Genomic DNA, 71371 nt, shown 5'->3' on the forward strand with positions numbered 1-71371 from the left:
GGGCATTGCACAGTAAATCATATGAGCAGATGGCTCAGACCCCCATGTCATCCATACTGCATGCCACTCACTCACTTCACACCCATGGCTGCCCGGGAGTCACTTATGACAAGGTGATGGAGGAAGAAAAAGGCTGAGCATGGTTCACAGATTGTTCAGCTCAGCATGTGGACACAAACAAAAAACGATGCCAATTGCTCTACAGATCAACTCAGGGATGGCCTTGAAAGGGAGAAGTGAGGGGAAATCCTCTCAATGGATAGATCTTGAGCAGTTTTCTCAAACTAGTCATTGACTTGTATATACAGAGAGGTGGCCTGAGGTTAAAATATATGTGGACTCGTAGATAGATTGTGTTGAATGGTCTGCATCATTGGGCAGGGGCCTGAAAAGACAAAGGTAAAAAATCTGGGGGAAAGGGGTTCTGGGAGAGAGGCAAGTGGATGAACCTATGAGACAGGGCACAATATGTAAAGATGTGGTACTAATCCCATCAGGAATTTGGACATACAGAATGACTAAGGTAACAAGATGACTCAGCCAGTTGGCATCAGCCAGCTTCTGTTATTTGTCACCACAGTTCTGGGACAGTGAGAATATGAACAAAGTCATTATGGTAGCAGGAGTTCAGATGACACGTGGCCCTGTAGCTGAATGTCCAACCTGCCAGTAACATAGCCCACTGTTGATCCCCGGCTATGGCATCATCCATCCATCAGGGAGACTAACGAGCCGTTTGGTGGAAAGTACATGTTTGATTACATTGCACCTATTCTACTCTGAAAAGAGCAATGACTCATCTTAACTGGAGTAGAAACACTTTCCAGGTATGAGTTTGCCATTTCTGTCTCCAGTACCTTAGACAGCACCATTATCTGAGAGCTTACAGAGTGTTTGTTCACTGGCACAACATGCCACATAACATCACTATAGACTGGAAGACACACTACAGCAAATGAGGTGCAGCACTGGGTGTATGGCCATCGGATCCACTGATCCTACTATATACCTGTGTTATCCTCAGGTTTCCAGGCTGATACAGTAATAGAATGGCCTGCTGAAGGCACAGTTAAGGCACCAACTTGGAAAGAGTATCCTACAAGGAAGAAGTACTATCCTCTAGGATTCAATATAGACCTTAAATCAAATAATAAGTGATGCTGTATTCCCAATAGATAAAATTCATAGATTCATGTCAAAGGTGGAAGTAAAATTGCCCTACTTACCATTACTCCTAGTGATCCACTTTGGGGGATTTGTGCACATCAGTGCTGTATGGATTTAGAAATCCTGTTTCCCAGAGGAAGAATGCTTACCCCTTGGTTCTTAGAGGGAGTCTCATTAATCCTCAGCTGTGGCTGCACTCTATCTCTTTAGACTTGCAGGCCAAGAAACTAACAGGCAAGGAGAGGAAGAGGTCACTATCTGGGCCAGGGTAATGGGCCCTGGTCATCAGAAGTGGGTGGAGGTGCTGGAGCTGCTTTTACTCAATGGGGTTAGATAAGAATATGTTTGACATCTGGGTGACCCATTTGGATGTCTCTTGACCCAATTTTAATGGCAAATGGACAACAGTAGCAGCCATATCCTTGTCCTGAGAGGAGTGTGAAGACCAGGGGCTGAACCCCTCAGGGATGAGGGTCTGGGTGAATCCTGAAGGGAAGCCACTTAGGCCAGCAGAGGCATGGGCTGAGGTTGAGGAAAATCTAGAATGAGTGTTCTAGGAGTGGGGTGATAAGCATCATTTATAACCTCAAGACCAGTTGCAGCTGTTGGAGGTGGCTACTGTTCACTCCACCAACCTTCCTCTTGCAAGTTTCCTTAAAAAATGAGGCTCAACAGATTTCTGGATGAGTTTTCCAGAACTTTGTATATAAGCAAGCGGATTTGAATGGCATAAGGGGTGGGTCATGGTGGAGTTCATAGTGTGCTGCCCAAGTTTTTCCCTCCCAGGTCTAAAGTGCTTCTTCCCCAGCTGCTAGAAGTGTTGGCAGCCAATGCTTCTCAGCAGAATTTCCTCTATGAAGCCCGCCGTCAGCTAAAAACAGCTGCCTTGCCCAGAGTTGTGTCCTCTTCCAGGAGCATCCTGCAGCCAGGACTGGTTCAGATGGGGGTATAAAAGCCTGGCCCCTCGACCTCATTTGTGCTATCCCAGTTCTAAAGCTCCCTATGGGATTGCTGAGACCTGGGCTGCAATTGCACCACAATATCAATTCTCCCTCTCCTTAGTTCAGCTTCCCCATACTCTCAGTGAACCCTGCATGAACATCTTCATCTAATAGTATGCTTTCCAGAGAAATGAGTTGGTGACATCCCTGATTCCTGGTTGAGATCTGTGTACCATCAGAAAACTTAAACACCTCCAATGCTTTGTACCCACTGTTTTATACTCAAGGCCCTGGTGATGCTATTCCCAATTGTAGGGTAATTAGGTTCAGGATTCCTTGAGAGAGGAATAGGGGATATGAGCAAATTCTGTTCAGTCCTTCACAAACAGAGGGCACCTCTTCCCTCTACTCCCCTTCTTGATCTCCTCGTGAAGATTGACCTGAAACCTGAGGGTCTACTGATCCCAGTGAGCTATTCTGTGGCCATCCTATGCCTCCTGGACATGCTGACCTCTGGAGGTACATCCTGATTGATGTTTAGGGCTGAAGTCTGCTAGGCTATAGGAGAGGCAGAGAGGTTTTTTGTACTCAGAGTGAGGGCCAGTGATTGCTCTGAGTGGGAGCCCTTCTGTAGTAGATACAAAAAGCTCTCTGATGGTTCTAGGGATCCATGCTTCTACTTGTGGCTCTCACAGAGAAATCTTCCAGAAATAGAGTAAGTGTGCCAGTTATCCTGGCCCCTGTCCGACTTGGGCTTGTGAGTGTGGAACCCTCTGACAACATTCCCTCCCTCAATGGGTGGAGGTAATGATGCTTTCCAAGAGGTAGTGCTCTCAGAACAGGAGATCTTGGTGGGTCATTGGTCAGATCCCTTAAAAGATATTAATATACCCCTATTATGGATGGGGTAACTAAATCCAAAAGTAACACAGTGACAGAGACCAGTTCTCTGTCTGTGATGAAACTGAGGTCATCTGCCTCCTAGATCAGTGCCCTTCCTAATGTCTCATTCTGCTCTTTATATTGCCTTGTGCCATTGCCACCACACAGTCCAAGGGGGACGGCCTTATGAATGGTGCCCCTGGGAGCTTTGCATGCAGCGACCCTTCTGGGCATGCATGACACAGTAGGCCATTGGCCCTCCAGATCAATGGCCTTAGACCATGCAGAGTTATACCAGCAGGGCACCTGTGACCCTTTTCTACCCTTGGGGACATAGTTGGTCTCTGCGTTCAGGTACATAGGTAATGTGACCAATGGAAACGCAAGCTGATTTTGTATGCTGAAAGGGAATCCTGATTTAAGTTGCTTATACAGGAAGATGAGGTCCTGTCCATTTGATTGAAAGCTCTCAAGCTAGTAAAGTTAAGGTGTGAGTAAACAGTGACAGAGAGAAATTAATTTTCTGGGTCTAAGAAGCTAACCTTTAATTGCAGCTTTGGCATTTAGAAAGTTTCCATGTCACTGGTTCTACTTCTTCAACCACAACATTTGGCATTCCACCCTGCCTCAGCCATTCTTCCAATTATCTTCTCCCCTCCCAACTACCAATGCCCCAGTTCCATATCTTCCATACACTGCAATAGTGAGCTAAGTGTTTCTCCCTTCTCCTCCCAATTCAGCCCATGGCCATCTGGCTGCCCTTCCTGAAGCCCCTCATAGTGTGGTCATGGCACTTCTCTCCACTGAATCAAAACTTGCAATGCATTCTATTCCTAGAGTGACCACATGTTCCAGTTTGCTTAGGACAGTGTTAATTTATATCCGTTGTTCCAGAATAATTATGAATAATACCACTTTTCTGCTCTCGAAAGCATCCTAACTGGGCTGGGAAGAATCATATGTTCACCTTACATGGAGCACAAACTCCCCACCTAGACAGCCTGGCCTCAAACTTCTTTCCAAATTTCCCCACCATTTCACACATACTCCAACACTGACATCTTTTGATGGGCTCCCACCCAACTGGGTAAATGCAGCATGATCATTCCTACTTCTTGGATTTTGCTCAAGCAACACCCCTTCTCCTCTACCTAGACTGAAATACCTCCAGCAGAGCCTCTCCACTTTGTGCATGCACAAGACCTACTTTAAGCTCCACCACACCTGTAAAACCTGCACCTAAACCTCTGGTCAAGGGTCACCTAGCCTTCCTCTGATTTCCAGTGTCTGTCATGTCTGCCTAGTCTGGGTTGGAAGACCGAGGAGCAGGGTCGGGTAGAGGGAGATACCACAGGGCTGTTAAAATAGGTCCCAGGAGAGGCAAGCATGAGGTGGGGAGGAAAGGAATGGTGGCAAAGCTCCAGATATTTTCGTGGCTGAAGTTTGGGGTTTGGGAAATACTGTTGAAAATGGGAATAGAGGGCTGGAATGGGTTTGTCAGTTTCACCCTGCATTTCAATGAAGACCAGCTAAGCCAAAAACTCATTTCCCAGGGACACAGTTCCCACCCCCATAACCAAGCCCCTCTTGGCCACAGCCATCTTTGTCCCCCTCAGCTCAGTGTGGATTTCCCACAAAAAAATTACAACTAGTGACTATAATAAAATATGCACATACTTTATGTATTCCTAAAACAACATTTACTTCCATTTAATGAGTCACACTTTGGGTTCACAAGAACAATGACATTTTTATACTGATCATCTTTGCCAGGACCTTTACAAGATTCCAGGGAGGAAGAGAGGAGAGGGGGAACATTGCCCACACGTGACAGGGGATCGAATTGGGGCTCCTGGGGGTAAAGAATCTGCACAAAGCTTTACAGTTTAAAAATAACTGATATTAATGGAGGATAAGTTTTAAAGCCTCAATAAATTAAATGCAATACTTTTCTTAAAAAATATATATATATAAAATAAAACCCATTCCCTTTGAACTGATAATGAGGTTACCTCAGAATGCATTGTAAGAAGGGAAAACAAATTAGGCAACACTCAGGCTCTGGTTTGGTTTCAAAAATGGTGATTATTTATGGCTTTGGAGTTGGAGATTTTTGGTCCAGATACTTCATGGAATCCTGCACCCACTTCTTCTTGGGGTCGGCACAGATATCCTTGGCCAGTTTGGTCTTGAAGCTGTGGGAGATACAGGATGCAATTGGAAGGATTGTTTTTGAAAATTCTGCCCATTTGACCCTAAATATTTAAGGACCATCTGCCACTGGACAAAGGGTTGCTACGGAGAGGAGGAAGGATGAGACTCTTGGGTTAGTTGCTGCTCTTAAAGGCCCAGTAAAACCATCTTTGCTCTTGACTTGAAGAAATTGATATGACTACAGCAATCTCCCAGGCAGGGAGCTGGGAGTGAACACTCACTTGTGAAAATTAATGAATTGGACCATAGAGGTCAAACTATCAGAGTCTATGACTCCCAGCAACTGTGACACAGTTCTTGACTCTGTGCCCTAGACATTATTTTTTTGTCTAGGGGAGGGTGAACTTTATTTACTTACATCACAGCTTTCTGGGGACATTTGCCACTGGTGATTCTCCTGTAGCTCTCCAGTCGCTGAAGGGGTATCTTCCTATTGGCCAGGTTAAAGCAGCAGGTGGTTGGGACAGAAGCTGAATTTTGGGGAAAAAAAATGAACAGAGAAAAAAATGAGCCACATGATGATACATAGACATTTCCAAGCATGACTTTGTAAAGGAAGTTAGGAGAAAGCAAGGAATTGCGAGAGGTGGAGGGAGAATCCCTCTGCTCTGAAGTCTTATGTGTCTGGAGGATGCTGTCCTGTGTCTTCAGCATCTTCCCCTGTGCATTGAGGACTCATCATTACTGTTGAGGGTATGGAAAAAGCTTGGTCAATGTGACAAATGCTAGCTCTGTCATTGTAAAGACCTACTTGGCCATGTGATGGTCATGGTAATTTTCACCAAATATTCTCCATCCTCTGTTTTGAGACACAAGGTAGACTTGCATTTCTTGGCCACTTTTGTTTGGTTGGAGGCATTAATTAGTTTTGATCAATAAAGGAGGAGACAAAGTGATGGGTGTCATTTTTGAGCCACAGTGCGTTGCCTATGCAAGACTCCTGAGAGCTTTCTTCTGCTTTATCACAGTATCCATCAATGTTCCCCCACATGGGCAACTTCTCCATCAGTCTAGAATCCTGAGTATAAAATGCAGAAGCCTGAGCCCATACATTATAGATATTTAGTACAAGCAAGAAAGTAACTTTTGTTAATTTAGTTAATTCTGTTAAGTCATTGATAATTTAGAACTGTTTGTTACCATGCCATGCACTGGCTCAGTGGGACCGATACACTCAGTAAGTTTGTCACCAGAGTATGGGAAAATGAGTTATGGAACAAATCTCCTAGATAACTTTCCCAAAGAGTGTCAAAATAAGTCACCTCAAGAGATCCCCCTGGGACCTTGTTCTTCTCTTAGCCACTGTCTCTGAAAGCTGTCCTGGAGTCGAATTAACATACTGAGCTTCTAATCAACAGATCTCCCACTGCCAAAAATGCCCACCATGCCCACAGTAAGACAGAGCCATTCCCCATTCCCAAACACTGTAAGGATAGCTGGGTATGGATGCACCCAGCAGCCCTCTTGAATGTGGGGAAAAGACTCGGGCGCCTTCTAGTTCTGGCTCTTCCAGTGACTGGATGTGAGGTTGAGGCATTTCTTGTCCACCCACAAAACCTGTTTCCCTATTTTTCAAATGGAGAATTTGCAGTGAGTCTCTAAAGATTCTTGCTGACCTAGTAGCTCTGGAGGTGGTTACCTTACCTTTCCTGTAAGGAGTTGGGGGGCTTACCTGGCCCAGCGAGCCCCTGGGGGCTGAAGGCAGCTGCTATGAGCAGCAGCCACAGAAGTGCTGCGGAGACCTTCATGTTGGAGGCCGAAGGTATGAGCTTTGGCGTGAGAGGTGGTGGTTTCTGGGTTGGTCTCAGCCTCTCTGCTCCTCTGGCCCATCTGCCTGCCTTTTATAGGGAGCAGACAGTATGGGAGCTTCCAGGGAAGCCTTTGCTCATGCGGGGGTCACAATGAAGGGATTCCTGAATTGCTGACCAGATTCCAGATCCTAGGAAGTCAAGCAGAACAGAAGAGAGGCAAGCTAGTGGGAGGGACTTGGTACATTTTTTAATCCATCTGGATCTTGCCTTGGAAAAGGAGGGGAATATGTGATTATGAAATGAAGTTAAACATCTGTAGTGGGGGAAGGGAGCAAGAAAACCAAGGGCCTAGGGGATGAGTTGAAATGAAACACCTGTAGTCCGGGAAAGGAGCAAGGAAACCAAAGGCCTGGGGGATGAGTCGATCTAAGAACCTTCCTTGATTCCTGTGTTCACATGGTGGTCTTGAGGATTTTGGAGACCAGGAAGGAGCCCCAAAACTTCCATTAGGCTCCCGCCCAGATGCAGAGAGAGCTCAGCAGCCCTGCACATAGTTGCATCTCTGAACCAGGAAGGACAACACACCACAGCTTTGCTGCTGTGTTTCAGTGTAATGATCACAGAATCTTAGTCCCTGAAATTTTAGCATGATAGGACATCAGAACTGGATAGTTTCTATGAATCTTGACTTCTGAGGCACTTTAAAACCATTTGCTTAGCTGCTAAAGCCCTTTTCCAAATGGAATTAAAACAAACCCCAACTCATCAAATACACTGTAGTGAAGGGGACTTGTTTGAAATAGAATAGGCAGCCTCTCGTGCCCTTATTCCCCAGGGAACACATTTAGAGAACACATTTGGAAAATCAATCATCTAGCTCCCCCCTCGCTCTCTGAGCACACATTGCAGACAAGGTATCTGATGGCTAAAAATATCAAAGAGAGAGGCGACACAAGAACCTATACATATCCCTTTGTTCATAACACTAGGCACCCTAGTTGGAGAGGGTATAAGGGAGGCAAAGTCTTTAATGGAGTCACTGCAGCGGATTACAGCATTGAATACTGGTGTGGAGGTACTGCAAACCTGTTTCCTGTTTTTTCCTGCACACTCTCATATCAAATTGATTGATTGGTACAGTAGCACAAACAAGACTGTTAAAGATTCTGAGGAGTTGACTTGCGTTAGTTAAATACTGTGTTGTGGTTGACTGGTGATGTCTGTCATGGGCACAGGATTAGAGAGGGCTCTTGCTGTCCTGCAAAGTCTCTAAGTGCCCAATTAGGATAATCGGTCTATAATTACCTAAAAAGTTAACTATAATTACCAAATAGAGGCCAAAAAGTGGAGTCTTCCCTGTTCTTTCCTGCTCTATTCCCGGTGGGTTAGTCTAATGTAGAATCTGAATTCAGGATATCTGCATTTGGATGATGGCTCTGTGACTGACTAGCTGTGACACCATGGACAACTTAACCACTCTCTGCTAGGGTAAGAGCAGGATACTAATCATGTGTACTTTAGGGAATTGTAGTGTGAATTAAATGAGTTCATGTATCTAAACTGCTTAGAAGAATGACTAAATCACTGTAGGTACTCAGTGAGTAGAAGTTACTGTTTTTTATTATTAGGAAATAGGGCCGGGTACAGTGGCTCACACTTGTAATCCCAGCACTTTGGGAGACTGAGGCAGGCAGATCACTTGAGGTCAGGAGTTCAAGACCAGCCTGGCCAACATGGTGAAAACCTGTCTTTACTAAAAATACAAAAAATTAGCCAGGCATGGTGGATGGTGTTTGTAGTCTCAGCTACTCAGGAAGCTGAGGCATAAGAATTGCTTGAACACAGGAGACGAAGGTTACAATGGGCAGAGATCATGCCACTGCACTCCAACCTGGGCAACAGAGTGAGACTGTGTCTCAAAAAAAAAAAAAAAAAAAAAAGAAGGGCAGATTGGGAATGCCGGAAAGACCTCAGAGTCTGGATATTTCTCCAAATATTCTTCCAAGTTTTCCCACTGCTTCCAAGTAAAGATATGCTACCACAGGGATGGTTTCCAAGAATGCCTGAGTTGCACATGTGGCAGATACGAAGTTTTAAAAAATTCTCGGCAGAATAAATTTGGAATATTCTTGACCTCAGAGGTGTTTGTCTGACGTGGTTTAATGATTGTTTCTGTAGTAAGAATAATTTCATAACTCTGGCGGGAATTTAAAGGAATTATCAGCAAGCGATTATTCATTTTTGTGTTTTCCTCGAAAAATAGCTTTGGAGTTAATGGGCTTTGGATTTACTCTAAACCTGAAAAACCTCAGTGGCTCAGTGGAAATAAATAAAATCAATCTTTAGATATCCAAGCTCTGCAGCTGTTTCATCCAGCTCACTGGCCATCCCTAGCAAGCAGGGGCAGCTTCAAGGGCTTTTTCTCTTTCTTTCTTGGAGGCTTTCTTTTCAGCAGTGACCTAGAGTAGACCCATTTCTTGCCTGTGATTTGGTGCCTGATGAATGAGGGGCCTTGATCAGGAATGATCCTGAGTGATGGGCAGGAAATGGATCCCCCCTTGTGAAAACAAAATATTGACTTCTAAAGAGTTTTTTTTCTTTTTTTTAATTGGAAAAGGTATCTTTTATTATTATTATTATTATTATTATTTTTTTATTGATCATTCTTGGGTGTTTCTCGCCGAGGGGGATTTGGCAGGGTCACAGGACAATAGTGGAGGGAAGGTCAGCAGATAAACAAGTGAACAAAGTTCTCTGGTTTTCCGAGGCAGAGGACCCTGCGGCCTTCCGCAGTGTTTGTGTCCCTGGGTACTTGAGATTAGGGAGTGGTGATGACTCTTAACGAACATGCTGCCTTCAAGCATCTGTTTAACAAAGCACATCTTGCACCGCCCTTAATCCATTCAACCCTGAGTGGATACAGCACATGTTTCAGAGAGCACAGGGTTGGGGGTAAGGTCACAGATCAACAGGATCCCAAGGCAGAAGAATTTTTCTTAGTACAGAACAAAATGAAAAGTCTCCCATGTCTACCTCTTTCTACACAGACACGGCAACCATCCAATTTCTCAATCTTTTCCCCACCTTTCCCCCCTTTCTATTCCACAAAACCGCCATTGTCTTCATGGCCCGTTCTCAACGAGCTGTTGAGTACACCTCCCAGATGGGGTGGTGGCCGGGCAGAGGAGCTCCTCACTTCCCAGTAGGGGCGGCCGGGCAGAAGCGCCCCTCACCTCCCGGACGGGGCGGCTGGCCCGGCGGGGGACTGACCCCCCCACCTCCCTCCCGGACGGGGCGGCTGGCCGGGCAGAGGGGCTCCTCACTTCCCGGTAGGGGCGGCCGGGCAGAGGCGCCCCTCACCTCCCGGACAGGGCGGCTGGCCGGGCGGGGGGCTGATACCCCCACCTCCCTCCCGGACGGGGCGGCTGGCCAGGCGGGGGGCTGACCCCCCCACCTCCCTCCCAGACGGGGCGGCTGGCCGGGCGGGGGGCTGACCCCCCCACCTCCCTCCCGGACGAGGCGGCTGGCCGGGCAGAGGGGCTCCTCACTTCCCGGTAGGGGCGGCCGGGCAGAGGCGCCCCTCACCTCCCGGATGGGGCGGCTGGCCGGGCGGGGGGCCGACCCCCCCACCTCCCTCCCGGACGAGGCGGCTGGCCGGGCAGAGGGGCTCCTCACTTCCCGGCAGGGGCGGCCGGGCAGAGGCGCCCCTCACCTCCCGGACAGGGCGGCTGGCCGGGTGGGGGGCTGACCCCCCCACCTCCCTCCTGGACGAGGAGGGAGGACGCTCCTCACTTCTCAGACGGGGTGGCTGCCGGGCGGAGGGGCTCCTCACTTCTCAGACGGGGCAGTTGCCAGGCAGAGGGTCTCCCCACTTCTCAGACGGGGCGGCCGGGCAGAGACGCTCCTCACATCCCGGATGGGGCGGCAGGGCAGAGGTGCTCCCCACATCTCAGACGATGGGCGGCCGGGCAGAGACGCTCCTCACTTCCCAGATGTGATGGCGGCCGGGAAGAGGCGCTCCTCACTTCCTAGATGGGATGGCGGCCGGGCAGAGACGCTCCTCACTTTCCAGACTGGGCAGCCAGGCAGAGGGGCTCCTCACATCCCAGACGATGGGCGGTCAGGCGGAGACGCTCCTCACTTCCCAGACGGGGTGGCTGCCAGGTAGAGGCTGCAATCTCGGCACTAAGGGAGGCCAAGGCAGGCGGCTGGGAAGTGGTTGTAGCGAGCCGAGTTCACGCCACTGCACTCCAGCCTGGGCGCCATTGAGCACTGAGTTAACGAGACTCCGTCTGCAATCCCGGCACCTCGGGAGGCCGAGGCTGGCAGATCACTCGCGGTTAGGAGCTGGAGACCAGCCCGGCCGACACATCGAAACCCCGTCTCCACCAAAAAAATACGAAAACCAGTCAGGCGTGGCGGCGCGCGCCTGCAATCGCAGGCACTCGGCAGGCTGAGGCAGGAGAATCAGGCAGGGAGGTTGCAGTAAGCTGAGATGGCAGCAGTACCGTCCAGCTTTGGCTCGGCATCAGAGGGAGACCGTGGAAAGAGGGGAGAGGAGAGAGGGGAGAGGGGAGAGGGGAGAGGAGAGGGGAGAGGGGAGAGGGGAGAGGAGAGAGGAGAGAGGAGCCGATGCACTCCTATTTACTTTTTTTCTTTATTATTATTCTTTAAGTTCTGAGATACATGTGCAGAACGTGCAGGTTTGTTACATAGGTATACATGTGCCATGGTGGTTTGGTGCACCCATCAACTCGTCATCTACATTAGGTATTTGTCCTAATGCTCTCCCTCCCCTTGCCCGCCATCCACCGACAGGCCCCAGTGTGTGATGTTCCCCTCCCTGTGTCCATGTGTACTCATTGTTCAACTCCCACTTATGAGTGAGAGCATGCAGTGTTTGGTTTTCTGTTCCTGTGTTAGTTTGCTGAGAGTGATGGCTTCCAGCTTCATCCACGTCCCTGCAACGGACATGAACTCATTCCTTTTTATGGCTGCATAGTATTCCATGGTGTATATATGCCACGTTTTCTTTATCCAGTCTATTATTGATGGGCATTTGGGTTGGTTGAAGTCTTTGCTATTGCAAATAGTGCTGCAGTAAACATAACGTGTACATGTTTCTTTACAATAGAATGATTTATAATCCTTATATACCCGGTAATGGGATTGCTGGGTCAAATGGTATTTCTGATTCTAGATCCTTGAGGAATCACCACACTGTCTTCCACAACGGTTGAACTAATTTATACTCATCCCACCAACAGTGTAAAAGTGTTCCTATTTCTCTACATCCTTTCCAGCATCTGTTGTTTCCTGACTTTTTAATGATTGACATTCTAACTGGCATGTGATGGTATCTCATTGTGGTTATGATTTGCATTTCTCTAATGACCAGTGATGATGAGCTTTTTTTCATATGTTTGTTGATCACATAAATGTCTTCTTTTGAGAAGTGTCTGTTCATATCCTTCACTCACTTTTTGATGGGATTTTTTTTTTCTTGTAAATGTTTTTAAGGTTCTTGTAGATTCTGGATATTAGCCCTTTGTTGGGTGGATAGATTGCAAAAATTTTGTCCCATTCTGTAGGTTGCCTGTTCACTCTGACGATAGTTTCTTTTGCTGTGAAGAAGCTCTTTAGTTTAAGTAGATCCCGCTTGTCAATTTTGGCTTTTGTTGCAATTGTTTTTGGTGTTTTAGTCATGAAGACTTTGCTCATGCTTATCTCCTGAATGGTATTGCCTAGGTTTTCTTCTAGGGTTTTTATGGTTTTATGTCTTGCCTTTAAGTCTTTAATCCATCTTGAGTTAATTTTTGTATAAGGTGTAAGGAAGGGGTCCAGTTTCAGTTTTCTGTATATGGCTAGCCAGTTTTCCCAACACTATTTATTAAATAGGGAGCCCTTTCCGCATTGCTTGTTCTTGTCAGATTTGTCAAAGATCACATGGTTGTAGATTTGTGGTGTTATTTCTGAGGCTCTGTTCTGTTCCATTGGTCTATATGTCTGTTTTGGTACCAGTACCTTGCTGTTTTTGTTATTGTAGGCTTGTTGCATAGTTTGAAGTCAGGTAGCATGATGCCTCCAGCTTTGATCTTTTTGCTTAGGAATGTCTTGGCTATATGGGGTCTTTTTTGGTTTCATATGAAATTTAAAGTAGTTTTTTCTAATTCTGCAAAGAAAGTCAATGGTAGCTTGATGGGAATAGCACTGAATCTATAAATTACTTTGGGCAGTATGGCCATTTTTACAATATTGATTCTCCCTATCCATGAGCATGGAATGTTTTTCCATTTGTTTGTGTTCTTTCATTTCGTTGAGCAGTGGTTTGTAGTTCTCCTTGAAGAGGTCCTTCAGATCCCTTGCAATTTGTGTTCCTAGGTATTCTATTCTCGTTGTAGCGATTGTGAACGGGAGTTCACTCATGACTTGGCTCTCTGTTTGTCTATTATTGGTGTATAGGAATGCTTGTGACTTTTGCACATTGATGTTGTATCCTGAGACTTTGCTGAAGTTGCTTATGAGCTTAAGGAGTTTTTGGGCTGAGACTATAGGGTTTTCTAAATATATAATCATGTCATCTTCAAACAGAGACAATTTGACTTCCTCTCTTCCTATTTGAATACACTTTATTTCTCTCTCTTGTTTGATTGCCCTGGCCAGAACTTCCAATACGATGTTGAACAGGAATGGTGAGAGAGAGCATCCTTGTGTTCTGCTGGTTTTCAAAGGGAATGCTTCCAGCTTTTGCCCATTCAGTATGATATTGGCTGTGAGCTTGTCATAAATAGCTCTTACAATTTTGAGATATGTTCCATCAATACCTAGTTTATTGAGTGTTTTTAACATGAAGAGGTGTTGAATTTTATTGAAGGCCTTTTCTGCATCTATTGAGATAATCATGTGGTTTTTTTGTCATTGGTTCTGTTTATGTGATGGATTATGTTTATTGATTTGCATATGTTGAAAGAGACTTGCATCCCAGGGATGAAGTGGACTCGATTGTGGTGGATAAGCTTTTTGTTGTGCTGCTGGATTCGCTTTGCCAGTATTTTATTGAGGATTTTTGCATCAATGTTCATCAGGGATATTGGCCTGAAATTTTCTTTTTTTTGTTGTGTCTTTGCCAGGTTTTGGTATGAGGATGATGCTGGCCTCATAAAATGAGTTAGGGAGGAGTCTCTCTTTTTCTATTGTTTGGAATAGTTTCAGAAGGAATGGTACCACCTCCTCTTTATATCTCTGGTAGATTTCGGCTGTGAATTCGTCTGGTCCTGGCCTTTTTTTGGTTGGTAGGCTATTAATTACTGCCTCCATTTCAGAACTTGTTATTGGTCTGTTCAGGGATTTGACTTCTTCCTGGTTTAGTCTTGGGAGTGTGTATGTGTCCAGGAATTTTTCCTTTTCTTCTAGATTTTCTAGTTTATTTGTGTAGAGGTGTTTATGGTATTCTCTGATGGTAGTTTGTATTTCTGTGGGATCAGTGGTGATCTCCCCTTTATCATTTTTTATTGTCTCTATTTGATTCTTTTCTCTTTTCTTCTTTATTAGTCTGGTTAGCAGTCTATCTATTTTGTTAATTTTTTCAAAAAAACCAGCTCCTGGATTCATTGATTTGTTGAAGGATTTTTCATGTCTCTATCTCCTTCAGTTCTGCTCTTATCTTAGTTATTTCTTGTCTTCTGCTAGCTTGTGAATTTGTTTGCTCTTGCTTCTCCAGCTCTTTTAACTGTGATGTTAGGTTGTTGATTTTAGATCTTTCCTGCTCTCTCATGTGGGTATTTAGTGCTACAAATTTCCCTCTAAAGCTTTAGCTGTGTCTCAGGAATTCAGGTACATTGTGTCTTTGTTCTCATTGGTTTCAGATAACTTATTTATATCCGCCTTAATTTTGTTATTTACCCAGGAGTCATTCAGGAGCAGGTTGTTCAGTTTCCATGTAGTTGTGCGGTTTTGAGTGAGTTTCTTAATCCTGAGTTCTAATTTCATTGCACTGTGGTCTGAGAGACTGTTTGTTATGATTTCCATTCTTTTGCATTTGCTAAGGCGTGTTTTACTTCCAATTGTGTGCTCAATTTTAGAATAAGTTCTATGAGGTGCTGAGAAGAATGCATATTCTGTTGATCTGGGGTGGAGAGTTCTGTAGGTGTCTATTAGGTCCGCTTGGTCCAGAGCTGAGTTCAAGTCCTGAATATCCTTGTTAATATTCTGTCTCCTTGATCTGTCTAATATTGACAGTGGGGTGTTAAAGTCTCCCACTATTATTGTGTGGGAGTCTAAGTCTCTTTATAGGTCTCTAAGAACTTGCTTTATGAATCTGGGTGCTCCTGTATTCTGTGCATATATATTTAGGATAGTTAGCTCTTTTTGTTGCATTGATCCCTTTACCATCATGTAATGCCCTTCTTTGTCTTTTCTGATCTTTGTTGGCTTAAAGCCTGTTTTATCAGAGACTAGGATTGTAAGCACTGCTTTTTTATTTTTTAATTATTTATTTATTTTTTGCTTTTCAGTTGCTTGGTAAATATTCCTCCATCCCTTTATTTTGAGCCTATGTGTGTCTTTTCATGTGAGATGGGTCTCCTGAATATAGCACACCAATGGGTCTCGACTCATCCAATTTGCCAGTCTGTGTCTCTTAATTGGGGCCTCTAGCCCATTTACATTTAAGGCTAATATTGTTATGTGTGAGTTTGATCCTGTCATCATGATGTACTTTCTTCATAGTGTCATTGGTCTTTACATTTTGGTATGTTTTTGCAGTGGCTTGTATCAGTTTTTCCTTTCCATATTTAGTGCTTCCTTCAGGAGATCTTGTAAGGCAGGCCTGGTGGTGAAAAAATCTCTTGGCGTTTGCTTGTCGGTAAAGGATTTTATTTCTCCTTCTCTTGTGGAGCTTAGTTTGGCTGGATATGAAATTCTGGGTTGAAAATTCTTTTCTTTAAGGATGTTGAATATTGGCCCCCACTCTCTTCTGGCTTGTAGTATTTCTGCAGAGAGATCCACTGTTAGTCTGATGGGTTTCTCTTTGTGGGTAACCTGACCTTTCTCTCTCTAGCTGCCCTTAGCATTTTTTTTCTTCATTTCAACCTTGGTGAATCTGATGATTATGTGTCTTGGGGTTGCTCTTCTCAAGGAGTATCTTAGTGGTGTTCTCTGTTATTTCCTGAATTGGAATGTTGGCCTGTCTTGCTAGTTGGGAAAATTCTCCTGGATAATATCCTGAAGTGTGTTTTCCAACTTGGTTGCATTCTCCCCGTTACTTTCAGGTACACCAATCAGTCATAGGTTTGGTATTTTCACATAGTCCTATATTTCTTGGAGGCTTTGTTCATTCCTTTTCACTCTTTTTTTCCTCTAATCTTGTCTTCACAGTTTATTTCATTAAGTTGATCTTCAGTCTCTCATATCCTTTCTTCCTCTTGATCAATTCAGCTATTGATAGTTGTGTATGCTTCACAAAGTTCTCGTGCTTTTCTTTTTAGCTCCATCAAGTCATTTATGTTCTTCTCTAAACTGGTTATTCTAGTTAGCAGTTCCTGTAACCTTTTATCGAGGTTCTTAGCTTACTTGCATTGGGCTAGAACATGCTCCTTTAGCTCGAAGGAGTTTGTTATTACCCACCTTCCGAAGCCTACGTCTGTCAATTTGTCAAACTCATTCTCTGTCCAGTTTTGTTTCCTTGCTGGCGAGGGATTGTGATCCTTTGGAGTAGAAGAGGCATTCTGGTTTCTGGAATTTTCAATTTTTTGCTCTTCTTTTTCCTCATCTTTGTGGATTTATCTACCTTTGATCTTTGATGCTGATGACCTTTGGATGGGTTTTTTGTGTAGGCATCCATTTTGTTGATGCTGATGTTATTGCTTTCTGTTTGTTAATTTTCCTTCTAACAGTCGGCCCCTCTTCTGTAGGTCTGCTGGAGTTTGCTGGAAGTCCACTCCAGACTTGTTTGCCTGGGTATTACCAGCGGATGCTGCAGAACAGCAAAGATTGCTGCCTGCTCCTTTCTCTGGAAGCTTCATTCCAGAGGGGCACCTGCCAGATGCCAGCTGGAGCTCTCCTGTGTGAGGCATCTGTTGACCCCTGCTGGGAGGTGTCTCACAGTCAGGAGGCACTGGGGTCAGTGACCCACTTGAGGAGGCAGTCTGTCCCTTAGCAGAGCTCAAGTGCTGTGCTGGGAGACCCTCTGCTCTCTTCAGAGCTGGCAGGCAGGAACGTTTAAGTATGCTGAAGCTGCGCCCACAGCCAACCCTTCCCCGAGGTGCTCTGTCCCAAGGAGATGGGAATTTTATCTATAAGCCTGTAACCGAGGCTGCTGCCTTTCTTTCAGAGATACCCTGCCCAGATGAAACAACAGAGGCAGTCAAGCTACAGCGGCTTTGCTGTGCTACTGTATGTTCTGCCCAGGACGAAATTCCTGGCTGACTTCTAAAAAGAAAAAAGAAAAGAAAAGAGAAAGAAAAAAGGAAAAAAAGGAGTTTTTCAGGGAGAGGTGAGTGATCAGTGATCAGCAGACAAGGATCCCAGGAATCAGGACTCTTGTCTTTGTTCTGTAGCTGTGTTCCAGATCTCCTCTAATATTGCAAAGTTATAGACAAACTGGAAAGAGACATTGACGTTGATTTTATTCCAACCCTCTCTTTAAAAAATAAAAATAAAAGAATAGACACCAGAGGCTTGGAGACTAGTGAAAAAATCCTTAAGGGAACTGTGTTCTTTAGGCTGAGTTGATTCTAGAGCCCCTGTTGGTTGACTCCCTGTCTTCTGAAATGTTTCGTAACTCTTAGTCTCAATCTCCCTTTGTGCAAAAGAGGACCAACGTAGGGTTCATTACTCCTCCTTCTCAAGCATCACTGAGCTCATTTCTGCAGTTTCTTATCACTTTTGGAAAAGAATTACACCAAACTCGATGTTAGTGTAAACATGCTAACAATGTGTCCAGCAGATAGTAAGTTATCAATGGCAATGCTAACCTATGCAATCTATGCAAGGCTCTGTCTTACTTCATTTCACATGAGATGACTTATTTAATCCTCCAAACAAACTTATTCTAATTAAGTCCATTTTAAAGATGAGAGAAAGGAGACTTAGAGAAGTTAAATATCTTCTTCTTCTGTGAAATTATTTACGAAAGTGAAGCCTGCTTCCCAGATTGCCTTGAGGTTTCCCAAAGCCTTTTTATTTAAAATATTATTTTTAAAAAAATTTAAAAATATTTTATTTTATTAGAGATGGTGTCTCACTCTGTCATCTAGGCTGGAGTGCAGTGGCACCATCATAGCTCACTGTAGCCTCGAACTCCTGGGCCTCAAGAGATCCTCTTGCCTCAGCCTCCAGAGTCACTAGGACTATAGGTGTGCTACCACATCTGTCTAATATTATTTTTTGTAGAGATGGGGGTCTCGCTTTGTTGCCTAGACTAGTCTTGAACTCCTTGCTTCAAGTAATAATCCACTTTGGTTTCTCAAAGTGCTGGGATTACAGGAGTGAGACACAGTACCTGGCCTAAAATGTTCTTTTTGTTATAATCCTCTTAGGGCAATCAACTTTACTTTTTTGTACAGAGGTGGAAAACTGAGGCACAGAATGTCATAGCTACTTTTCTGGGCTAACTGGCCAGGGTAATGCTAGCCTAGGCTTCTATAACAACAGCAACCTCAGTGGCTTACTGCAATATTTACTTTTTGTTTGTATTGTAGCCTGATGTTGGTTAGGCAGCTCTCCAAAAGTGCTCTCTTGTAAGGAATGACTCATAGATTCAGGCTGTTTGTCAATTACAGCTTTCCTATGGAACATATGGCTTCCAAGTTCCCAGATGTGAGTGGAGAGAGGGTTGATAGATTGTGTAGGATGTTTTAAAGAACCAGACATAAAAGCTGCTTACATCACTTCTGCCTACTTCACATTGGCCTTCACTCATCATCCAACTCCAGAATAACTGCAGAGGAGCTGAGACATGAAGAGGATCACATGAATATTTGGTGAAGACTAATAATTTCCGTTAGAATCTGCCTTTTGCTTACTTCTTCTCACATGTAGAATACTTAAATAATCCACCCACAAGAGAGACAACCCAAGGTGCCATTTAGTCATTGCACCAACCTAAATGGACAGGATCTCTTGATGATGGTTAGTTATCTCCATCAGCTGAGATTATGGATCTACTTTGTCCAGTGACCCTATGAGCTAAAAAGACAAATAATTTGTCACTTACCTAAAGTTTCAAGTTTGAAAAGGACAGGGTACTTGTAATCAACACTCTCATTTATGGAAAGAAAGATGGCATTCATCAATGGCCAATGCACTGTGCCAAGCCTAAAATCCTTCAGACAGATGTTATAAAAGTCTGCCATCCAGAACATCACACACCAGGGCCTTTTGGGGGGTGGGGGGCTGGGGGAGGGATAGCATTAGGAGAAATACCTACAGTAAATGACAAGCTGATGAGTGCAGCAAACCAACATGGCACATGTATACCTATGTAACAAACCTGCACATTGTTCACACACACCCGAGAACTTAAAGTATAATAAAAAGAAAAAAAAAGTCCCCCATCCTTGATTAGACTGGTTCTCTCTTTCTGGGGGAGCTCTTGTTGATCCTGGTTTCTGGTTTCCTTTGTGAGTTCCCTCCTTTTCCATTATTCCCCTTTGGTCACCTCTGAAGTGAGTATTGAAGAGAGACATGCTCTTCTTGGGGGCTCTGCTGTCTTTGAGGATTGCAAGCTGTACAGCAAGGCCTGGAGTTTGTCTTCTTTTTGAACTTTTCAGGACCACTCATGGTTTCACTGACAATATAGTACAGCTCTGGTAATAACAGTGGGGTTCTGATATCTTCACTCTCAGTCAATTCCATATGCCAGCAGCCACAGCCCAAGTTTCTTTCTTGGTATAATTTTCCAATTATTTTTCCTCTCTCTCTCTCCCTCTCCCTCTACCTCTCCTTCTCCTTCTCCTTCTCCTTCTCTTCTTAATAGGGAAGGCTGTGAGGCTTGAATGTTAGGCTACAACTTCAATCTGATTTTTGCCCTATGTTATTTCATCCAACTAAGAGTTTTTTTTTTTTTCCATAGAATTTTATTGCTGATTTTTTTTCATCCTTAAATACCTTCTCTTAATATTTGGGACCCAGAAACAGATGGCTTTTCCAACAACATAAGGTCCTGGATATGTGGATTTTATTATCTTTCATTTCTACCTTATGACCAGTTGATTTTTTTTTCTGAGCTCATCTCTTTCTCGGAATCCCTTCAAAAAGGAAGACAAAAACAATCAACATGCTACTAATGTATCTTTATCAAACTTTCCCCTTGGAGCTGCTATTTCAGCAGATAGCACCTGACAGATTGGACAGTTTGTAACATGAATCTCTTATTTTCTTCAAACTGTGACATCAGCTTCCTCACCGCCTGCTACTAAATATCTAGTTAATGCTACATGTTTCATGTTCTTAATGGTAGCACATGATTGTGCTACTAATTCCTCTATTAATCAGGGTTAAACTAGGCTCCAAACTAGGCTTAGTGGCTTGACACAGCAAATGTTTATTTCTTTCTCATGTCACAGTTCAAGGTAGGCCAGGTGACCAGTGACTTGTGGATATGGACTGCTTCCATCTTGAAATTGAGCTATATGGAACACATTACCCCTAACATTACCACAACAGAGGAAGAGAGAGCTGTTTATAGGGACAAGGTCTGAAAGTGGCTCATATCATTTTAGCCCTCACCCAACTGGTTAGAATTCAATCACACAGCCCCTGGGTAAATGCAATTTAGGCTGGAGAATATAGAAGAGCCCACAGATATCTGCGGGACATTTGCAGTCTCTGCTACTTATGACTGGCACATGTCCAGCAGCAAAGTCTAGGAGGTGGGAAAGTTCCAGCAAAAAACACTCCTTACGCCTAAGCCCGAGGCCACAGATCAAGCCTGGAGACTACATTGATCTGAAAAAGAGAGAGTCAGGGAAACTCACTGGTCCCAAGACATGACTGAGAAATAGTTAAAAATGTGTAAGTGACACTTTCCCCACCCAACACTCCATATCAGAGTCTTTGCTGATGGTATCTGGAAATCTGTTTTTTTATTAGCATCTAAGTGATGTTGATGCGAATACGACTCATTGACCTACTCTACATCTCAATCTACGGAGGCTTGCTCAGGTAAAGTAACTTGCCTAAATTTACTAGGCACATTACTGGTGTAACTAGCCTAATCTTTGAATCCCATTGAACTCAATGCCCAGTTATATACCAGCCTCTCTGTTCCTGTTCTTTCTAATTCTCTGTGCCCAAGAGTACAAGGCCTGCATGAAAACACATGATTTTATAATTTTTCGAAAATGAAGTTTCAGCAGATTCTGTTTGACCTTGAGCACATGTAGCCCTTCTCTCCTTTCCTGTCCTACCATCAAACACTCTGCTTAATATTTGCATGTATCAGAGGGCTCACTGTGTCTCACAGTATCTATTCATTCACCTCTACTCCTGGTCTGCCTGCTGGTTGTTCTCTCCTGGAATTTAAGATTACCCTCCTTATTGGTGTGAAATTAAATTAAATAAGTCAAACTTCAAATAATTTAAACTTAAAGCTATTAGGACTTTAATTATTCTGAGCCTTGAGAGGAATGTGGCTATGCAATCTGAGTTGTGTGGCATGCACCTACAACTTCTGCCTTTTTGCTGTTTCCTGTAAACAATTAAGAAGACTGAGCCATGGCAGAGGTAAGACCCCTCAGATCATTACCTCTCCTCAAGGAATAGCAAATAATCTTCCTTAGAACATAGCAACCTATAACCAATCAAATCACTGTGGCGTATGCACCTTGTCTAGTATGAAAAATGTTGTAATCTGGCTGGAACTTCTGTCTTTATTTATGTAACTGAAACTTTTCCAGTTGTTTGGAGTTGATGCTTTTCCAAGTGGCCACCCTCAAGCTTTGTCCTTGAATGAACTGAATACTTATTCACATTTTCTGAATCTCATTGTTTAAGGTTGACTTTGGTGTTTGGGGGTGAGAACTGGTGGGCTGAAGAAGGGGTAGAAAGGGATGTTGGACTTGGTCTGAACACCAATGGTGGCAGAAATCAATGATGGCAGGCACTTGCCAAATCATCTGTTGGTCTCCTACTTGATTTTTTAATGAAAGTGACATTTGTATTTACTAGACTAGAGGATTGATTAGAAGGGGGAAAACCAGCCAGTCACAAGGCTGATAGAATAGAAGAGGGGACAGGCTTTTGGGTAGAGCGTGGGATGGTGAGAAAAAGAATGAGTTTGGGAAAGAAGAAAGGTATTTGAACAAGTGGCTGAAGCAGATGTCAGATCTGGAGCTGGGGGGTGGGTTCATCTGGCCCCAGCCTGTGGCTGCCTCTCCCTAACATGCAGGTGAGCCTGGCCTGGGGGAAAGCCCAGAGTCCATTACGCGCTCATTTCTCCACAATGTGAGCCCAACCTCTGCAACCACGCCCTTCACCTTGTCACCCTGTTACCCCCACCAGCTTTATTACTTTATCCTTTTAAAAAACCATGAATGTCAGCTGTTATACAAAAATCTATTTTATGTGAAAATTTGGGAGTCATACATATGCAAATATGTAATTATATAATAAAAATATGCTTCCATAGGGACATCATATCTTAACAATTAAAGCAAATCTTTGCACTGATTCTTGCAAGGACTTATACAATACCCCCATGAGGTAGAGAAGGGAGGAGCATCCCACAGTTTTTACAGCACTGAGATGACATATACATCCAAGGCTTTATGTTCAAAACCCACCAAAATCCATGGAAGATTAAATTAAAATATTAATAACTTTTAAAATCTACTAAGAAAAACCATGATTCACATTATTACATAAAGCTCATATTCCTTAGAATTAGAATAAAATAATCTCAGAACCACTCTGAGAAAGGACAGGGTATACAAATTATTTGTTTCTCAAGTCATGGCTTGTTTTCAGTTCAGTCATGAATGTTCAAAGCTTTGGAGTTTGGGTTTTCTTGTCCAGATGCTTCATAAAGTCCTGGACCCACTTCTGTGTGGGGTCAGCACAGATCTCCTTGTCCAGTTTGGTCTTGAAGCTGTGGAGCAGAAAGGAGACAGTCAGATGGAACACCTTGAGGGTTCAGCCTGGGAGTGTGACCAAGTCTATGGGAAATCTGTCTAGCCCATCAGCCTAGCTAATGGGGATGCCTCAGGGATGAAGGAAGAAGATAAAACAAAGGAAGGGGACTCAGAGAAGCAGCTCTTTTTGGTAGCCCAAGTGAATCTCTCTTGGTTCCAGGATGAAGGAACGAACTGAGATGTAAAATGATAGCTGGAAAGGGAGCTGAGAGTGAGAAGCCACTTTCTTTACTTGTATTGTTTCTCACTGGCAAATGTCTGGGATAAGGTTAGAGATGCTATATGCATCACAGTATTTGACTCCAACTCATTCTGATACTAGTCCTATTCCCTGCCCAGGGAAGAACCTAGGACTGAGGTGTGAGGGGTGGGTGGTCATCGTCCACATACATTACAGCTTCCCGGGGACAGTGGCTACTGGTGGTCCTTCTGTAGCTCTCCAGCCTCTGCTTAGGGATTTTCTTATTGATAAATCTGTAGCAGCAGGTAGTTGAAGTATTAATCCCAACTGCAATGAAACAACAAGAAGAAAAGGCCATTGAGGGTGTGTCCTGGGTCTTTCTGTTTGTAAAACAGGGAATGGTAAGAAGAAGGAATCAGAAAGAAAGGAAGAGGTGGAGGGAAAAGCTGCCCATCCCAAACCCAATGTCTCTGCCCTTTGAGGCATTTCATAAACTCCCTTTCACTTTTATGGACTGTGAAATAGGGATGCACCATCACCAGTTGAAAGATGGAAGAGGAATTGATGGCTACTCTGGGCATTGCTAGGAGGGGCTAATATAATAATCCAATTCCTTAGAGCAAGGGTACCCCAACTATGGATCCCCTTTTAGGCTCTGAGCATTCAATGCTTGGTCATGAGTTTCCCTGATACGTACCACCTCTGCAGAGCTGCTGTTTCTGGAAGCTGGGCTTCCACAGACCAGATTCTGGGTCTCCCGGTATCTGGAAACAGCCTGCACACCCATCCCCAGAAGCCCCCTGTCTTTGATCACCCTGATCCCAAATTCTGCTGGAAGCAGCTGGAGTGGTAACTGCACTGAGGGTGTTCCCAGAGCTGGAATCCTAGAAGGAGCTGGATTTGGGGTTCACAGCTGGAATTCTAGTTCAGGCTCTACCCAGCAGCAGCTGTGTGGTTGGGCTCACCCCTTATCCTTTTTCTAAGTTACCTTATCTTGGAAAAGTAGCTGTTAAAGTGAGACTGTGGGTATCAGGTCTTCTTGATTGGTCCAGGATAACCCAGAGAGGGGGCAATGTGCTTCAAGGAGAAGGAGAGAGGGACCTTACCTGGCTGAGCAAGCCCCTGGGGGCTGAAAGCAGCTGCTGTGAGCAGCAGACACAGAAGTGCTGCAGAGGCTTTCATGTTGGAGGGTGAGGGCATGGGCTTCCACATGAGAATTGGAGGTTTCTGGTTTGGTCTCAGCCCCTCTGCTCCTCTGGAAGCTCTGTCTCTGCCTTTTATAGGAAGCAGAGAGGATCATAGGATGGAGTAATAAATCTATGGAGTAATAAATCTGCTGAGCCAGTGCACTTCAGTGGGAGGATAGGAAATGAGAGTATGAGTCGAGGCTAGCCTGTTTTTCAGCTAAGACCAGGAGTGGTAGGTGAGGTAGGGTCTATGTAGAGGACGACCACAGTATGTAATCTATGGCTATTATCAAGAGACCAGTTTCTCTGAAATGAGACACATTCTATAGAAAAAGGAAGGAATCAGGGATACCAAAGTCAAAGATATGTAAGGGATATTCCCCTTTTCCCTTTGGAGTGGTATCCCTAGGACACGAGTCCACAAAGAGACATTCAAACTTGGCTCAACTCTACAAAGGACTCAAAGATTCTTCACTGTCTTAAATCCTGGTAGCTTTCTAAAACCCAGAGAAAAGTAAAATAATAGAACATTAGCAGAAAAATAAAATTCAATATTCTTAGAATAATAGTACCTAAAATTGTAGTGTCTATTTCAATAATCTATTGCTGCATAGCAATCTATCTGAAAACAGTGACTTAAAACAATAACAATCTTCTGGGTTTTTTTGCTCTTGAATATATCACAAGGCCTTCATTCAGTGTCCAGGGTCTGGGCTGGGAGGACTTCAACAGCCAGCAGTTGGACCAGATGGAATTTCTCAGGTGTCTCTCTCTCTCTCTGTATGTGTGTGTGTGTGTGTGTGTTTGTGTGTGTGATCTTTCCAGTGGTCCCTCCACATGGCTAGATATTTTGCATGACGGCTTAAGGATCCCAGGTGCAAGGTTAGGGAACATATTCATACCTCTTAATGGGAAGAGTGTAAAAGAATTTGAGGATATGTTTTAAAACCACTATTTGTTTTATAGGCTATCGGAACTGCACAGCATATCAAGATCTTAAAATACTGTGTTTCTAAAACATCTAATGAGCTGTGAAAATATTTTTTCAAGTAAAAGAATATAGGGAAGGCAAATTTATCGACAAAATCAGAGACCTTCAGTTTGAATCAGAGACAAGAGACTTCTTGTCATTCTTCCCACACACATATCTCAGAAATACAAAGAATAAATTTTGGAAACCACTAATCTAGCTCCTCATCTCACATACAACTAGCTCCTCATCTCACATACACATTACAAAATCACCAACTAATCGCCTTCCATATCAGTGAAAAGGGGTTTGATGAGAGACCATGGGTGGGGTCCTCATGCCTATAACTGGGCCATGGATCATGGACATGGAATGCAAAAAAGGAAAATTATTCAATGGGGGAATTGAGCATTATACAACTTTGAATATTAATTTGGGAGCAATGCAAGGCTTTGATTCTGGTTTTAGCTTTATGTCGTTTTATCTTACCCCTATGACTTTGCTCAGGCTACTCATTCTCTCGATTATCTCTTTTTCAAATTGTTTTTACTCCCAGCTCCAGAAATCGGTGAAGAGTTGGCCTACTTTCTATCTCCTTATTTATGGAGTCTTCCCAGCTCACTCTAATGTAACACATTAGAACAGCATATTTTCTAACCCAGGGTGTACGTTCCATCCACCTGATGCTTCTAAAAAGCAGAATCCTTTCCTTTGACTTTTCTTTCTTTTTCTTTTTTCTTTTATTTTGGAAGACAACTATCATGGATAACCTGCTGAATGATCGATGAAGTTGGAGTAGAACACGGGGGTCCTGCCCAGACAGATCAGGAGCTCAAGGAAGTACTCATGGGTTCCAGTTGGTTAAACCTTTTTCCTTCAGAAAATCCTTAAGTGAAGTACCCCAAGATGTCCCTGCCTAAGATCCCAGAGAAAATGCCTGCTTATGTTTATGATGGAAAGACCTGTACCTGTCACCTACAAGACCTGGGAATGGTAAAAATAAAAGGCTGCTGAATTGTTGCAGAATTTTGTAAAAACTTTTAAATAATTTAAAAACAATATGAGCTGGTTGTAGAAAACATGGCAAAATTAGAAACACTTATTTAAAAAAATTGTTGTACATTATCAACATCAGAAGATGTAAGTGGTTAATTTCCTTCCAGATTAAAAAATATATATTTTTAACACTTAGTCACAAAAGAATGTCCTTCTTTGTCTCCAGTAACAATTTTTGTCTTAAAATTTATTTGTCTGATATTATTAACAGTATAGCCACTAGCTCTTTTTTGATTATCATTTCCATGGGGTGACTTTTCCATACTTTTACTTTCAAGTTATCTGAGATTTCAGATTTACAACATGTATCTTATAGATAGCATACAGTTGGTTTATTTTAAAAATTCATTTTACTCAACCTTTGCTTCTTAGTTGGGGGTTTTAACACTTTTACATTTAGTGTAATTACTGATGAAGTAGGATTACCATCTGATATTTTCCCTTTTTTATATATTGATGTCTCTTTTGTTCCTCACTTTTTTAATTACTACTTTACTTTATGAACCATAAATATTTTCTACTGTACCATTGTATTTCCCATTTTTATTATATATGTTTGAGTTATTTTCTTAATGGCTACCCTGGGGATTATCATTAACATCATAATTTATAACAACCTATTTCAGATTAATATTTTAATTTCAATAGTGTATAAAACTTGATCATATGTAGCTCCATGCCACTCCTCATCTTAACATTGTTATGATAACAAATTACACCTTTATACATTGTGTCCCCCTGAACAGAGATTTATAATTAGCGCTTTATGCATGTGCCTTTTAAATCAGATACAAGAAACAAATAATTTTAAACAAATAAACAAAAGTATTTATACTGTCTTTTATATTTACTTATGTAGTTACTTTTACCAATGCTCTTTATTTATTCAAATTATCATTTACTGATCTTTTGCTTCAGCCTGAAGAACTCTCTTTAGTATTTTTTGGAAGGCTGGAATGTCTTCATTTCTTATTCACTTTTGAAAAGGGTAGCTTTGCCTTATCTAGAATTGTTGATTGATTTTTTTCTTTCAGTATTTTTAATATGGCATGCCACTACGTTCCCATGTTTGTAATTACATTATTCAAAATAGTCAAGTTATAAAAACAACATAAGTATCCATCAATAGATGAATGGATAAAGAATATATGGTATATACACACAATGGGATATTATTCAGCCTTAAAAAAGAAGGAATCCTTCCACTTGTGACAACATGGATGAACCTTGAGGACATTATGCTAAGTGGAATTAGTTTCAAAGGGACAAATACTGAATGATTCCACTTATATGAGGTACGTAAAATAGACTCATAGAAGCAGAAAATAGAACGCTGGTCACCAGTGGCCAAGAGGTAACCACTATTCTGTTTTGTTATGTGCACCATAGACAATAGACTTTATAGGGTGCTATTCAGGTATCAACTCTTTTGACTAGTGAGGGCAGCCCAGAGAGATGTCCTGGAGAGCACTGTGAGACCTTGCTTTGAGTTTGAGTTCATGGTGCTGTGACTGGCATGCAATGTTTGCCATGAGCACAGATTCAGGTAATGGTCCCATCCATACCCTACATTTACCAGGTGTGAATTTGATAGGCTGAGGTTTCCTTTGAGCAACATTGTTCTATGTTATCTGAACAAGGACCAAAATGTCTTGGGAAATAGGAGGCAGAGAAAAGTATTTGCTGCTTAGTGCCAGGAGAGGCAGTTGAACGACATGATTAAGAAATGGTTGCCTGCATCATTGCCTGGTTTTCCTGCATAACCATAGTCAAGCTACTTATTCTATCTGTTATTCAGTTTCCACATCTGTAACAATAGAGATAATAAAAGTAACTTCTTTTCTTGGTTGTTGTGAAGAATGAGTTAAAAATTAAAAGTGAAATGAAAATAATCAGAATGCAGTTAATGCTCAGTAAGTACTAGCTCTCATTATTATTAATATTAGGAAATAAGGATGGGTAGTGGATGAAGAGATACTAAGGAGGAATTCAATCTGATACTGATAGCTTCCTGAGCAAGTTGTTCCTAAATCTGTCTTGTTTTTTCAAAACAGAGATATTGAAAGGGGGATTGACTTTCAGGAAATACTGCATTGGATATAAGAAAAGGAGATGAGTGTCTTAGAAAGAAGGGACAGGTGAAGTCCTAGAAGTCCTGCAAGAACTTGAGGTGAGAATTCTTCTGGGTCTTAGTGGGATTTTGGTCGTTCAGCCCAGTGAGGACATTCTCTGTGTGCAACCAGTAATTTAGCTTTGCCCTGTTGGATGCAAGCAGAAGTCACATATGTCATCTCTGAGCAGAAGTTAATATTCTCATGAATTCCTCCACCCTCCCTTAACTATGAGGATGACTTGACTCAGATGAGGTTGCCCCTTTGACTCAGAGGCCATACTGCAGAAGATATATGGAGCAGAGACACAGCAAAGTTTGCCAGACATGAAGAAAGTACGAGTTTAGTATCAGGGGAAGCTGAGCAAGGAATATAAGGAAACCCTCTGTACTATTTTTGCAACTTTTCTGTAAGCCTAAAGTTTGTTCAGAATAAAAAGTTAAAAACACACTATAACAAAACTTATGTGGTGCAGAGAAAGCAATGCTAAGAGGGAAGTTTACAGTTGTAAGTGCTTACATTAAAAAAGAAGAAAGATCTGAAATGGACAATCTAACTTTATATCTTGAGGAACCTAGAAAAAGAACAAACTAAACCCAAAGCTACCAGAAAGAAGAAAATAATAAAGAATGGATCAGTGATAAATGAAACAAAAGAAAAAATCAACAACACAAAAAATTGTTGTTTTGAAAAGATCAACAAAAATGACAAACCCTTAGCTAGATTAAGTAAGAAGAAAAGGAGAAGACTCAACTAAAATCAGAAATGAAAGAGGGAACATTACAATTGATGCCCCAGAAATAAAAAGGATTATTAGAGAATATTATGAATAATTGTATGCCAACTGATTGAATAACCATAATAAATGGATAAATTCCTAGAAACACAGTTATTAAGAAATAGAAAATATCAACTGATCTATAACTAGTAAAAAGCTTTTATCAGTAATCAAAAACCTCCCAAGCAAGAAAAGTTCAAAATCAGATGGCTTCTCTAGAGAATTCTACCACATATTTAAGGAAGATTTAATACCAATACTCCTCAAGCTCTTCTAAGATATTGAAGAGAAGGAAACACTTCCAAACTTACTATATAAGGCCAGGATTACCCTGATACCAAAGTTGAACAAAGGCACTGCAAGAAAGGAAAACTACCAGCAAATATCCCTGATGAATATTAATGCAAAAATCCTCAACAAAACACTAGCAAACCGAATTCAAAAGCACATTAAAAGGATTATATACCATCACTAAGTAGGATATATTTCTGGAATGGAAGGATAATTCAACATTCAAAAACCAATCAATGTAATATGCCACATTAACAGAATGAAGAACAAAAATTACATTATAATCTCAATTCATGACAAAAAAGCATTTGACAAAATTCGACATCTTTTCATGTTAAGAATACTCAACACACTAGGAAAATAGTGTGGAAATAGAAACTACCTCAACATAATAAAGTCCATGTATGAAAAGCCCACAGTTAAAATCATACACAATAGAAAAAGACTGAAAGCATTTTCTTGCTTCTGTCATTTCAGTTAAATATAGTACTGGAATGAGACCCATCTGAACAAAACAAGAAAAAAAGTCATCTAAATTGGAAAGGAAGAAGTAAAATTATCTGTTTCCAGATGATATGACTTTATATGTAGAAAACCCTGAAAATTTCACACATGCAAAAGAACTGTTACACCTAATAAAGGAATTCAGCAGAGTACAAATACAACACAACAAATCAACACACAAACATCAGACATTTTATATACATAAACAATAAACACTTTGAAAAGAAAATTAATAAAACAATTCCATTTACAATAGCATTGAAAAGAATAAAATATTAGGGATAAGCCAATATCTAGAAGTAAAAACTTGAACAACAAAAACTACAAAATATTGCCCAAAATTAAAGAAGATACAAATAAATGAGAAGACATCCCAGGTTTATGAATTGGAAGAATTAATATTGTTGAGATTGACCGCTTAACAATGCTACTCAAGTAATCTACAGATTCAGTGCCGTCCTATCAGAATCCCAATGGTATCTTTGCCAAAATAGAAAAATCCATCTTTAAATTCACATGGAATATCAAATCATTCCAAATAGTCAAAAACAATTTTGAAAAAGAAAAACAAACTTGAAGGTCTCACTCTTATCAATTTCAAAACATATTACAACGCTACAGTAATCAAAATAATGTGTTATTGGCATAAAGACAGACATATAGACCAGTAGAATAGAATAGAGAGCCCAGAAATAAAATCTCTTGTATATGGTCAATTGATCTTTGACAAGGATGTCAAGACCACTCAGTAAGGAAAGGTCAGTCTCTTAAACAGTTGATGTTGGGAAAACTAGATATCCAAATGAAAAGATTAAAGCTGGACCCTTGCTGGGAGCACTGGTTCACGCCTGTAATCCCAGCACTTTGGGAGGCCGAGGCGGGTGGATCACCTGAGGTCGGGAGTTCAAGACCAGCATGACCAACATGGAGAAATCCCGTCTCTACTAAAAATACAGAATTAGCCCGGGTGGTGGTGCGTGCCTGTAATCCCAGCTACTCGGGAGGCTGAGGCAGGAGAATCACTTGAACCCGGGAGACGGAGGTTGCAGTGAGCCAAGATCATGCCATTGCACTCCAGCCTGGGCAACAAGAGTGAAACTCCGTCTCAAAAAAATAAAGCTGGACCCTTATATTTTACCATATACAAAATTCAACTCAAAATGGATCAAAGACCTAAATGCAAGATGTAAAATTATAAACTCCCAGAAGGAAGTAGGGGGAAATCTTTATGATATTGGATTTGACAATTTTTTTTTTTGAAATGGAATTTTACTCTTTTTGCCCAGGCTGGAGTGCAATGACATGATCTCAGCTCACTGCAACCTCTGCTTCCCAGGTTCAAATGACTCTCCTCCCTCAGCCTCCCAAGTAGCTGGGATTACAGGTATTCACCACCATGTCTGGCTAATTTTGTATTTTTAGTAGAAATGGGGCTTCACCATGTTGGCCAGGCTGGTCTTGAACTCCTGACCTCAAGTGATCTGCCCGCCTCAGCCTCCCATAGTGCTGGGATTATAAGCATAAGCCACTGCGCTCGGCTGTGTTTTTTTTTTTTTTTTTTTTTTTTTTGATATAACACCAAAAGCACAGGGAACCAAAGCAAAAATAGATAAATGGAATTACATCAAACTTAAACACTTTGGTGTATTGAAGGGCACAATCAGCAGAATGAAAAGTCAGTCTATGAAATGAGAGAAAATACTTACAAATCATGTAACTGATAAGGGGTTAACATTAGAATATATAAAGAATTTCAGGTTGGGCACAGTGGCTTACGCCTGTAATCTCAACACTTTGGGAGGCTGAGACAGGCAGATCACTTGAGGCTAGGAGTTAGAGACCTGCCTGGCCAAAGTAGTGAAACCAAGTCTTTACTAAAAATACAAAAGATTAGCTGGGTGTGATGGTGTGTGCCTGTAATCCCAGCTACACAGAAGGCTGAGGTACAAGAATCGCTTGAACCCGGCAGGTGGAGGTTGCAGTGAACTGAGATCACACCACTGCACTCCATCCTGGGCAACAAAGTGAAACTCTGTCTCAAAAGAAAAAAAAGAACTTCTACAGCATCGACAATACAAAACAAATAACCCGATTAAAAATAGGCAAAGGATTTCAATATACATTTTCCAAAGATGATATACAAACGACCAACATGCATCTGAAAAGATGCTCAATATCACTAATACTAGAAAGTTGCAAATCAAGACCATAGGGAGGTATCACCTCACCTCCATTAGGATGGCTAGTATCAAAAAGAGAGAAAATAACAAGCGAAGACAAGGATGCGATAAAACTGGAATCTTTGTTTACTGTTGGTGGGAATGTAAAATGGTGCAGCTACTATGGAAACAATATGGTAGATCTTAAAAAAATAAAAATAGGATTACCAAATGATGCAGCAATCCCACTTGTGGGTATATATCCAAAGGAACTGAAAGCAGAATCTGGAAGAGACATTTGCATATCCACATTCAGAACAGCATCCTGCACAATAACCACGAGATGAAAACAACCCAGCTGTCCATCACTGAATGAACAGATAAACAAAATGTGGTATATACATACAATGGAATATTATTCAACCTTAAAAAAGAAGGGAATTTTGACACATGCCTTAACATAAATGAACCTTGAGAACATTATGCTAAATAAAATAACCATTCACCAAAAGACACATATTGTATAATCCCACTTACAGAAGGTACCTAAAGTAGTCAAATTCATAGAAGAGGAAAGTAGAATGGTGGTTGCCAGGGGTTGGGCAGCGGAGGAAATGAGCAGGTATTGTTTAATGAGTATGCAGTTTCAGTTTTACAAGATGTAAACATTCTGGAAATCTGTTGCACAACAATGTTAAGTATATGAACATTAACAATACTGAAGTATACACTTAAAAATGGTAAATATGATACATTTCATGGTATGCATTTTTTAACCAAAATTTTTCAAAATTAAAAACTTTAAAAAAGAGATAATGATACCTTATGGAAATGACTTTTATAGCCTCCAAATGAAAGATTGACAGTACTTTTAAAAAATGAACAATTTATCTGCTCAATTTAAACACTCATTTACAAGGTGGAATAGGAACAAGATGCTTAAAATAAACATTCTCATTGGACAAGGAAGACTAGGGGACACACAGCAATGACTGACTTGTAGCAATTCTGATATACTGCTGGGCAGACATCAAAAGGGACTCTTCCTGGAACAGGAACAGGGGCTCTGAGCTCACTTGCAGGAAGGGCTTCCTTGTCCGGGGCCCCAGATCCACCTTCTGTGAGGCCCTTGCTTGTCCATTTCTTCTCCTTGGCCGTACTGTACATGGAACTCAGTGGACATGCCCTCCTCATTCAGTGGCTGTCATGGCTTGTTTCTAGCTCATGGAAGATTCGGAAGTTGTTTTACAGATAGAATAGTCAAAGGCTTTTTCAGTCTTGGCTTCTGATTTTCCTGGCAACATAATTTTCTCAAAAAATTACTAGCACTTTTCCAATCTGCCAGTAAAGACATGTAAAATCTCTTTCTACTCGCAGTGCTTAGCATATTTCTGTGCTTCCTCTACACCCGACCCATAACTGTCTTTTAGGATCAGGCTGCTGGGCTAGAATGGGAATGCCACATTGTTAACCCACTCTCTTCCTGAAGCCACTCTGTCAAACTGAAAGGTTTTATGGATATTTTGTTGTTCAAATCATTTTTAAAAATTCCATTCCACTGCCTGGGATGGTGAAACAGTTGTATTTCAAACTTTACAATGTCCTAAATGTCTCGACTCTATGCTCCCTTTTGTTCCTGATTGTAAATTGGTCAAGGCTAGGTCAGAACAAAGGACACTATGAAAACCCAAGTCAGAGGTTACCAGGACTGGCTGTCGGCTCCAATGACCTGAATATGAGAGAACTGAGGAGCACATGGCATCAAACTCATCTGTGCACCAGTATCCATCTTCTAGGGAACTCGTAAAATACAGCAATGGGAAGAGGAGCCTTCCCCGCATTGTTGCATTCTGATTCTAAATCAGAATCTTTGAGGATGTTGTGATATTTTGGAAAGACCTCAGGTGACTCCAATATACCTTAGGTCACTTAGGAAGCATTTAATGCACAAATTAAATCCACAGCCTATGAACCCATAGATAAAAGGTGACTTGCAAAAGTTTACCTGACAATCTAGTCACCAAACCAGATACAGATCTTAAAGGCCATGTCTTAGTGTCCAACTACCTATTGTAAATCTTCACCTGGCTCCTGGCTGTGATTGTCTCAGTAGTGTTCCCCTCCCAAAGATGCTCACATCCTTGTAGCCAGGCGTGGTGGCTCACACCTGTACTCTGGGAGTCTGAGGCGGGTAGATCACCTGAGGTCAGGAGTTCGAGACCAGCCTGGCCAACATGGTAAAACCCCATCTCTACTAAAAATACAAAAATTAGCCAGGTGTGGTGGTGCACGTCTGTAATCACAGTTACTTGGGAGGCTGAGGCAGGAGAATCACTTGAACCCAGGAGGCAGAGGTTGCAGTGAGCTGAGATTGTGCTACTGCACTCCAGCCTGGGCAATAGAGCGAGACTCCATTTCCAAAAAAAAAAAAAAAAAGCCTACATCCTAATCGAATCCCTATGCTCTATAAGTATGCTACCTGACATAGCAAAAGAAATTTTATAAATGTGATTAACTTAAGAATCTTGAGATGAAGATGTTATCCTGGATTATCCAAATGGGCTCAGCATAATCACAATATAATCACCTTTTAAGATGAAGGCAGGAAAGTCAGAGTCAGAGACAAGATGTGACTATGAAAGAAAAGGAGTGAGAGAGAGAGAGAGAGAGGTTTTTGAAGACACAGGAAGAGACCATGAGTTAAGGAATTGAGGTAGCCTCTAGCAGTTGGAAAAAAGCAAGAAAATGGATTCTCCCATAGAACCTCTGGAAGGAATGAATATAGCCCTATGGACCCATGATAACTCTGACCTCCAGAACTATAAGACAATGTATTTTTGTTGTTTTAAGCCATTAAGCTTGTGGGAATTTGTTACAGTAACAATAAGAAACTAATACAGATTTTGGTACCTGGAAATATGGTGCTTCTGTAACTAACACCTACAGATGTGGATGTGGCTTTGGATTTGAATAATGAGCATAGGCTGGAAGAATTTTGAGCATGACATAAAAAGCCTAGATTTCCTGGAACTGATTGTTGGCAGCAACAGGAAATGAATGCATTGCACTTGGCACTTTCTTCTAAAACAGAGTCTCACCACTGCCAACGCCCTGTGTTCAGTTTCATCATGAAAGGAATTCCATGCTTGGGTGGAAAACAGTATGGAGTCAAGACTTCCTGAAAATGAAGAGATGTGGCCTGCAAGGGGAATGTAAGCAGATTAATTTGGGGTTTGAGCATGTGGATCCCCCCTTTCTCTGCCTCCTCTCCTCCCAGACTGTCTGCCTCAAATCTGCCTGGCGTCAAAAGGTTGCTGCTCGGAAGCCATATGATGAGGTTTCATTTGTTTGCATTCTATTATCTTTTTGCCTCTTGGCATCTACTGCAATTTGAGATTTCACTCCTGACTGCTGATCAAGGCCAGGGAATGTAGGGGTAGAGGAGAGGCAGGGGACGCTGCTTGACCTGGAGTGAGGGTCAGTGAGTTTTCTAAATAGCTGTCAATAAATTGTCTGCTGACTGATATATCAGGGTACTTGGAGCTTTGAAGGGATTCGGTAGTCTGACTCAGGGACCCTGGACTGGCTCAGGAATGTAGAAGCAGAATCCCTTCTCTCCCTCTGCAACTCCAGTTAGTAGAAATGGAAGTTTTCCAACAGATGTGCTCCCAGATCCGAAAGGGAACCTTTCCTCTGGGTTCCTATTTGTAACACATTATCATCCCTGTATGATCGATGTAGGCTCAGAATATCTGACCTGTCCTGACTGACAAAGCGAGTCAGCGCTGGATGCGGGGTGAGAACCTGAGTGTGCTTCTTGCCAGTCAAAGTTGTCCCCAGCACCTCATGCTGCCAAAAGCACTGCCTGCTCTAGGTTGACACAGTGGTCATTTCCCCACCAGACTGGGAAGTTAAGAACCATGCAGTTTATTCAACAGAGCAAGACATCTGCTTTCCTGAGTGTTGGCGTGGTGTGGGTGCCCAGGGAGGTCAAATGCTTTAGGTGGGACAAATATCATGCAAAGGAATACACACTTCAGGTGGCTATTTGGGAATAGAAGGCTCATCTGTTTAAATGGATGATTCCAGGTGCCTGAGATTGGGATGGGGGTATAGTAATGGAGGGAAACACATTCTGGTTTCAGGGAAGCTGCCCCCTTAAAATGTGGGTTGAAGATGAGGTTTTCATATCTGAAGTCACAGGTCTTTCTCCTCCATTTACAACATGCAGCATTTCACCCTGCATGGCTCATTCTTCTCCATTGCTGCCTCCTTGGCTCCATATTTAGGCCTTCATCATCTCTTGCTTGGACCATGGCAATAGCTTCTCACTAGTCCGTATTTCTCTGTGTATGTATAAAATCTATAAGTTACATTTCCTGAAACTTATCTCTGAATCTCTAAACATGGCACATCCCTCCTCATTGAACTGAAGATTCTCAATGTTTCCTTTTAACCTACAGAGTTGAGTAGTAACTTTTCACCCTAACATTCAAATCCCTTGACTCAACCTTCCTTTCTAATTGTCATCCCTTGACATTGGCGTGGGCCCGAATTCGCATCTGGTTCATTGGTTTTCTCCCTGCTTGATGTACACATCATCACCATTTCTACCTCCAGGTATTTGCTCCCACTCTTCCTTTTCCTTTCTTAATGATCCTATAATTTTCCTAGAAAAGCCTTCTTCATTCATAAATAATAAGTTCAAGTCTCATCATCTCTATGAAACTTCAATCTAATCATCTTATCTATGGTGATTAACTCTTTCCTTATTTCCTAATACTGGCAGTGTCTGTATTATTCCAGGTTGGGGTATTAATTGGAGAGGTACAGATTGGGGGGTGGGTAGCCCAGTTAGAGGGCAGTTGCAATATGTTAAGGGAAGAATTGCATGCAGGGGTCAGGGTCTGTGAGAAAAGGAATGGGGGTTGGGTTCTTGCTAAATGGGTGACCAGGGTCATTGGGCCCTGGGCTGCTTATGTTGAAGACTGGAAGGGTGGTGCTTTAATGCCTAACTGGCCTGCCATAAGGATTCTTCTATGGATACTCAGAGGAGACTACCCAGTGGAGAAGACCGGGGCCAATCCACTTTCCCGTTCCTTCAAAATGTAAGCCCCACCCTCTGAAATCATGTTCCTTTGTCACCACCAAGCTCATACTCTCAGCTTTGTAATTTCCTTCAAGAAAACACTGGAAGTCAGGTTTTGTACAAAAATATATTTATTTGGTGTAATAGTTACAAAATATTCATTTCCACAATAATATTTTAGCAATGCATTGGAATGTTAAAAAAAATTCTTTGTATTAATGATTCTTGCAAAGACCCTCAAAACATCCCAGGGGTAGAACTGTGGTTCAAGAGGAAAAGCAATTTCCCCAAGTCTCTGTATCTAAAAAACACTAGTACCATGAAAGATAAACTTAAAACATCAATAACTTAAATAAGAATTAACATTACTTAAGGCATAATGTTTCATATCAACAAACAAAATTCATTATAATAAAATAAAACAGGGTGTCTGGGGAAAGCTAGGGGAAAATAAGTTAGCTGCAGATTCTTGGGTTGTGGAGTGAGTGTTCAAGTCTTCGGAGTTTGGGTTTGCTTGTCCAGGTGGTCCATGGAATCCTGAACCCACTTCTGCTTGGGGTCAGCACAGATCTCCTTGGCCACAATGGTCTTGAAGCTGTGGGGAGGGAGGACAGAGTTAGATGAAGTTCCTTTGCAGTTTTGGTCTAGAAGTGCAGCCCATTCTGCACCAAAGGGCTGCCATGGGAGCTAGAGGGGGAAGGCAGGTGGAAGGAGGGAACCCAGGGCAAACTGCTCCTATAGGTGTCCAGGTGGAGCCATCCTGACTTCAAGCTAAAGAAATTGGGGTGTTCTGAATAGGCACCCAGGTGGAGAGTGATGTTGGGGTTCACTTTTTCCCTTGGTGCCTCAGTTTTCCCATTGGGAACCTTTGTACATTAAGTTAAATAGTGCACTCTCTGACTCTAGGTGTATGAGGCTTGTCCCTTGCTCCACAAGGAAGAACTTCAGGCCAGGGAAGGTTGGTGTGCTGAACTCACATCACAGCTTCTTTGGGACACTTGCTGCTGGTGATTCTTCTATAGCTCGCCAGCCTCTGCACTGAGATCTTCCTATTGGTGAAGTTATAGCAGCAGGTGACTGGGGCATTGATTGCATCTGGAAAATAAACCACAAAGAAAAAGCATTTTAGGATGAACTGGATTATTCTGATCTTAAGAGCAGAAAAGAGTCATGAGGAAAAAGCAAAAGGAAGGCAGGAGAAGAGAAAGAGCTCATTAAATCCCAGTGCTTCTGCCTATACCTCAGAGCTACAATGTGATCTTTGACCCAATGACTCAGTTTCCTATGCTGTAAAATGGGTATATAACATTGATAATGGACAGAGAGAAGGAGGAGCTGTTAAAGCTAGATAATGCCTACAAGTGTCATTAAGACGGACCAATAATCCAGATGATCAGCACCAGGGAAGATCAGCTGGGGAGCCCCACTATGAGCCTCCTTTTAGACTCTGAATAGGCTATGCCTGGTCATGAGTTTCCCTGATACTCATTACCTCTGCAGAGTCACCGTCTCTGGAAGCTAAGGTGAATGAAGCACAGACCAGATTCTGGGTCTCCAGCGTGTCTGGAAACAGCCTACACACCCACCCTCTCTTTGATTACCCTGATCCCCAAACTCTGCTGGAAGCAGCTGGGGGAGTAACTGCGCTGAGTGTGTTCCCAGAGCTGGAATCCTGGAAGGAGCTGGATTTGGGGTTCACAGCTGGAATTCTAGTTCAGGCTCTGCCGAGCAGCAGCTGTGTGGTTGGGCTCACCCCTTGTCCTTTTCTGAGTCACCTTATCTTGGAAAAGTAGCGTTAAAGCAAGACTGTGGGTACCACGTCTGCTTGGATGGTCCATGATAACTCAGAGAGAAGACAATGTGGTTCAAGGAGAAGAAGAGGGGGCCTTACCTGGCTGAGCGAGCCCCTGGGGAATGAAGGTGGCTGCTATGAGCAGCAGGCACAGAAGCGCGGCAGAGACTTTCATGCTGGAGGCGAGAGTGCGAGCTTCAGTTTGAGAATTGGATGTTTCTGGGTTAGTCTCAGCCTCTCTGTTCCTCTGGCTGCTGTCTCTGCCTCTTATTGAAAGCGGGCAGAGGGAGAGAGGGCGGAGTCAAGCAGGAGGAGGGATCTCCCATGAGTGATAAGTGCGCTGTTAAATCTGCTGAGCAAATGCAGCATCCTGTGGATTTCCAGGAAGTAGGAAAGGGAAGCAGTGGGTCAGGACGAGACACTTTTTCCATTCACTGCTGAGACCAAATGAGCAAATGGGGAGGATGGGGTGCCATTAAGCCCAGACTGACCACAGATGTGAACTAAGAGGGTTATTTTTAAGGATTCTGCTTTCTCTGAAGCGAAAACTGCAGAAAAGGAAGGAAGCGAGGAAACTAGATGAAAGCATGTCAGGCTCGCTGCCAGCTTACCTTCAGGCCACATTCCAAGGGTCCTCCCAGCCAGGAAGGAGCTCTCAAGCTTTGGCCGGCTCCCTGACAATGCATTAAATCCATTTGCTCATTCAAATGCAGAATAGTAGCATCATAGAAGCCTAGCAGAACTGTAGGATTGTGTAAACATTGAACTGAATTCTAAGAGTTCTAGGGTTTCAGACTTGGACAAAGGCATAGACAGCATGTAGTGCTGCAGAAGAAATGCCAGTGTCATACTCACAGAGTGCTTACTCTGCCAGGAATATTCTCAGACCTTTACAAATATTAACTCTGTAAATTCCCCAACTTTATCTAGTAGGGATTGCTAATTTCCATGTTATAGATCAGGCAACTGAGGCACAGAAGGGTTAAATAGCCTGCTCAAGGTCCCCTCGAGCACAGAACCCAGGCAGCCCTGTCCCCAGTGGGCTGCCACCTCTCTGACATACTGCTGGAAGGAAACGTGTACAAGTCCTCCAACCAGTTGTCTGCTTGGGTCCTCTCTCTGTCCTCAGCATCTTCCAAATGGGCAGACAGCTAAAGGAGAATCTAGAAACATTCCTCATGGCTAAGTCATTACGAGTTAGGAGGCTGTTGCTAGCATAGCAGGCAGCAGTGGACAAGAAGTTCATCCCTGGTTATGGCGGCTATTCTCCTGGCTTCCTTCTTAATTTCCAAGGGACATGAGTAAGCAGTGGAGGAGTATTTCGGGAATTGGAAAGCCTGACTTCATTCCTCAGTTGTGCCTTAGATTTCCTCAGAACTACAGAAGCACACTGATAAAAACCCAAAGACCTTAGAATTCATTTCAGTGAACTGTTTTCTCTTACAAATATGATAGGAGTACTTGAGGCATGTTAATGGCTGGGCTGAGTTTAAAATTCTGATCTCTCAATTCTCCTAGCCCACTGCCTCCTCCTTCTGAGCCTTGCGGTGCCCTTGCCCAATGGGCATGCAAAGACTAGTGACTTCTTTCATAAAGGGTCACTGAGGCAATGTCTATAAATGCATGGGGTTTCTTGAAAGAAAACACTTTTCGCTGCACTTGTAAAAAGAAACGGGTTGTATTCAACAAATGACTGTTTTATTCCTAGTAAGCGGTCAGTAATGGCATTGTTGAGTGCATTCAGGGAGTCAGGTATGGTGCTGACATACTTTCCAGCGCTGCCTGCCTAGTCCTCCAACCAACCCAGCTTTCGTTAGGTTAAAACTGAAGTTATTTGTCCAGTAACTCAGACAGAATAGTAGATGTGCTGAGACTCCCACCCAGGATGTTTCCATTCCAGAATCTCTTCTTCCTGGGACTAGACTTGATGTCTCATGATGGATATTGGTTTCCTGGAGAATCCCAGAGCAGAGACTGTATGGAGTGGCCATTTCAGACTCTGGTGGAATTACAAAAAGACAGGATGAAGAGAGAACAAATCAACTCGAGCCCTGCTTTGCTTGTGCCTCTTGAGGAGCCTTATTCTTGTTCTGCCTGAATCTCACTAGTTACTCCTTTTCTCCCCAACCAGTGTTGAAACTTCTCTGTGTTTGTCTCAGTCCTCCGCTCGTGCCTCAATCCATTCTTATCCAATGAATAAAATGTTTCCAGGACTAGAGACTGTGCAACTTTGTGTAGGAATTTCTTCCTAGGCCATCTCACCTCATCTTCCAAGAAGTTTTCCTCATATCAGGGGAAACCTCTCTCTAATCTGTTAGTGCATCCTTTACCATGAACTTGGTGGACCGCATTCAATTTCCCTTTATAATCCAGTCATGCTTCAGGTTTTCTCTAGGTTAACAAGCTGACAGATGCTGAGATCTTTAAACAAGTCTCTCCTGGCTTAGTCATATCAGCATCACTCATAGAATCCCAGAATCAATGGGCTTATAGACATCCTGTGGCATGACCACTTGTTTTTATCTGATAAAGCCACAATACAGAGAAGGAGACCAATTAGCCCATGGTCACAGAGAAAAACTTCCCAGCTTTGCTGGCTGAGTGTTAACATAGGCTTCTGAGTGTTGGAAGCATGTCTCTACTTCAGGAAGGAGTTGTCACCTCTGGAAAGTGACTTGGCCTTTGCATATATCAGACAGTAAACACAGGGAAGGTGAAAGGGTGTGAATCAGAAAAGAAAGTCTTCTGGAAAGTGATAGCTGTCTGCCTCCCACTTCTGCTCTGTCAAGAAAAGATGCCCTCCCCGCTGGGAGGTCAGTGCCGGCGTGAGAGAAGTGAGTGGAAATTCCCACTCTGAGGAGGCAGCTTTGGAAGTTCCCAGATCCCGTAGAAGAGAATGCATTTGGCTGGAGCCTGCATTCCAGATACTGGGCCCGGAGCCAGGGAGCTCTCACATGGGGCTGTGCTGGGAACATCTCGGCACAAGCCTGGGTTAGGCTCTGGCACAAACCTGGGTTGGACTCTCGCTTGGGGACACACATGGGAAAGGCCCCCAGAGGGGCTATGGGGAAAATGAGGGTCAATGCTCTGAAGCTGTCCAGAATCCTCGGTTACCCCGGGGCCTCCTCTCTATCAACTCATAAAGAATGGAAAAGTTCCTCTTGGTGAATAATGCTTTCTTCATTCCTCCCGGGGTCTGACCCCACCACCAAGATCCTCCGCATGAACCTTGGTCATCGCTGCAGACTCCCACTCAGTGTCAGGGGTGAAAAAAAGAGGAAGTAAAAGTGAGCTCTCTAGAAAGATCTGAAGCCACTGCCTGGGCCCCCACCAACTTCTGCGGTTCACTTGTCCCTCCCCACCTAGTGCAGGCTCCCTTGCTGGTGCTCCCTTCGCTCAGCCTTCAAGAGAGATGCACCGTAGCTCTGCACTCACCATGTCCTTTCTAGACAACCCCACTCAAGGCCTCTCCTCCAGGCTAGCTCCAGGTAGAATAGAGCCCATCTTCCCAGGGCCGCTACTCTGCAATCCCTTTCCTATCAAGGATGAAAATCTTTTCTAAATTTTTCACAGAATGTCAGAAAATGAACGAGACCTTAGAGACCATCTACCTGTTTCTCTGATGGGGAGACTGAGGCCATGAACAGTGTAGTGACAGGCTCAAGGTGAGACAGAAGATGAATGGCTACATTTGTGCTGGTTTGCTTATTTCTGGGCTCTCAATGTAGTGCCCTTTGTCATCTACTGCACTATCTCTTTATTATAACATTCATACAATTAGCACATACCCTGTGCAGAGCACCAGGTAGAGGACTGCACAGGGAGGGAGAAGTGAATTAGACATGATGCTTCCTTTTCAGAAGAGATGCTAAAGTAAGAATCCATGGAAAGTAGGACTGAATTTAGGAATAAATCTGATCAGTACTTACCCCAAGCTTCCAGCATCTAAGATTTCTTGCTTTCTGGATTGGATCTGCCCCAGGTCTAATTGCATGCAGTAGCCAAGAATATTCCTGAGCATGGGAATAGGGGTGGCGATGGGCATAGCATATGAGAACAGAAAGAGTAGTGGCCTGAGTTGGTGGGTGGGGGTGATGGTGGTGATGAGTAGTGATGCCTGAGGAAGCAAGAAGCTTGTTCTTTAAATTGTCTTCTGAGCCAGCCCTCACAGATTAGCACCTGAGCCCTAGTGGGAGGAGACTGATGTGGGTGGGGGGTAAGAGTTAAGTAAATTCTTAGGCTAAAGGCAGCATGAGCCACTCCACAGCACTTTCGTGTTACACATTGGGGGAGAAAATGCTTTCCTCATTTGGGGCTTGCATTGTACAAGGTGGCCTGAGCAGTGTGATGAGGGGGTCAAGGTGCCGAACTGGGAGAGGGGGATGGGCAGGTCTTAGGGAAACAGAGATCAGATGGAGTGGAGACAGAAACACTTTTTTGACAATAGCCTTTTGTTGACTCCTTTAGCCCCTGTGCTGGGGTCATCTAAGGGAACAGAATAATTGCATTAACCAGAAAGATACAGAGCTGTGAGAGTCCCAGCTGAGGGGCCCAGGGAAGGCTCGTGATGGCACATTTAAGATGGGCTCAAGGGTTGGGCAGATTTGTGAACCTTGGTGATCGGTGGGTGAAGGAGGGGTCACATTTTGGGCAAACTTACAAAGGTTGCAAATTGTAACGTGCTTAGTATCTTGCTAAAGGAGAGATTCTGACTGTAGGTTTGGGGTGGGCCTGAGGTTCTGCATTGCTAACCAGTTCCCAGGTGATGATACTGCTGCCGGTGCATGGCTCTGCTAGAACAACTTTAACATTTGTCTTTGGATAGGAAATGCTGGCCAGGTGGGAAAATAGTGAGCAGCTCATTTTGTCCAGACCAGGACTCTTGTCTGTGGCCCTTGGATAGGCTCCCAGATCCATCAGGAGTTGTCTTCCACATTTATGTTTTTGTGCATTTTTCTGGAGAGAGGGTCTGTAGCTTCTATTAGATTAGCAAAGGCATCCATGACCTCCAAGTAGTTAAGTGCCATTGAATTTATCAGAGAGTTCTGGGCTTCAACCCAGACCTGCTGAATCACAGTCTGCATTTTTTATTTTATTTTATTTTTTTGAGACAGAGTCTCACTCTGTCACCCAGGCTGGAGTGCAGTGGCACTATCTCTGCTCACTGCAACCTGCGCCTCCTGGAGTCAAGAGGTTCTCCTGCCTCAGCCTCCCGAGTAGCTGGGACTACAGGCACATGACATCACGCCTGGCTGATTTTTATATTTTTAGTAGAGAAGGAGTTTTACTACATTGGCCAGGCTGGTCTCAGACTCCTGACCTCAGGTGATCCACCTGCCTCGGCCTCCCAAAGTGCTGGGGTTACAGGCATGAGCCACTGCGCCTGGCTACAATTTGCATTTTTTTTTCTATGTAAAGCTGTATTTTTTCTATGTCCTCCCACAGCCCCCTCAGATGATTGTCAGACTGTGTTTGGGACCCCAGAATGAAGCATGGGGTATTTGAAGACAGGGCTATGCTGGCTGAGCTGGGAGGCACCAACAGGAATAAGTACAGGCAGATAAGAAGCAAGAAATAAGAAGGAAGGGAACGAGAAGGGAATATGGAAGAGAAAGAAGAGATAGCATGGAATAAGAGAAGGAGCCCCAGGTGGTGTCAGAACACCAGGGCCAAAGGCCTGGCTCTGCCTCTTTCTAGCTGTGTGACCTTGAGCAAGTCCCTTGACCTCTCTGGGCCTCTTCTGTCAAAGGGGATTAGTAAGACAGCTGCTTCTGACATTGTCATGAGACTTGTATGAATTAATAAACCAAGAGTGCTCTGTAAGCAACTTGTAAAGAGCTGTGTCAGTCTGAGGGCTCGTGGCATGCCTTCTCAGGGGATGTCCCAGGGCACATGCCAGTTTCTGGGCATTGGATGCCTACAGTCCTGATGCCCAGTACAAGCTTCTGTTGTTATTTCTTGCTATGAAAATGTGTTGGCCATTTTTATTATATAATGCATAGGGAGGTTTCCATTTCCTAAGCTTTTTTTCATCCCCATTCTGTCTGCCCATGACAAAAAGCTGAAGGTCAAAGAAGTAACCCCAGAATCAAGCCAGGGCCTCAGCTCCTCACACAGCAGCCAGCTCTCACCAGAAGGTCCCACCCTGCCAGGCCCTCTCCTGTCTCCTCACCTCATGTCACCCTCAGCCCCACTCTCTGCTTCTAGAACACACCATAGCTCCATTCCACCTTGAGGCCTTTGCCCATGCTGGACCCCAGCACCTGGTACAGCATCTTCCATGTCGTAGGTTCTCAACAAATATCATTTAAATTAATTATTAACAGTTCAAGAATCTCAAGTCACTTCCCCCAGATATCTGAACTGTAGGATGATTTAATGTCAGACAGGGAAATTAGTAAAGAAGCAAGTCTTTTGGTTCCCTGAGTTCCTCACTTTTTCCATCTGGAGGAGAGATAGTGGCAGGGCTAAGGGGAGCACTGGGGAGTGGGGAGCCTGTAGCAGAGAGAGTGATTTTCAGGGGCCACATGGATTCTTCTTTGTGGGTGATGTTTCTTCCGCTTGGTTGCAAAATATTGCATGCCAAAAAGGGGAAACTTCAGCCACTTAAAAAGGCTTCTTTATTAATGATTTCAGTCGGCTAGCTGGTGGAGCCCCACATTGCAAAGCACTGGCTCCATTCAAAAATCCTCTTGCCTTTACTGTAAATTAGAGTCTGAGGAAGGAAGCTGAATAAAAATGCAAATAGTATTTGTCTAGTGAGTCAGGAGAAATAGTTTTCCAAAGCACACACATCTCTGACTTAAGTGCAGGGAGTTAAAAACAAAGCATTATCAAATAATTCAACTATGCAACTTATTTATTGCTCATGGATGTGGCCATGGTAATGAGAGAAACTTTACAAGTGCACTGTTCCCCTTGGAGCTGTTTGTAATGGAGTCCGAACAGCAGGCGTGTAGGTGTCAGACAATGTGGGGCACGGACTTTTGTCTGTCTAGTTTACTCCTGCATCACCAGCATGAGGACCTGGCATCAGATGCTCAATAAATATGTAAATTAGGAAGCAATCAGAGCTGGGAGGTATCATAGAGATCCCAGAGTTGAAAATCCCTGCACCACTGCTTAATGTAAGATGGGGAAATAAAGTTGCCCAGGATTATAGCGTTAGTGTCAGTGCCAGTGCTAGAGTGCAGACAAGCTGTATGTGTGTGTGTGTGTGTGTGTGTGTGTGTGTGTGTGTGTGAATGTGTGTATGTGTCTGTTGGGGGAAGTGCGGGTGACCTAGATCTTAGCATTTTCCAACAGGAGTGCCAGTTACTTGTGTCCCTAAGGAACACTTCTTAGTTTATAGAAACCTTATTCAAGTAGAAACAGGCACTTGTAAATAGGCACTCATTGTCCTGGAGAAAGGGAGAAAAAAACCTTTGGGGGCCCAAAGACTGGAGATAGGAGAAGAAATGGATACATTTGCTCAAGGACTAAGAGACCTCCTGAGAGGAGAGAAATTGAGGCTTTTTCTTCTGAGTCCAAAATTATTAGCCACGGAGAGTGTGGGGAGGTTCCAACTGGATTGGTCGCCTGAGTTCAAGGCCATGGCAGAGAAGTCAGTGGGTGACGATTGAGGCGGGAAGACCTCTGCACCTGCCATGTTGATGCAATAGTCCTGCTTTGAGAGCAACAGCCAAACCTGCAAGTGCAAACTGAAGAGGCTGAAACCTAGGGGGCCCAAGGATGACACTGTGGCCAAGGCTGGAGGAGGTACCATGAAAGCAAGGAACAGGAAAATCTTTAGGTGGTGTGAGGCCAGGGATCCATAGGTACGCTGGGGACAGTGACAGAAGCAATGGCAGTCAGGAGTCCTGGCCACTGGTAAGAAGGTCAGGTTACCCAGCTTCCACTTTGCTTGAAACTTAGCAGCAAAGCTTTCTCAGCTTGACTGAATAGGTCCTCAAGGTTCTGGGGACACTGTAAGGATGTTGGGAGGGGGTTTAACCATGAATTACTAGACTTCCTCCTAATATGGACAACCTGGAGGCCTGGGAATTAAATGAACATAATGAGAGAGATGTGAACTATTTGTACCCTGAGGTGACAAAAAGGACTATGCCAGTGACACACAAATATTTATTTATTATAGCTAGTTCGCTGCTCTAGCACGTCCTTAGCCCACATTTGTCCCATGTTCTGCTCCCAATGCAGTTAGGATGTATTTACATTCCAAAATTATGGCATTAGCCTTGTTATTATGCAATTCTGATTTCATGACAATAAACATTAATTTTAAATATTTACTGAATATCTTCTAGAACACCTGTGCAGTTAACAAGGAAAGATTTTAAAATTGTGGGTCATGAGACGCCAAAAACCACAACCCCTTATGTGTCCTCTATGATTCATTAAATCATGGGATTCCCACAAAGCCATTGCTATGTAGGTGACACTGGTGTCATTTCCTTGTTTTATAGACAGAGAAATGAAGCCTTCGAGGTTGACTTGCCCAAGGACAAGGGAGCTGGGGACTGGAGGGGTTGGGATTTAAATTCATGTGTTCTCACTCCAAGCCCAATCTTCTGTATGATCTACCATCCAAGTGTTTTTTTCCTTGAAATCCGGGCCTTTTCTTCTCCTGCTTATTTTCTTTTCCTTTCATTCTAAGGCTCCCCTTTCAAGGTCACCTGCACCCATGCTATAAATGGAAGGCTTGGTAAGGAGCGGAAGGTTAAGGGAAGGAAATATTTAGGGAATGTAAGTTCTCTAATTTCCTCTGGGTCCCTCTTCAAGTGAACTTATCACCACTTCATATCAGCCTTGCTGCATGGCCACCCTTTGGACTTCGTCATCTCCCTGAACTTCTCCATTTTGTAATGTTCCACTTAGTAATCCAGTCCTTTGACCACAGCCTTCTATTTCCTTCCCCTTCAGCAACTCTGAATCTACTGCATCAGCTCCTCCAGGTCCCTTAGCCCCTACCTGGCTTCCTTTCCTCCCCAGTCCAGCCCAGTGTTGACCACTCTCCTACCAGCATACAGATGCTCTCATTTCTACAATTCTATCTCCACACCTGCCAGTGCCCAAACCCAGGTCATCGGATCATCTTCCCCCTGATTCCTGACCACTCCCAGGCTGTTGGGCTTGCTGGAAGGCCTGGATATCTTTAAGGACAAGAGGTCCACAGATGCGACAGACTCCTCAGTGCTGCTGCTGTTCTGCAATGTGCCCCTAGTTCTTTGGCGCTGCCATACTCCACAGTGGCATTCCACACCTTCACCCTTCCCCTAGCATCTTGGGCTCCTGTCTCAGGCTTCAACATTCTCAGGAGACAGCCTCCTCCCCAGGGAAGGCAGAGGCTGTGAGATAAGAATTCTCTCCATGCCCATCCCGTGCTCATATCAAAACTTAACTCCATCTTCACGTGATTACAGCTCTTCCTTCCTGGCTCAGAAGAGCCGGTCGCTCCTGTTGAGGGTCATGGCTCAATCTAGATCCTTGATTTCCTGCTGTATCTTCCAGAAACTGGAACTTTCCTTTATCTTCATGCCATTTCCATCTTCTTTCCACCCTTACCTTCCCTTCTTCCAACTGACACACTCAAGTCTTAGGGGAAAAATGCATTTTCCTAAACCTCATCTTCCTTCAACCAGTTCCCTTCTCTCTCTTTCCTTTCTTGAGAAACATTTTTGAATGATCAATCTCTACCTGTGGGGCTCTCCATTTCCACCTCCAATTAACTCCTTAACCTGTTGCCATTTATCCTCCACTCCTATCATTCAACTGAAATTCTTATGGTTTCATGAATGATTTCCTCATTACCTAATATGAAGGATTCTTCGTAGCTCAGATCCAACTTGAAATCCCTGCCAAGTTACCACTGTTTCTCCTCCTTCTATGTCTGTGCTCTGCTTTCTCCTCAAATTACTTTCTGCCTCTTCTTTCTATGCTACTTTCTCTGGTTTCTCTTCCTGTTTATTCCTAAATGCTGGTCTTCTCTAAGGATTCATACTTTCTGTTTGTTTTTGTTTTTGTTTTGAGATAAAGGCTTGCTCTTGTTGCCCAGGCTGGAGTGTAATGGCACAGTCTTGGCTCACTGCAACCTCTGCCTCCCAGGTTCAAGCGATTCTCCTACCTCAGCCTCCCAAGTAGCTGGGATTACAGGCACGTGCCGCCACACCCAGCTAATGTTTGTATTTTTAGTAGAGGCAGGGTTTCACCATGTTGGCCAGACTGGTCTGGAACTCCTGACCTCAGATGATCCAGCTGCCTCAGCCTCCCAAAGTGCTGGGATTACAGGTGGGAGCCACCGCTTCCAGCCAAGATTCATACTTTCATTCTCACTCTTTGTGAGAGTTTGCCAACTGGTGGCCTCTACCTGGTTCCAGCCTGCAGGCATGTCCTGTTTGGCCAGTACAGTTTTTAAAACAAATACAACTAATTGCCAATACTTCAAATGGGCAGATTTCTCATTTTAAAATCTGAATTTCTGGTTTGCCTGGATGGAATCAGATTTGGCAATTTGAAGTCACATTCCCAGATGGCAACAATCCATGAGAGCAGAGGGACAGCCATCCCTCTAGGTAAATCATATGTTCACAGGTCACCAGAAATTCCCTTTCCCTCACCCACAATTTCTCTGTTTTCATATTGTTGGTCTATTTCACTCACTTATTTGCCTGGCCCCTATTGTAGTAGAGTGTAGAGTCTTTTTCCTATAACTCACATATTTCAGCTCTCATAATTCAGTAAATGGTTCTTAGATGAGTTCTAGACATGTGTTTCAATATGCCCACTGAACAAATGTTGGATGTCACTCAACTTCAATGAGTTCATCCTTCCCTCTTTGCAGTTCTCCTTTTCCTCCCTGTCTTTCTTCTTTCTTTTCTTTTATTATTTTTCAACCAAGATGTAATAAACCTCTATGGCAGATACAAAATCCCTATTTAAGAGGGCCTTGAGAAATCAATTTGGTTGGAAGAAGTAATACAGGACTCGTGTAGAGGTTGCATTTGTGTAGGAGGTACACTTATTTCCCTTCATTTGTGTATTCATTTGGGGTGGCTTTGGAGGGGCAGAATCTAAGACGAATTTTTGAGGAGAGGGGTCTTAAAGCTCCCCAAACCATCTTTTGATGCCGTCATCACTACGTTGCCAGGCATCATGCTGAGTGCCTGGAAGGCAAATAAATCCTCTGCAGTTCCTGGTCTCATTACGCCACTCCCAGATCTGCTACCCCTACCCACCCAGATAGTCAAGGTAGAAAGCAGGTATCCATCTTTTGATTTCCTCCCCATCTCCTTTCCCATCTAATTGGTCCCTGAGACCTGTCCATTCCACTCTTGAAGCATCTCAGCATTCATTTCCTTTTTTTCATCCCCAAAGACTCTGCCTCACTCTGAGTTCTATTAAAACAGTTTCACATCATTTTTTTGCCAAGAGAAGCACCATGCCTCAGAACAACTTTAGTCCTAATAGCAAATATATCTATCCAAAACCACCCATCTGATCTGCTTAAATGACTTCATACCCAGAAATTACAACTCTCCATATCTATGCACTAGAACCCAACTCCTCAGTATGGCCATCGGAAGGCCTGACTTGGCCTCTTCTATCTATGCTATCTTCACTGGTTTCTCTTCCTGTTCATTCCTAAACGTTGGCCCACAGCACCTTTCAGGTCAGGTCTCATCAGTCGCTTCTTTCAAATACCCTGTGCTGCAGTAATAACCAATTTTCTCATCTTTCCCAGAACGTGCCCTTGCAGGCATTGTTTCTCTTGCCTGGAAAAGGCAGCCAAGCCTTTTCCAGGAAGTCTTTCCAGACTCGTTTGGACACATAAACCTTTGCATTCCTTTATTACAGCCCTTGATTGCACCCTGTATTTTGAAGGTTTCAGGGTATGTTTTCTTCGTCAAATATATGGTAGAATCTACCTATTCTTCTTGGAATCTATCTTAGCACCTAGGACAGGGCCTGGCATTTACTTATTCATTCATTTGCCTATTTATTCATTAATTTAATAAACAGTAATTAAGTGCCTAGTCTGTGCTGGTCATAAGCTCTATATCAGGCACATTTTTGCTGAATGAATAAGTTGAGAGGTTGGGGATAGTTAGATATTAGCTAAAGAAAAAGGTTAAAATCTGAAAATGGCTACTGTGGTTTGACTGGGTTTGAACCACACTGGGCACAGACTCACTTTCCCTGAAACACTGTATGACAGTGGCTGAGTGGCTGGCTGTCTCAGGCCCTCATATGCAGAGGAGAAATAAAAATCTCTGAATTTCTTTATAATTTCCATTACTCTTTCACTTCCTAGACAGCTGCAAAGGAAGGACATATCTCAGTTCTTGGAATTCTCCCATTGAATGGAACATGAGGCATTGTGTTCAGGGCACAGTGTTTAGTGTCACTTCACTGCATACCCATGACAACCTTGTAAGACAAGCAAGACAGAGACTATCGCGCCATTACACAGAGAGGTCAAATGACCTGCCCAAAGTGGTAGTGCGAGAATATGACAGGGCAAGGACTGGGAAACAGGTCTTCTGTATCTGTGCCCAGCATGGTTTGGACTCTTAACTACTGCTTTGCCAGGCATCTTGGTGAGAAGTTGGGTCTAGACACCCAGACTGGAATCCTGGTGTGGCCCACAATAGGGTCTGCCCTCACATCTTGGCCTAAACCGCATCCTCCTCATTTCCATTTCTCGAATGTGTTTTGTAATATAATTCTTCTGTCTTCACTACTCCAGGCCAAACATTAAGACTTTGGTTCCCCTTTTTGGTCATCAGCTTCCGCTGCTTATTTTCTCTGACAGTTATTTTTTTTTCTAGTTCCCCATTTTTCTTTCTCTCATTTCATTTTCATCCCCTTGGAATTTGTCATCAGCCAAGCTGGCAGTTTCGATTACATCAGATATCCCATTTTGAGGGATGACAGAGATTTTTTCCAGGGTGATATTAGTTTCTAGGACTTCTAGGAAAAAGAAAGCTGGAAAAGCCTTTGTCCCCCTCCTTCCATTTTCTGCAAAACAAACAGGTCACCTATCTTGCTGGATGCTGGGTCCTTAGCTAGACTCTCGAGAAAATCCAGAGGTTTCTATGACTCCAGACCCCTCACCCTTTGTTTGTGGCCTTTTCTCCAAGCTGACTAGAACTCAGGGTAACTAACATCCTATAAGTTAAGATACCACCCTGCCAACAGAGGGTGCAGCCATCTTGGGGAGGGTTGGCTGATATGAACACTGCATGGCATTGGCATCCAAACCTCATTTTGCAAATTGATGATCCCAAAGCACAGAGAAAGCAGTGACTTGCCCAAGGTCACAAAGCAAATTAGTGACCAGGGATTGGGCTGGAACTTGGTGTCTAATTCCTTTTCTGAGAAGAAGCCTTTCCTCTGCCACAAGCTGCTTGGAGCATCAGGGGTCCCTGCTAAATGATTTGCAAAATCCCCAAGCATAGATTCTGGATAAATCTCTGGCAGTCACTCTTATTTTACACACTTTACCCTTAAAGAAATTGTCTGGTCACATACTTCTGGGTCACATGCTGGTCACAGGATGTGCAGAGCTCTTAAAAGACATAATTTCAGCCACCTGAAGCATTGATAAGGGAAACTGAAGCATGAACGTGTTAACTAATGGCCATTCACATGCCAGTCTCAAACCTCCCAGGACACCTGTCTCTGCTCACAAAACTCTCTAAGCCGACCAAATAATCTGCTTCCAAAGAAAAACAATCATCAAGTTGCCTTTTCTATTATGATTATTATAACTACAATTATAATGATTTAGAGATAAGCTGCATTTTACAGTTGATCAAGCTTATTTGTCTATAATCTCTGATTTCTGGTCTTTACAACAGCCTGCCGTAACAGGCGCTTTATTTTCCCCTTTGAGAATTGAGAAATAATGTTCAGAGAAGTTAAACACTTTGACCAGGGCCACATAGATGGAAAATAATAGAATCAAGTCTCCAAATCTGGGGCATTTTTGCTATACTGCTGTCACACACAAACTCATACTAGTTAAATGTATCTGTAATAAGCATCTTCAATAGCCTTGCCTCTTTAGATCCTTACAGCAATTTTATGAAGTTGATTTCATTTTTCAGAAGAGGAAATTGAGGTTCAGGCCATAAGCAATTAAGTGGCTGAACTGGACCACAAATTCAGGGTATCTTCTACTACCCTGCCTTGCCTCCCATGTCTAGGTCCCCAGCACAACGGGAAAGTTCCAGCTGTGGCCCGGAAAGCCCTACAGGCAGAAAGCCAAGGCCAGGACAGCAGCCAGGAAGGACTCTGTTTCCTGCCCAGAGCTCTTCGTCCCCGCTGACTCCAGCTGGCCCTCTCTGAGCAAAGGAGGGGAATTTCTAGTCTGAGCAGAGTAAAGTTTTCTGTGACTCTGACTTCTTCAGGGCCTCCACTTTCCCTACAGGGAAGCTAGGGTAATAATAATAATAATAATAATAATAATAACCAACATTGATTAGACATTAGTGATGTCTTAGAGAAAGATTCATTATTCATTCATTCACTCATTCATTCATCCACCCATCCTTTAACAAAATTGGGTCTCTTCTGTGCAAGACATTATGCTAGATACTTGGGATACCAGGATTGATGAAACATGGTTTGTGACTTCAGGAGTTGAATTTTGGTTCAGGAGATTGAATAGAAATGACAAGACTCCTAGATTCTTTCATCTACCCTACACTCCAAGTACAGCCCCTCATTGCCCTCCTAATCTTTGCGTTCTTAAAACTGTTTTCCTGGATACCACAAGGTTCCTGGCTGGGTTCTTTGCCTACAATCTCACACCTCTAATCTATCCTCCACCCTGCTGCCAAAAGACTGAAATGCGAAGCCAGTTGTGCCATTTCCCTGCTGAGAACCCTTTGTTGGCTCCCCTGTGCCCTCAGCATGCCCGTCCAGAGCTTGGCTGTGGCTTGGCCACTGTCTCCCTCTCCAGCCTCACCTCTCTTCTCTCCCCTGAGGGACCTGCCTCCAGAAAGGCCAAACTGGTTGCAGAGAGTTTTATTCCCCTCCACCCACCAAAGGCATACTTCTGGATCTTTGCACAGTAATTTCCTTTTCCTGGTGTATCTGATACCTCTTCTTTGCCAGACCAATGTCTACTTATCCCACAAAACCCTGGTCAGAAGCCCTTCCCCCTGCAAACCATGGCTGGAAAAGATGCTTTTGTTGATGATTGTGTATGTCAATTGGACTGGGCTAAGGAATGTCCAGATAGCTGGTAAGACAGTAGTTCTGGGAATGTCTGTGTGGATGGTCCCAGAAGAGAAGACACTTTGAATTGTCAGACAGTAAAGAAGATCACTCTCACCAATGTGTGAGGGTATCATCTAATCCATTGAGGGCTCAAAAGAACAAAAAGACAGAGTAAAGGGCAAGTTCACTCTCTCTTTTCTGGAACTGGGACATTCATCTTCCTCTGCCCTTGAACACTGGTGCTCCTGGTTCTCATACCTTCAGACTTGGACTGAGACTTACACCATTGGCTTCACTAGTGTTCAGACCTTTGGGCTTAGACTGAAACTACATCACTAGTTTTCTTGGGCCTCCAGCTTGCAGATGGCAAATTGTGGGACTTTTTAACTTCCATGATCACATGAGCCAACCCATCATAATAAATCCTTCTGTTTTTCTTTTCTTTTCTTTTCTTTTCTCTCTTTCTTTCTTCCTTTCTTTCTTTCTCTCTTTTTCTTTCTTTCCTTCGTTCTTTCTTTCTTTCTTCTTTCTTTTTTTTTGTTTTTTTTTTTGACAGTCTCACTCTATCACCCAGGCTGGCATGCAGTGGTGTAATCTTGGCTCACTGCAAACTCTGCCTCCTGGGTTCAAGGGATTCTCGTGCCTCAGCCTCACAAGTAGCTGGGATTACAGGCCTGTGCCACCACACCTGGCTAATTTTGTATTTTTAGTAGGGACAGGGTTTCACCGTGTTGGCCAGAGTGGTCTCAAACTCCTGACCTCAGGTAATCTGCCCGCCTCGACCTCCCAAAGTGCTGAGATTACAGGCATGAGCCACGGCGCCTGGCCACATCTTTCTGTATTTCTATGTGTAATCTATTAGTTCTGTTTCTCTGGAGAACTCTGACTAATATACCCTTCTTTTACATTTCTGCAACATTGACGTTTACCCCACACAAGGTTTCTACTCTACTGCACTCAGATTTCACTGATTGTCTGGGTCCTGCTTGTCTCTCTGATTTTTCCGTGGACTCCTGAATGTCTACTGCAGAGATAATGCCTGGCTCAAGAATGTGCTTATTAATGTTCTGTTGAATGGACATAGGAGAAATTTCAAAGAAAGAAACTATCTCATCTGCTCCAAAGCAGCTTGCAAAATGCACCCAACTTGACCCACTCTCGTGGGTGGCTGGGGCTCAGGAGGAAGGAATGTGTCTGGTTTTCTAGAGAACAAAGGGGCCTCTTACAATACCACAGATGCTACAGAATGCAGGAGCAGCTGTTAGTAATTGTGACTGGGAAAGTCCACACGCTTTCCTGTGGCTTTTCCCTTTATACCAGGCCTTGGGCGGATTTCAAGAGGAAAATAATAAGCTATTTGACCTTTCCCTTTTGCTAGCCAGTGTTTCTTACTGCTCCATGGTCAGAGTTTTAGCTGAGAATATTTCTGTTTTCCCCCCTCAGACAAACTGACAATGCTAAAGCTTAGAGAAGCGGAGGGCTGGCCCTACACCCAGGTGCCTTGCTGGACCTAGGAACTGGGATCCATCCCTCTGCCACCTTCCAAGTCCTCAGGATCCACAGAGAACCACTGAGCTTTTCAATTACCTTCCCCCTTTGTTGCCCTGTGGTTGATTCATCCTCACCACAGAAAAGTTCTGGTGCTGAGTAGAGGGAGGGGCAGTTCTCATCAGACCTGCCAGGTTCAAGAACTTACATATGCAGGAGATTTCTGCTGGACCCTTGTATATATTAATTCATTAAAATAATTAGCATCTGGCCAGGCACAGTAGCTCACACCTGTAATCCCAGCACTTTGGGAGGCTGAGATGGGCGGATCACCTGAGGTCAGGAGTTCGAGACCAGCCCGGCCAATATGGTGAAACCCCCATCTCCACTGAAAATACAAAAATTAGCCGGGTGTGGTGGCACGTGCCTTAATCCCAGCTACTCGGGAGGCTGAGGCAGGAGAATTGCTTGAACCCAGCAGGCTGAGGTTGCAGTGAGGCAAGATTGCACCATTGCACTCCAACCTGGGCAACAAGAGCAAAACTCCAACAACAAAAAAAGGAACCTACCATGGGGCAGATACTGGGTCTACATAACTTCTACGTGAACAGACATGATTTCTGCCTAGAGGAAGCTCACTTTTAATTCTCCTAATAGTCCTGTCAGCTGATAGAGGACCCCTACCCTTTTGCAGATGAGAAAACTGAGGTCTGGGGAGACAAAATGACATGCCCAAGGCCATGCAACCAGGTGAAAACAGAATAGAAATTAGAATCTGACTTCCATTTGTATGGTCTTTCTATGACACAGTTTTAATAGGTGACAGCCTGTGACCTGGCCACCTTGCCTTCTGACACTGTGTGGACCTATCAGGGTGCACCATTCTTTCTCAGACATGATACATGCCACAGAAGCAGCTGGCCACCAGCACCAGCACCACATTGACCTCAGCCCACATCCAGCCAGCCCAGGTCCTACCCGACAGGTAAGCCCAGGGACCTTGCCAGCCACTCAGTCACCAACAGAGACTTTGCTGGACAACTTTGTGTCCTGTTTCCCCAACTTCTTCCATAGAATCCAGACTTGGTGCTGGACAGAGCTCTCTGTTCAGCAATTTTTTAGTATTTAAAAAAAACACCAAAAATAAAACTTAACTACTTGCTGAATGAATGAATGGACAGAAGAATGAAAGGTGGAGCTTATCCTATGGGTACATGGCAACCTTGGAACTGCGATTTGAAAGGAAATTAAGGAACTCTGTGTCCCAAACACCTGTCTACCAGCCAGTCCCAGGGCCTGGAATTCTCACTACTGTGGCATGCCTTTCAGCTACAGCATATTCTCAATTTTGGTATTCTACCTTTGAGATTTTTGACAAGTCTTTGCAACACTGTTCACTTATATACTTAGTGGTTTTATGTAAAATGACTCATTTTTTTCTTAAATAAATTCATTTTAAAAAGAAATGTATAACTTTTACAAATTTGGAAGCAGTATTGCCTGCCATAGATACAATCAAAACAAACTTGTTTTTTGATTCAAACTTGATGCAGCTGCCTGCCTGGTGTACTGAGTACTGAGCTTATAAGCTTACTCTCTCACTGAAGAGAGAGAGACAGACAGACAGAGAGACAGATTGGCGAGTATAAGCACTAAGGTTTTCTTCTTGATGGAATCAGAAAGATTAAAAGATAATTGAAAAGTGAATGCCTTCTCTGCTAGTGATTCATTGCTGCCTAATGTGCTGGTCTGGGATAACAATGGATTAGAGTATCCTGCCTTATATATTTATTGACATGGGGTATTTAGCAGAGTGATTGTCCCCTATTAGCACACCATGGGGATTAATGGAGCTGATGCCCTGGCAAAAAGACCTTCTGAAGACACACACATTCTGCTGAGGACAGCTGGGGTAGAGCAGAAGACTTGGGCCTTGCCAGGCTGAGCAACCATGGCAGAGTTGGGGGATAGTGGGTTGATGGCATGGTGTGCTTGGCGTGCCAAGGTTGTGATAAGCAGTAATGAGGAAGTCCCAAGAGAAATGTGTCTCGGTCTTGTCCTGCCCAGCTGTGGCTCTAAGCAGAACTTGGGGGATGGGGAATGTGGGGCTTGACTGCTGTCCCCTAGAAGAACGTTGAGTAAGAGAAGCCTCTTTGGAGGCCCTCTGTGTGGCTGTATAGAGATCTTCACGTTAATGTGGGGAAAGGCCCTGGGGCTGGAGTAATTCCTTTTACTGGGACAGGACAGCCCCTATTTGCTGGCTATTTCACAAAACAGAAGGGAGTCTTCTCAGAAAAACCACATGAATGTGCTGCTGGTGGGCAGAGGAGTTGATGAAAGGGCAGTTGGTGCAGCAAGCAGAGTAAGACCCAGGGTTAGGGTATGAGGGAGAACGGCACACACTGATGGGGACCCACCTGCCAGGCACAGAGGCAGGGGTGTCGCAGGCCTTAGCTGCTTCAGACCTCAGGGTTCAGTCATTACTAGTCAGCAGGCAAGCAAATGAAGGCCCAGAGAAGCTAAGCCTTGATGAAGATTGCACAGCTGGAGAGCTGGAGAGATGTCAAGCCTGGGGGGCGGTCCTGGACCTTCCCACTCCAAGTTGGGGGTGTAGACCAGCCTGGTTGCCCACATGGCCTGGCCATCCCTCTGAAGAATATATGGATTGTGGGGATGGTGAGGCTGCTTCCTCCAACAAGGTATGAGCTCGCAGTTAGTCCCTGTACCCCTGACTTCCTGCTCTGCACTCAATCTGTGAAATCTGAGTCCATAGCTCTGTGAAGTCACTCATTTCTGCTCTTTTAGGGGTACAGAAACAAAGGCTACAGAAGTGATGCCCTCACACTGAGGGCAGTTTGACCTCCCTCTTATTCTAGCAAGTGCCCAGCTCCACTGGAGTACCTGGGAAGAATTTGTTTATCTCTCTGGGTGGGGAGAATCCCTGGGACTTCCCAGATGACTGCAGGCCTGGCTGGGAGGATGAAGGATGTAGCTGGCAGGCCTTCCTATGGCTGCTGGATAGCTCCAGAGCTGGGTTGGAAAGAGGCCAGAGTGTGACCTGCTTTCAGGGCTCAGAGGTCAGGCCTGTGAACAGGCTTTGTCTTGCCTTGTAGGGACAATCAACATAGCTGGGACTTTCCCATTTTCAGGGCCTGGGAGGAAATTACTGACTTTATCTTGAAGGCTCAGAGCATACAGGGAATCTGGCCATGTGAAAATGTGGAAAAGGGAGCAGGTGGGAGGGGCATTCCCAGAGTCCTCAGGGTTTGGCGGTGAATTTCCAGCTCCAGTTTCATCAGGAATTAGTGAAGAGAAGGGCCCTCGGGACACTTCAGCCCCTGCCCTGGACTAATATCTTCCTTCCTTCCCCCTGCCTCTGTTCCTCTTGTCTGATTCCCAGGTCAGCTTTAGCTGAGCAAAACCCTTCCAGGCCTGCTTTCCAGAACATCTTCCCCTAGCCAGTCTTGATGCAGAGAGGCTGCAGGAACACCCTGTCTGGGTGTCTACCTCTGCATTCAGCTGTGCTTTCAGTTAATTATAGCAGTGGCATCATACTAGTGCCTCATTTATTGGGCTCCTACTGTGTGCACAGCCCTGTGTTACGTGCTTTAAATACAGCATCTCATCTAAGCCTCAGTGTTACCCTGAAAAGAGGACATTACTGCCTGATTTTTCAAGGTCAAAGAGATGGCTGCTTTGGAGAATGTAGAGGTTGTCTGGGATAAGACTTGGCCCTGTGGTCAGATGTCTCCACAGGCGTGAGTAGGCCTTTTTCTGAGGACTTGTGTGAGAGAATTTTTCCTGGTTTCTACTTCCCAGGGACTAAGGGTGGGAATGGTAGGCGCTCTAGGGTGTGAATATCTGTGTACCTCTGCTGAGACAAGCCCCTCCCCTATAGATACCCTTGTGGGTAGAGTGCTGGGTGCTGGGGCCAACCATGGCCAGGTATGGTGAGGGAGGCTGGATGGGCCCCTTCTTCCCATCCTAATGCCGGGAAGAAGCCAGTCCTGCTGTGTGTGAGTGCCTGCATGTGTCTGAAGCTCTCTGTCTGGTTAAAAGTTTCAATGAGCAACCTCTAGAACCTGATTTCCAGGGTCTGAGCCCCAGCTCTGTCACTTATGATATTATATACTCTGGTCAATTTACTTAGCCTTGTAGTTCCTCTGTTTCAACATTTGTAAAATGAGAATAGTCATAGTCCCTATCTCCTAGCATTGTTGTGAGGATCAGTAAGTTAAATAAATACTTGTTAAGCCCTTAGACTGGCCGCCAGGGTAATCCACAAATGTTAATTGTTATTGTTGTCATCAGTCTCCATCAGTCATCTGGCTCCATGGGTGTGTGTCTGTGGGAGAAATGCGTATGCAGATATGTCTGGCACTGCTGTTTCCACACTTTATATCCTCGGCTTGGCTTTATCGCCCCCTGCAAAGACCTAGCCAAGGGCATGTTTCTGAGAAATGACCTGAGAAGACAGAGACGGACTGCACTGGCCCCCATGACCCTCCCAGGGGGCCACCCTCCCTGTGTTTTATCTCCTTCCAGTGGCAGCACCCAGTGCTCAACATGCAGGAGCTGGATCCCAGAGGTATCTGATTGCAGAAACAGAGAAAGGTCTTTTACTAATGATAGGGCCACAAGAATGTTAACACCAGCTACCTTACTTCATAGAGGAGGAAGCAGAGTCTCAGTGTGTGTGTGTGTGTGTGTGTGTGTGTGTGCGCGCGCGCGCAAGACATAAAGAGCGGGAGTGTGGCGGTATGGGGAAGGAAAGTCACATGTTTAGTAAGTTGCAAAGGGGACATTATACCTGCACCTGCTAGGACTTGCCACAGTGGTGGGTCTGGGTATCCTGGGTGACACTCTGCTCAAAACTGTTACTGAGTATGAGGTGGCTGAATCTGACTGGGAAGCAGAGAGAGGGAGTAGGAAGCTAGGGGCCTGGGACATAGGAACAAATTCACATCCATCTCTTGGGAGCCAGAAGTCCCTGGACAAGTCCAGAGGGGAGGGCACTTCTCCAGCCAGAACAGACCCTAGGTTGGATCACTGGAAGGACTCTGTTTCAGAAGAGGGAGCAAGATACAGTTCAGGGGTAGTGTTCAGAGAGACTGTCAGCACCAATCTCACTCAGGGGTCTTTCTTTAACCACTGGACTGGTTCTTCCTGCATGCTGCACAGACACAATCAATGCACAGAAACCAGAACATTGCAGCAAAGAAGGTGTTTAATTGATGCGAGGCCGACCACACCACGCTGGAGACAGTTATTACTCAAATCAATCTCCTTGAAGGCTTGGAGGCTAGGAGTTTTCCTTCTTTTCTGCTCTTCCTTCCTTCCTTCCTTCCTTCCTCTCTCTCTCTTCTTTCTTTCTTTCTTTCTTTTCTTTCCTTCATTCCTTCTTTCTTTCTTTCTTTCATTATTTTTTTTTACAGGGTCTCATTCTGTCACCCACTCTGGAGAGCAGTGGCACAATCACGACTCACTGCCTCCTCAACCTCTGCAGGCTCAGATGGTTCTCCCACCTCAGCCTCCCAAGTAGCTGAGACTACAGGCATGCAACACTATGCCAGGCTAATTTTTGTATTCTTTGTAGAGACAGGGTTTTGCCATGCTCCCCAGGCTGGTCTTGAACTCCTGAGCTCACACGATTGGCCCACCTTGACCTCCCAAAGTTCTGGGATTGCAGGTGTGAGCCATCGCGACCAGCAAGGGTCTTTTCAAAGATAGTCTGGTGGGCAGGGGGCTAGGGTATGGGGAGTACTAATTGCTTGAGTCACAGATAAAATTACAGGAGCAATTGGTGGGTCTAGGTGGAGCCATTGGCCATCCAAAAAATCTGAAAAGACATCTCAAAAGGCCAATCTTAGGTTCTACAATGGTGATGTTATCTGCAGGAGTTACTGGGGCAGTTGCATATCCTGTGACTTCTGCAATAATGGCTGGCAATCATTTATGTCTACACTTTAGCAGAATTCAGACTCCTCTATCCTCCTAGCCTGGTGGTCTCTCATTAGCTTTACAAAGTGGCTGAGATGTGGGGAAGGCCTGTTATCACTTAAACTATAAACTAAATGTCTCCCAAAGTTAGCTCAACCTAAGCCCAGGAATAATTAAGGGCAGCTATAAGCAAAATGAGGATTGATTGAATCAGATCTCTTTCACTGCCGTGATTTTCTCACTGTTACAATTTTTGCAAAGGTGGTTTCATTTCAGGTCAGTTTCCCACGTAACAGAGTGAAGGAGAGTGAATTAGGACTCAATCTCCTGGGGCTTGGTACTTAGCTAGGAGAGGTAATGGTAAATTTAAAAAAAGAAGTAAATGACCACAATTTATTTTTCTTGCTTTTTCTTTTTAAAAAATTTTTATTTTAGGCTCAGGGATACATGTGCAGGTTCGGTATGTAGGTAGATTGCACGTTTCAGGGGTTTGGTGTACAAATTATTTCCTCACCCAGATAATAAGCATAGTACTCAATAAGTAGTTTTCAATCCTCACCCTCCTCTCACTCTCCACCTTCAAATAGGCCCCAGTGTCTGTTGTCTGTTGTTCCCTTCTTTTCTTTTCTTTTCTTTCTTTCTTTCTTTTTTTTTTTTTTTTTGAGACAAGGTTTCTCTCTGTCACCCAGGCTGGAGTGCAGTGACACAATCATGGTTCACTGCAGTCTTGACTGCTAAGCTCAAGAGATCCTTTCACTTCAGCCTCCCAAGGAGCTGGGACTACAGGCATGTGCCACCATGCCCAGGTAATTTAATTTTTTCTTTTTTTTTTTTTGTAGATACAGGGTCTCAGTGTGTTGCCCAGGTGGGTCTTGAACTCCTGAGCTCAAGTAATCCTGCTGCCTCAGCCTCCCAAAGTGCTGGGATTACAGGCATGAGCCACTGCACCTCGTCAGTTGCTCCCTTCTTTGTGTCCATATGTACGCCATGTTTAGCTTCTACTTGTAAGTGAGAATGTGCAGTATCTGGTTTTCTGTCCCTGCATTAGTTTGCCAAGGATAATGGCCAACAATGTTGCTGCAAAGGGCATGATCTCATTCTTTTTATGGCCGCATAGTCTTCCATGGTATATATGTACCACATTTGTACCACAATGGTACTACATGTGCCACAATAGTAGACCACAGTCTACCATTGATGGGCATTTAGGTTGATTCTATGTCTTTGCTATTGTGAATAGTGCTGTGATGAACATACACATGCATGTGTCTTTATGGTAGAAGGATTTATCTTCCTTTGGGCATATACTCAATGATGGGATTGCTGTGTCAAATGGTAATTCTGTTTTAAATTCTTTGAGAAATTGCCAAACTGATTTCCACAATTGCTGAAGTAATTTACATTCCCACCAGCAGCGCATAAGCATTCCCTTTTCTCCACAACCTCGCCAGAATCTGTTATTTTTTTTTTTGACTTTTTGATAATATTCATTCTGACTGATGTGAGATAGTATCTCATTGTGGTTTTGATTTATATTTCTCTCGTGATCAGTGATGTTGGGCATTTTTTTCATATGCTCATTGGCTACATGAATGTCTTCTTTTGAAAAGTTTCTGTTCATGTCCTTGCCTGCTTTGTAATGGGGTTGTTTATTCTTTGCTTGTTTAAGTTTCTTGTAGTTTCTGGATATTAGACATTTGTCAGATGCAGTTTGCAAATATGTTCTCCCATTCTGTAGGTTGCCTGCTTAACCTGTAGTTTCGCTGTTCAGAAGTTCTTTAGTTTAATTAGGTCCCATTGGTCAATTTTTTGTTGTTGTTGCTGTTGCTGTTGCTTTTAGTGTCTTTTTCATGAAGTCTTTTCCAGTTCCTATGTCCAGATTGATATTTCTTAGGTTGCCTTCCAGAGTTTTTATAGTTTTTGGTTTTAGATTTAAATCTCTAATCCATCTTGAGTTAATTTTTTATATGGTGTAAAGAAGGTGTCCAGTTTCAACCTTCTGTGTATGGCTAGTCAGTTATCTGAGCATGATTTATTGAATAAGAAGTCCTTTTGCCATTGCTAGCTTCTGTGAATTTTCTCAAAGATCAGGTGGTTGTAGGTACACAATATTATTTCTGGGCTCTCTATTCTGTTCCATCAATCTATGCACCTGTTTTTGTACCGTTGCCATGCTGTTTTTGTTACTATAGCTTTGTAGTATAGTTTGAAGTTAGGTAATGTGATGCCTCCAGCTTTGTTCTTTCACTTAGGATTGCCTTGGCTAATTGAGCTCTTTTTTGGTTCCATAAGACTTTTTTTTTTTTTTTTGAGATGGAATCTCACTCTGAAACCCAGGCTCGAGTGCAATGGTGTAATCTCAGCTTACTGCAACCACAACCTCTCAGGTTCAAGCAGTTCTCCCACCTCAGCCTCCTGAGTAGCTGGAATTACAGGCACATGCCATCATGCGTGTATTTTTAGTAGTGATGAGGTTCCATCATGTTGGCCAGGCTGGTCTCGAATCCTGACTTCAGGTGATCTACCCTCCTCAGCCTCCCAAAGTGCTGGGATTACAGGCATGAGCCACCATGCCTGGCCCCACCCCATATGAACTTTTTAATAGTTTTTTCCTAATTCTATGAAAAATGTCATTGGCAGTTTGAAAGGAATAGCACTGAATCTGTAAATTGCTTTGAGCTGTATGGCCATTTTGAGAATGTTGATTCTTCCTGTCCATGACTATGGAATATTTCTACGTTTGTTTTTGTCATCTCTGATTTCTTTGAGCAGTGTTTTGTAATCCTTGTTGTAGAGGACTTTCACCTCCTTGGTTAGCTGTATTCTCCTAGGTATTTTAGTCTTTTTCTGGCTATTGTGAATGGAATTGTATTCTTGATCTGGCTCTCAGCTTGGATATCATTGGTGTATAGGAATGCTACTGATTTTTGTACATTGATTTTGTATCCTGAAACTGCTGAAGTTGTATATTAGATCAGGAAGCATTTTTGAGGAGGAGAGGGGAACTAAATTTTTGGAGGGGAACTAAATGTCACCTAAAGTTAGCTTGGCCTAAGGCCAGGAATAATTAAGGGCAGCTAAAGGCAAGGTGGGGCAAGTTGGGGGTTAGTTAAATAAGATCTCATTCATTGCCATAATTTTCTCACTGTTATAATTTTTGCAAAGGTGGTTTCATTTCCAGGTCAGTTTCCCAAGTAACAGAATGAGGGAGAGTGAATTAGGACTCAGCCTCCTGGTGCTTGATACTTGGTTAAGAGATGTAAAGTTAAATTGAAAAAATAAAGAAATTACCACAATTTATTTTTCTTTTTAGCCTTCCCAATACCTGCAAAAAAAAAAAAAAAATCTGTCCTGCAAACCATGAAACTGAAGATTGATAAGAAAATGTTTTCATTGTTATTGTTCAAGTTTGCGCAACTATTGAGGAGCAGACCTGGTGTGTCTGCCTTATGGTAGGTTATCACCTTCATGAGTGTGTTGAGGGAGTATAACCACCCAATGGGTTTACCTTGCCCTCTGCCTAGGCAGAGCCAATTTCTCAAGACAGAGGAAGTGCAATAGAGAAAGAGTAATTCACTCAGAGCCTGCTGTGCGAGAGACTAGAGTTTCATTATTACTCAAAGCAGTCTTCCCAAATATTTTGGGAGCAGAGTTTTTAAGCAAAACTTGGTGGATGGGGGGAAGCCAGTGAGCCCAGAGTGCTGATTGGTCAGAGATGAAATCATAGAGAGTCCAAGCTGTCTTCTTGCACTGAGTCAGTTCTTGGGTGGGGGCCACTAGATCAGATGAGCCAGTTTGTCAATCTGGGGGTGCCAGCTGATCCGTGAAGTGCAGAGTCCGCAAAATATCTCAAGCACTGATCTTAGGAGCATTTTAGGGAGGGCCAGAATCTTATAGCCTCCAGTTGCATGACTTCTAAACCATAATTTCTAATCTTGTGGCTAATGTTAGTCCTACAAAGGCAATATAGTCCCCAAGCAAGAAAGAGGTCTGCTTTGGGAAAGGGCTATCATCTTAGTTTTAAACTGTAAACTGTAAACCAAGTTTCTCCCAAAGTTAGTTCAGCCTCTGTTCAGGAATGAACAAGGACAACTTGGAGGTTAGAAGCAAGATGGAGTCGGTTAATTTAAATGGCTTCCCCTGTCTCAGTCATAATTTTGCAAAGGCTGCTTCAGGAGGGGGAAGGTGGGAAGGGATAATGAGAGAAAGAATAAGACAAATTCACTGATACATATCATCTGGGACAGGAAGTTGTCAATGAGAAGAATCAAACTCTGTAAAATATTTGGAGAGATTTATTCTGAACCAAATATAAGTGACCATGGCCTGTGACACAGCCCTTAGAAGACCCTGAGAACATGTGCTCAAGGTGGTTGGGAGGCAGATTGGATTTATACATTTTAGGGAGACATGAGACATCAATCAAATGCATTTAAGATACACATTGGTTCAGTCCAGAAAGGAGGGACAACTTGAAGGGGGTGGGCAACAGGGATTCCAGGTTATAGGTAGATTTAAAATTTTTCTGATTGTCAATTTGTTGAAAGAGTTATTATCAATAGAAAGGAATGCCTGGGTGAGAATAAGAGATTGTGGAGACTGAGTTTTATCATGCAGATGAAACTTCCAGGTAGCAGGCTTCAGAGAGAATCCATAGTAAATGTTTCTTATCAGACGTAAAGTTCCTGCAGTTAAATGCTGGTTGGTTTTTCCTGAATTCTGAAAAAGAGAAGGGCATAATGGGGCATGTCCAACCCCCCTTCCCATCATGGCCTGAACCAGTCTTTCAGGTTAACTTTAGAGTGCCCTGGCCAAGAGAAGGGAGTTCATTCAGGTGGTTGAGGGTGGGGGTGGGGCTTTAGATTTTATTTTTGGGTTACAATGTGAATAGTGGCAGGAGGAAGTGCTGAGTTCTGTGTGTGTTCTGAAGGGGAAAGTTCTTGTTTATTCGCAGTAATCAATACAGAGAAGTAGAAGGTGCCTGCTGGGGAAACATGCCCACTTCAGGAGGAAGAAAGACCACACATAGAAAACACTGAAAAGTTGCTAGGCACCGTGGCTCACGCCTATAATCCCAACAGGGGATTTGGGAGGCTGAGCTGGGTAGATCTCTTGAGGTCAGGAGTTTGAGACCAGCCTGGCCAACATGGTAAAACCCCGCCTCTACTAAAAATACAAAAATTAACTGGGTGTGGTGGTGCATGCCTGTAATCCAAGCTACTTGTGAGGCTGAGGGACAAGAATTACTTGAACCCAGGAGGTCAAGTTTGCAGTGAGCCAAGATCATGCCACTGCACTCCAGCTTGGAAACAGAGTGAGACTCTATCTCAAAAAAAAAAAAAAAAAAAAAAAAGAAAAGAAAAGAAAAAGAAAAAGAAAAGAAAAGAAAAAACACTGAAAAGATCTGCTTAGGCATCTCCTCCACCAGACTATCAGCAACCATGACAGGAACCAGGACCTAGGCATAGCTCTTCTCAATGCTCTCCTGAGTATCCACTGCACAACAGGGCTTCTGAAAATGGTTTGAAATGAACTGAACTACAGAAGATCAAAGTCAGAGCTTCAAAAGGAGAGAGTTAACCAAAGAAAGGTATTTGACTGGAAGCATTTCATCTCAATGTTCATTTAGTTAATTTCTACCAGATATTCAACACTGCATTGGACCCTGGAAGGGAGATGAAACATTGGATATTGTATAAAGAGAAGAAAGACAAGTGATATGTGGAGAGTTTGGGATGAAAAGAAGAGAAGGGAGTGAACCAAAATTCACTGACCTATGTGTCATACTAGGGGTGGTGCATTTTATATTGAATATTTCATGTAATCCTTATAATGCCCATACTAAGCATGTACCACTATTCTCATTTTACTAACAAGGAACCTGAGACTCAGTGAGATTAAATAACTTGCTCAAGGCAATAAGGTTAACAGGGAACAGATTCGAGCTTTGATATGAGACTACAAAGTCCATAGATCTCTCCACTCAACCACACTTCCTTCTGAAACATTCTACAAACTGATCCCTGAAGTAGAGCATTCTATACATCCCAATCATCAGCTCCAATTTAATAACAGGTACCGCAAAACCACAGAAACATCAAGAACAGTTGTTCCAATGTATTCACCACTGGAGGTTGAGACTTGAGCCATGAATGGAATTAGACTGTATCATTAGAAACAGAGACTGGGTAAGTGAGTGTAAGACTCCCTGTCTCATGCTTTAATTATCATCACCTAGCAGCAGAAATGTGGCTTCAATTAGAATCTTAGATGTTTGGGGTTTTTTTCTTCTGATTTTATAATGTAAGTTTCAAGGCCATGGCAGCCTTTAATTTACTGCACATACCTGTTTATACACTTTTTCCATGTCTTCTGAGCTACTGTGTCTGGCTTCGTTTACTTAGTTCCAGATGCCTGAGGCTACTTAAAATAATGAAGTCACAGGAGTAAATTTAACTTCAAACCAAATCATCAGGCATCTGCAGGACATGACTTCTTTACACTGATGATTCATACATTGAGTGAAAAGTTGGAGGTTTGGGCCTTTTATGTCCATGTGCTTAATTACTGTATCTCCTCACATCATGGAGCTCTTTATGATTGAGTTGGGTCTCATTAACTGTGGAAAACTGAGCACTTCACATGTATTCATTCCTGCATGCACTCATTTCTTTGGCAATTATTTCACTGGGTACCTGTTATGCTCTTGGTATCATGGTGATGAGTAAGGTAAAGTCTCTGCCATCAAGGGGTTCAGGGTCTATGAACCCCAAAGAGCCTGTTATACTTCAATTCTATGCTTGCTGCCATGAGAGTTTGTATACAGTATTTTGATTTTCCAAAGGATGAAAACTTCAGTTTTGAGTTTTTAGAATCTTGATACTGTCTATGCTAAGTAAGACGGGTTTACCTTGGGTTTTGGTTCTTTCCTTTGGAGCCAGGAAGACTTCAGGTTACCACCATACCCACTACTTGCCAGAAATAAGCAGAGAATTGGGATGGGGTGTATGAGTTGGGAATGGGAATTACCCTTCTTCAACTGACATAGGACTTTGGATGTTGTCTCCTTTGACTTCAGAATGTGCAGGAGGCCAGTTTTTCCCTGTCCTGATTACTTGATGCTGTGATATCAGAGCTGGACAGGGACCATTCCTTTTCCATCCTCTGCCCGAGCTCACTAAAGCTTCAGACAGTTCTGGAGAAAGGGTGACTCACTGTAGTGACAATTCACCCACAACTTAGAGAAATAGTGAATCATGGACAGAGGTGGGCCCCCTTAAAGGCACCAGGAGGTGAAGGGGTAGACTAACAGTTTCCCAACAATAACCAGTTTCCAACTAAATCATAACTGTGCCACTCAAGAGCCACCGAAAGGGAATGCTTTAACTGTGAATGTGTATGTGTGTGTGTGTGTGTGTATGTGTGTGCGTGTTGGGGGTGAAGGGAGCTGCTATGCTATTGTGCCACTGGAGTCTCACAGTAAGGAGAGAAACAAGAGTCACTTGAAGACCCGTATTTTGGGGTTGGCAGGTACTTGCTTTCAAGTATTGGTAGTTGAGAGAAACTTCCAAACCCACTCATACTTTCCCATTCCCTAAAATAGATATGTTGCCATTTTCTTTCACTTAACCCCAACCCCCACAATGCCTCAAGGCTTGGTTTTTGACTCTGAATGGACAGAAAAGATGATACATATGAAGATAAAGATGAATCCTCTTTGAGCTTTGCTGTTTCAGTAGATAAAATACTTGGTGTGCATCCAGGCTTTGTGACTTCTGTTTCAATCAGCTTATCAAGTGCTCTGAGATTGAGCTCATGTTCTAGAAATCAACTTTTCCATCTGCGAGAAAGCAAGTGCTAGCACAACAGGCTATAAAGGGTGTGCTTAGTTTCTGATGTTTTGTGCCACAAACAGGAATGAGGAAGGAGCAGGCATGAGGATAACGCACGACGGAAAAGAGCCACTGTGAATTGTTATCTTTCACACAACTATTTGGGCCACACAAACACACTTCTGGCCTGTGTCCCAGCCATTATCCTTTTCAGGAAACTTCAGTTTTTCAGAATTACCTGAAGGTGTTCTAAGAAATTCAGATTTCTGGGCTCCACCTACCAATATTCATTCAATCTATGTATTAGTTAGGAAAAGCCAACTTTTACCAAATAATCCGACAGTTTCAATGGCTGCGTAAGGTAAAGGCTTCTTCTCCATGTGGCAACCCAGTATGGGTCAGTGGGGCCAGAGTTCTCAATTTTACTCTAGGTTTATTCTGGGACCCAAGCTCCCCCATCAAATGGCTCTATCATTTCTTATAGCCTCAGATTCCTATCCCGGGTCCTCTGTGTCTATCCCACAAGTGAGCGAATGGGGTGGGAATGTGGAGACACCCCCAGTCTTAATTGCCGCAGTGTGGAGACCATGTCACTTCCACTCACAGCCCATTGGCAAGAACTGGTCTCATGACCCCAGGTAGGAGCCTGAGAGATGTACTCTAGCTATGTGCCCAGGAGGAAAAGGCAACTTGGTGGAAAATTAACCAGTCATAGACATGATCTGGATGGGAACAGATATATATGCATTTTTTTGTTCATTTACACATTTTATTATGTATATTTGAGGCTTACAACATGCTGTTACAAATACACGTTTATTCTAACCATCTTAGTTAACTCTAACAAAGGTGGCTTGAAGCCCGTTTTCTTGAGGAAGTCTTATCCACAAGAACCTGTGTGAGTAATAGCAAGTGGGTGCTAAATCATTTTCAGATCATGGAGATTGTCTTGTAGGGGCAGAAGTGGAAATGCACAAGACAAATGCCCACTAGTATCCTGGTGTTCTCAGGAGAGTGGTTCTTGTTCATAGCCAGAGCTTCCCCAGCTGAAGCTTAAGCCCACAATTCCACACCCCAAGGAATGAAAGACCAGCAATTAAGGAGGCTCATTTCACTTCCCTGAGACTCAAGTTCTTCATCTATAAAATGGGGTTGTGAATACATTCCATCGAGTAAGCTAGTTGAAATGCCTATCACACTGCCTACCATACAGTAAGTGTACAAAAAAAAGTTACAAGTTATTTAGTGAGGACTTGGCTCATACATTTCCAGAAGAATGATGGTATTCATAACTCAGAGATAGAGTAAGCTCCTGTTGCTCAAAGGATATTCCACACACCAGCAACATCGGAGCTTTTGGGAAACACAGAATCTCAGGTTCCCCCACAGATCTACTAACTTCCAGAATCTGCCACTACAATATTTGCAGGTGATTCCACCACTTAACAAGCTGTGTGTATTAATATCTGAGATTCCCTGGGATAGAGGCCATCTTCAGCCTCTTCAGTCCAAGTCTCTTTGTTTGAGAAAGACTCTTGGCAGAGTGTGAGGGGTGAGGACATCACTGTTGGCCTGGAAGAAACAGATGATGGTAATCATGTTGGGAAAGGGTTATTTCCATTCTTTTGTTGTGCTTGTCTTCCTAATTAAAGGCTCCTTTATAAAGCAACTCTTATCTCCTAT

At 43.5% G+C, this 71371-nt stretch overlaps 2 protein-coding genes across 4 annotated transcripts; both read right to left on the minus strand.

Annotated features, from left to right (window-relative positions):
* Window positions 1-4443: 4443 nt before the first annotated feature.
* LOC100980531 (eotaxin) lies at window positions 4444-24518 on the minus strand. 3 transcript variants are annotated; one of them, XM_057300226.2, is made up of 3 exons: window positions 24373-24515; window positions 5563-5674; window positions 4444-5185 (listed from the first exon to the last, which is right to left on the minus strand). In XM_057300226.2, exons 1-3 carry the CDS (start codon window positions 24476-24478, stop codon window positions 5080-5082), a joined length of 324 nt encoding a protein of 107 aa, XP_057156209.1. In that variant the 5' UTR covers window positions 24479-24515; the 3' UTR covers window positions 4444-5079. The 3 variants fall into 3 exon arrangements, with proteins under 3 accessions (XP_057156209.1, XP_003818054.1, XP_003818055.1); XM_003818006.4 differs by lacking the exon at window positions 24373-24515 and adding an exon at window positions 6877-6964 and having other exon boundaries at window positions 5080-5185; XM_003818007.5 differs by lacking the exons at window positions 4444-5185; window positions 5563-5674 and adding exons at window positions 22497-23042; window positions 23476-23593 and having other exon boundaries at window positions 24373-24518.
* Window positions 24519-37524: 13006 nt separating this feature from the next.
* CCL2 (C-C motif chemokine ligand 2) lies at window positions 37525-39531 on the minus strand. The gene is made up of 3 exons (XM_003818009.6): window positions 39303-39531; window positions 38389-38506; window positions 37525-38006 (listed from the first exon to the last, which is right to left on the minus strand). Exons 1-3 carry the CDS (start codon window positions 39376-39378, stop codon window positions 37901-37903), a joined length of 300 nt encoding a protein of 99 aa, XP_003818057.2. The 5' UTR covers window positions 39379-39531; the 3' UTR covers window positions 37525-37900.
* Window positions 39532-71371: the final 31840 nt, after the last annotated feature.

This window comes from Pan paniscus, chromosome 19, assembly GCF_029289425.2.
Source record: "Pan paniscus chromosome 19, NHGRI_mPanPan1-v2.0_pri, whole genome shotgun sequence".
NCBI lineage: Eukaryota > Metazoa > Chordata > Mammalia > Primates > Hominidae > Pan > Pan paniscus.

Coding starts and splice junctions, on each gene's coding strand:
- LOC100980531 (XM_003818007.5), bottom strand. CDS start 24,478: ATGTGGAAGCCCATGCCCTCACCCTCCAACATGAAAGCCTCTGCAGCA. Junction 23,594..24,372: donor CCAGGGGCTTGCTCAGCCAG/GTAAGGTCCCTC, acceptor GTTTCATTGCAG/TTGGGATTAATACTTCAACT. Junction 23,043..23,475: donor TGTCCCCGGGAAGCTGTAAT/GTATGTGGACGA, acceptor TCTGCTCCACAG/CTTCAAGACCAAACTGGACA.
- CCL2 (XM_003818009.6), bottom strand. CDS start 39,378: ATGAAAGTCTCTGCCGCGCTTCTGTGCCTGCTGCTCATAGCAGCCACC. Junction 38,507..39,302: donor CCAGGGGCTCGCTCAGCCAG/GTAAGGCCCCCT, acceptor TTTATTTTCCAG/ATGCAATCAATGCCCCAGTC. Junction 38,007..38,388: donor TGTCCCAAAGAAGCTGTGAT/GTGAGTTCAGCA, acceptor CCCTCCCCACAG/CTTCAAGACCATTGTGGCCA.